This window comes from Quercus robur, chromosome 2 (assembly GCF_932294415.1).
Source record: "Quercus robur chromosome 2, dhQueRobu3.1, whole genome shotgun sequence".
Classification (NCBI taxonomy): Eukaryota; Viridiplantae; Streptophyta; class Magnoliopsida; order Fagales; family Fagaceae; genus Quercus; species Quercus robur.
Window position 1 is genome coordinate 61517548 of NC_065535.1, and position 72089 is coordinate 61589636.

The 72089-nt window shown below is 35.2% G+C and overlaps 3 protein-coding genes across 8 annotated transcripts in view; all 3 read right to left on the minus strand.

The window, feature by feature from the left end:
• Positions 1-511: 511 nt before the first annotated feature.
• On the minus strand, positions 512-32490 carry LOC126714373 (auxin transport protein BIG). The gene is made up of 14 exons (XM_050414499.1): positions 32105-32490; positions 31686-31792; positions 23941-24103; positions 17756-23841; positions 15366-15983; positions 15058-15238; positions 11505-11736; positions 6866-11416; positions 6534-6756; positions 5824-6225; positions 5318-5461; positions 3125-4150; positions 1939-2442; positions 512-1542 (listed from the first exon to the last, which is right to left on the minus strand). The coding sequence occupies exons 1-14, from the start codon at positions 32373-32375 to the stop codon at positions 721-723; spliced, it is 15330 nt and encodes a 5109-aa protein (XP_050270456.1). The 5' UTR covers positions 32376-32490; the 3' UTR covers positions 512-720.
• Positions 32491-46909: 14419 nt separating this feature from the next.
• On the minus strand, positions 46910-49453 carry LOC126714374 (protein PELPK1-like). Of its 6 annotated transcripts, none has more exons than XM_050414502.1 (3): positions 49195-49453; positions 48554-49078; positions 46910-48310 (listed from the first exon to the last, which is right to left on the minus strand). In XM_050414502.1, exons 1-3 carry the CDS (start codon positions 49352-49354, stop codon positions 47124-47126), a joined length of 1872 nt encoding a protein of 623 aa, XP_050270459.1. In that variant the 5' UTR covers positions 49355-49453; the 3' UTR covers positions 46910-47123. The 6 variants fall into 6 exon arrangements, with proteins under 6 accessions (XP_050270459.1, XP_050270463.1, XP_050270462.1 ...); XM_050414506.1 differs by having other exon boundaries at positions 46910-47788; positions 48311-49078; XM_050414505.1 differs by having other exon boundaries at positions 46910-47600; positions 48123-49078; positions 49195-49452.
• A 17290-nt stretch (positions 49454-66743) lies between these two features.
• The window catches only part of LOC126714375 (putative disease resistance protein RGA3), a 5776-nt gene continuing 430 nt past the window's right edge, over positions 66744-72089 (minus strand). Inside the window, exons 1-2 of the mRNA XM_050414507.1 lie at positions 69088-72089; positions 66744-67375 (exon numbers count right to left, since the gene is read on the minus strand). The exon at positions 69088-72089 is cut by the window's right edge and continues 430 nt beyond it. Of these exons, the coding sequence (XP_050270464.1) occupies positions 70644-72089 (1446 nt within the window). The 3' untranslated portion in view covers positions 66744-67375; positions 69088-70643. The remainder of the gene's footprint in view (positions 67376-69087) is intronic.

Consider the following 72089-nt stretch of genomic DNA (forward strand, 5'->3'; position numbering starts at 1 on the left):
TTATGAAAGACAATATACCCATCATATCGACTTAGTTATTCGGCTATTCCCTTGTGCTACTGTGTATGCCACTCCAGTTTCCATTATTATTATCTTTTTCATTGTTTTATTATTTTGTTCAACAATCAGTTTCCATTTTCCTTTTCTTTTTCTTTTTCTTTTTTACTGTTTTGTTCAACATTCAATAAATACATAAAACACAGTAAAAATAAATAAATAAATAAATAAATACATTAAAAAAATCGACCACCGGAAAAATGTCTCAAATACAATAATAATTCAAATGTAACTATGATTTTGAAGGTATTGCTTGACCGAATTCTCAATTATTTAATTAGCTTGAACAATTACATTGTGTTGTTAAATTCACTTTTTAGAATCTTTTAATAGGCAAGTATATATTCAGACGTTTCTCTCATATAATGTCTCGCTCGTAAAGATACTTGATGAACTTAAGTGCGATGTGCTGTATATGCAGACTGATGAATTTGATTCAAGACACCACGAGACATTTCTTTGGGGAAAGCAAATTTCATTACCTAAAGGAGCGTATGTGTTACAGACTCAAACAAGACATAATATTAAGTTCTCACCCCTTCACTCATGGGGACAGAACAGGCATACATCATTATCACATTCATTCACATATCAAAATAAGGAAGTTTGTAACTAGAATTTTGAACTAAAAATACACATAATGCCCCTGATTCAGAATGATCATCAGCTTTTCCCCGCATTTATCGCAGCATGCACAAAATCCTCACACTGCGTAACTCCACCAGATAACACATCAGCTAAAACACCGATGACATCAAAGGCCTCCTGCAAATCAGTAGCAGAATTTATGTCATCGAGCCACGAGAGCCATTCCTTAGAAAACCCTACCATCTCCTTCACATTCAATAGTCTCTCTTTCATCACAATCTCCCAAGCTTCTACACTTCCACTTTCATCGTCCCCTTCTAATGATGCAGTAGTTCCTTCTGCTTTTACAGATGCCACATTTGCTGATTTTTTAACTTTGAAGAAATGCTGCAGCTGCTCAATTAAACCAGTGTAGACAAGCATTGGTCGGATGATAGACAATAGATCATCAGCACCCTCTGATTCAGGGGTAGGGCTTGTACTAGAGCTTCCAGGTTCTACTTTTGCTGAATTGGATGATCCACGAGCCGCTGACCGGCCGTGAGTGTGCTGCATGTATGCATGATAAATTCCACGCTGCAAGAAGGCACATCGGTGCTGCAACCATGATTCATAGGACTCCGAGAGAAGTGAATTCACCATCATAAATTGTACAGTTTCTTCAGTCCCCACAGAAGGTTGTGTTCCAGATGGTGTGGAGGGGCGGGAATCTGTAGTGGAAGAGGTTAAATATGCTGAGACAGCTTTGGCCATGCTATGGCGCTGAGAAGGATTTCCCTGATCAAGAAGGTAACGAGCCATTTGGATCATGAAAGGAAGAAATCTGGAGTTGCTTTCCCTTCCTCCACCTCTGCTTTCTGCACTGAATGATGCCCCTGTTGCAAATCGAGCAAGCATCTACATGACAGAAAATTCATGAACATCAGGTACAGGAAGGTAAAAGGCCAAATATTAAAGTGACAGAACCACAAAAGTTAGAAAGGAATTACTGGTGAAAGAATAATACATGACTCATTCAAATCAATATGTGACCCACCACAAATGGCATTATTACATATATAAAAAGGTTCTCAACAAAACCTTATTAGGCATTATTTACCATCCAATAATTTGTTTCAGCCATAAATAATATCAAGAGGAAATCTTTGACAGGATCAATCTTCAACTTAGGGGTATTTGTATGTACTTCAAAGATTACTCAAAAGCAGAACCTTAACTCAGTCATCCAAATACAATATATAAATAAATAAATAAATAAAAAGAGTAGAAGGAAAGTAAAAGAAAGTTATCTACCAGAACAATGTCGTATGTCAACAGTCGAAGCCTGCTTCCATCAGCACGTCCAAGAGCATTGAGGTTTTCCCAATACTGGTCAACATGGCGATTATACTGTTGTGGTGGAACCGAAGGACCTCTCACAGGGAATAATGAATTACAAAGAGATTCATTATTTCTGAGGGTTGCACCTTCCCACTCTTTCTTAGGATTCTTCAGAGCTGCATCTGCTCTTTTGGCCTCCTGATGGCATTGGAAATGAATGATATTAAAGTAACTCACAGTTGTGTAGACATATTCCCCACGTGCACCTCCTGAAGGGCCAACACCTAGGTTCACCCGCTTACTGTAGGAGTACACACCCAGCAAATCAGTAGGCCTCAAACTGTAGCCCTCTCGGCACACCATGCATGCCAGCCCATCTTCCTCCTCCTCCACATCTTCCAGACCTTCAAGAATTGGTCGAGCAACAACAATACGCTCACCGCCATCTGAAGCTAGTTCCTGTCGCATTCCAAGTCCCTGTTCCAATTACCAAATAGACGTTCCCACCATTATTTCTTCATTTTCTAGGAAGAAACATCAATATGGAGAATGTATTATGTATCATATTTTGTTTCCTTGGCCTCAAAGGCCTCAATACTAGGGAAACAGTGGAGGGCAATGTCAAAGAAAAAAAAATGGAGAATTTCACCAACCAAAACTAAATAATGTATAAATTTTGCACTCCTGAGAGTTTCACTTACTAACCTAAATAAACATTATCCCTCCATATATAGATAATCATTGTCTATTTTATCTTTTAAATGTACAAACATGCATCAGCAAATAACTTTATCTTCTACTTTCTTCCCTTTAACCTATTTTTTCAGTTCTACTTCTCTGTGATTGATCCAAATATTAGATCAAATCAGATTTGCAAACATCCCTATAAGCTTATCAAACCCTAAATCCTATTCTTCAAACTTCCCATTACCAACCCTATCTGAACCTGCTATTTTCAACATCAAACCTTAATCCTAATTCCCCAAAATAGAAGTAGGAGTTGAAGAATTCAGATGTTGTCCTACATCACACCCATATACTTTTTCTTGGTATTGAAAAGCAAATAAAAAAGCTGCTACAATAATAAACAGCCCCAATTTTATTAGCATAGATAGATAGGTAAGTCTGCTATGCAGCACAGGGTTCAGTGGAAATGTACCTGAAGCATCTCCTCTCTCTTCCTCAAAGCTCGACGCCTCATTTCATCCCGAGTTGCATGCCGCAACCTACACACCTTCTCCTCCAAGAACCCATCTCCCTTTCCCTCTTTATTAGATAGTGTGTCTAGCAAGTTTTCAGCCCTTGCCCCAATTTCATTTTCTCCAGAGACTCCTTCCAAAGCATGAAGCAGGGGTAAGATTCCACCCTCATCAATACACCTTTGGGTGGCCAAATGCCCCATTGACAAGCCTGTCAGCATAGACAATATAAGCGGTACAGAAGGTAGTTTTAAACCTATTGCCCATTCTGCACTGGATTTAAAGCCAGCCTGCCCTGAAACCGCAAAACTATTGCTCAGATGTCTAATTGCAACACTGGTTATACCCTTCTCTAGGATAATGTCCTTTAGTCTCTCTCCACAGGAACTTGTCTTAAGTGACTCTGAAACTCTAACAAAATTTTCCAGGGAAAATCTCTGCTTGGCAGCTTGCTGAGCAAGGCTCTCGTCTTTAGGATTGTCTTGGTGTTGTTTCTCCAACTGGTCAAATTCACCCCAGTCTTGCAAGTAAGGGCTAAAATGCTGGATCAGTGCTTCCATTGCAGCAGGTTCACCATATGTCAAGTAAGGCAAAATTCGTGCGACCATCTCAGTGTTCCTTTGCTGTTTGTTTGATTTCTTAAGGCCCAAAGGATGTGATAGTCGTTCCAAGAACATGAGAACTATTTTCTTGGCCTGCTCATCTGTGCCAGTTTCTTCGCTGGTGACAGTAAGAGCACTTTGTGAAATGCTAATGTTTTCGCTTTCATTTGCTTCCATAGTCAGACTTTCCACAATCAGAAGAATGCCTTCGGCTGGCTCCATGGCATCCACAAAGAAGGCCCGCCTTGATGCTTCAAGAAGTATGCCTAAAGCTCCTAGTCTCAACAAGGCACGCCTGTTCTCTCTGATTTTGCAACAGTGCATGAGGAGATTAAGAACTGCAACCAACTGCTCTTGATTGGACTTGAAATCATCTCGCAAACGCTGAACATTCAAAACAAAAGTCAGATGGATTAATAAATAATAATAATCAGAAATAGCCTTCCCTTGCATAACAAAGCAAAGCCTTTATAAGCAACTGAAATGGGAAAAAAAAAATTCCGAAGTATATATGCCATTTCTTTAAGTGACAATTCGATCAGGTCAAATGGCTATTAAAATCATATAAGAGAACGACTAGAAGCACAAAATAAACATTCAGGGTACAGAAATAACTGAGGAAATTTATATAACCAGTAAAAGATATGCTATAATCATTTAGATAAATATATGCATTTATAACACGGCATGAGTGCATAACCTCAAAATGGAAAATTCCTTATATCTTGGAAACCTGGCTTCTTTGGTTTAATTTCTATTTTAAAAGAGAAACAGAGATATGGAAGGCATTTTTTGTTTTGATTTTTTGAAATCGTAACTCAAAATGGCTTTTTGTTACAACAAAATGGTGTTTCCTGATACAGTTTTCTGCTTTTTAGGAAAAACAAAGCCAGGCTTGTTTGTGTTTAATTTTTATTTTATATAAGAAAATGAGATATGGAAGGTGATTTTTGTTTTTAGTTTTTTTTAAAACCATAACTCGAAATGGCTTTGATAACACCAAAATTGTGTTTCCTGAAACTGTTTTCTGTTTTTCAGTTCAGGAAAAACAAAACCATTGAAAAACAATTAAGTTTTCTTCCTCTTCTTGGAAACTAGTTTTTAAAACTATTCTCTGAGACACAATGAAACAGGCCATTGTTTCTATTATAAATAGAAAATAGACATATGGATTCAGATAAATATAATTCATAAACCCAAAGTCACCCAATTACAATTGCAAACTTTCAGAAAATACTCCAAAAATGCATCACCAATCCAAAGGGCACTAGAAACCATTAGTAAACTCAAAGAATAAAACAAATGTTGCTATGCCACTAGAACAAATGTTACATATTATTCCAAAATTGACATGAAATGGAATGTTCATAAAAACGTAATGTGATCAATTTTCTTGAAATCTTTTGCAGTTTCTATTTCTTCTGCCAAAAATTCCATGGTGTGCCCAAAGAAAAATGAACCTGGTAATATAATTTTGAATGATTGCTAAAAGAAAATTCTTCATCAGCAAGAGGGAAATAGATCAATCATTTAAAGAAGTAGCCTACACACCTGGATCATGCCCAAAATAATTTCAAGTCCACCATATTCACGTACTGCACCTGCTATGGCAAATTCAACCTCAGGATCTTGCGACTCCTCCCTATCTTCCTCCAATTCTTTAATCATAGGCTCAGTTGCTTCGCCATCTAATCCCTGCCAATAATACCACCACGAAATGTTGCATTCCCCTCACAAGAAACAACAACAACAACAAAAGAAACAACCACCTAATTTTTATGCACACCTTCAACAATAATGGACACAAACACTTCAACTTTACCATCTCATACACAATACTTCACTAATAAACTGAGCTCAAATGGACGGCGTGAATAGAAAATTCACCATATGGATCTCAAGACAGATCCATGAATAGACACCATATGCAACCAAACAGTACATAGAAAAAAGGTATAAAGCAATTTCTTCTGTTCTTTTGGAACCACAATTGTTATTAAACAAAACTAATTACTGAGAAAAAAATTATAAATTTAAAAGAAATAGTATCAACAAACCTGAAGACGGTAAGTCACAGTCATAGGTGGACAATCTCTGGCTGAAGTAGCAGCAGTTGTAGATAACAAGGTAGAATTAGCCAAAGTGCTTGAAGATTGATTTGATTTCCTCCATACTTGCTCATAAACTTGAGCAATGCTCAAATCAAGAGAGATGATATTCCCAGCAACTAGCAACTCCATGCCATAATCATCTTCAAGAAGACCCAAGAGATCCAACTGATGGCAAATTTTATTCTTAACATCACGCATCAATGGACCAATCTCTGCACTGGAATAAGGATTTTTAGTCATTGATCCCCTGATGAATTCTTCCTGCGTGTGTGCCTTGTTAAGAACCAAAAGATATACAGGCTCTGGTTTCGATGGGCAGATCAGATTGCAGAGCTGCTCTAAGATAAACTGCACAAACAGGTGAATACGATTTATTAAAGGAAATTGCATCTCAACATACTTAGATTAAAAAAAATTAAAATAAATCAGAAGTACAAAAACTAAAGTTGTAAATCTATACAATTACACATCACTCATCCACTAAGTAATTTATCTGTATCAAGACAGAATACAAGCAGAAAATTAAGTTCAAAAATAGATCCAAAACAGGCATAACTTTAATGATTTTGACATCTTTGGTAACTGATCAAAGACGATAAAGAAAATTATAAGCAGAAAAAGAGGATAATAAACAGAGTAGATTATGTCATCCATACCAGAGAATTTCTTCCTTTTCGCTCCTCTCCATGAATTTGCAAACCACAGATACAGGCCCGGATAAACTGCCGTCTATTTTCACTGCTTTCAAGCAGAAGACTATCTAAAAGATCTTTTAAGAGCCGGTTGCAATCACTAATCAACTTTGTCTTTTGCACTATCAAGCCACGGATGACAATAAGTGCTTCAAGGATTTCAAAGAGCAGATTATCTTGCATGAATCTGGCACAAGATCAAATTGTATTAGATGTGAAAAACTAAACAAGTTTATCAAAAAAAAAAAAGGAAAAAAAAAAGTATGGAAGACATATTAGCAAAATCCATATAATACCTGGATCTGATATTGGGAACCTCTAAAAATTTTCCAAGGAGCTCTATCAGCTTGTGAAGGATAAATCCCTGTGAAATGTCAATATGCAGGCTCCTTTCCAGAGACTCTATATTGGCCACTTCTTGGGTAATTAATTTACATATTGTACGTAGACATCCCCGCACAGTCAAAAACAGTCGAGCATCTTCCGACTCTATCATCTTGAAAAGCAACTCAAAATACTCTGCAGCACTTTCACCAGCAGATAGTGTTGCCGGTAATAGAGACACTAGCAAGTTCAACAACCGAAATCGCCTTGATGCGCTTTGGGCACAGAGCAAACTTATCAGCATGCACATTTCAGACCTTATTGATTGAGAGCAAGCACTCAAAACAAGTTCTGTAACCCAAGACCCGAGTTCAAATGCTGATAAGTCACTCTTTGCTGTCTTACAAGCATGCCGCTTCCACCTTAATGCATATTTAAGAGCTAGGAAATCATGTCTTTGGGGACGAGACCTTTGGCTGGCACCCTTGACTGCTTGAGACACCTTGTACTGCCTTCTAACAAAATCGAGATAAGATGCTCCCTTCTCCCACTCAGAATAGCTCAGTAATTGAATATCTTGAGTCTTCTGGGAAGCATCCCAGTTCCTTTCCAATGACTCTGGCTGAGACTTGCTCCCACTGAAAACACCACTCAAAGATCCTGAAACATTAGAGTTACTTTCATCCTTAGTCTGTGAAACAGGAGCAGATTTTGCAACACCTTGATCTTTGTCTGCTGTGTCAGGTTTTGGAGGAGTACATGCCTGAGATATAATCCTCAGACAAGGAAGAATAACATGCTCAGAGATGGCAGGATGCTTGGCACCCAATTTAATGGAAGAAAATAACAGTTGAAAAACAACACGTAACCTTGATTCCCAGAATTCATCAGCCAGAGAACACACTTCCGAAAGCAATAACAGCTCTTCACGGGTAGCCAGAGCAATATCCATGGAACGATGATGTTCAAGGCAGTACATGACTTTCTTCTGCATCAGACTGTTCAACTCAGTCACTGCACTAACATCACCCTCAGAGAAAGCACAAAGTACTGCCCTAGCTTGGACGCGGGCAGTCTTAGGACCTTGATGAATGTTATTTTCAAATAACTCAGATAAGATGCCAGATGAAACAAGTTGTTTCTTAGAATTTGGATGCTTTGATAGCACCTGCAATAATTCAAGGCACTGGGTCACAAAAGTAGTTGCACAGCCATAGCAATTATTTGGAGACCTGGATACCACAAATCTTGAAGCAGCAACTCCATTATCAGAATGTTTCTGGTGCAAATAACTCATCAATACCCGGCGTAACCCTTGCAGCGTCTGAACACTTTTACTAACAGAATCAAAAGCTGCTTTGCACTTCTCACCATACAGGACACCAAGAAGAGCAATTTTACGGTTTATCTTACATGAAGGCCCAGGCAAAGAGACCATCATTTGCTGCACAGAGTCCTTCTGTTGTGAGTCCATCTCATTCTCACCAATACTTGATACAATCTTGAGTAGGGGCTTCTTAAAACCCAAGAGTTGCTGATATCTCCTATGAGCATTTTCTGATTCAGATTCTATAGCTGCTAAATTTCTCTTCATATCTTCATCATTCTCCATATTATCAAATGTAAAACTGGGCTTTGCCATGAAATTGAACTCAAACCTTCCATATTTGCTGTAACCACACTCATTGCAAAGAAAAGAATCCAGATTCTCATAATTGATGTTTCGGCATTGCCTGCATTGATATGCATTCTCGTGGCAATTGCTACATATCCCATGCTTATCAGTGACTGGTCGACTGCAACGTGGGCATTGCAATGGTTCAAGGGATAAGGCCTGTAGATTTTCATAGAAAGAATCCAGCTCAATCATGAAGTTACAAGCAGTGATTGGAATGGGGAACTCTACTTTTAGCTCAGTCTGATTGAAAGCAAGATGACAACTCTTTGCACGCTTCCATAGTGCCCAATTATTTTTCAATTCTGACAAGTCAGCCACAGGCCTATTATTGTAGTAGAGGTTTAAAACTTTTACTGATTTAGATTTGCGTGCATCATGAACATTCATAGTCACAGTCTGGATTGTGTAACTCCCTGTGCATTTCACAATGATTCGGTTGTCAGTAAACTTTGTTTCAGATTTCAGACTTTCTAGCTTCATCCTGCTATATGGTACCTCAGGTGAACTGCAGGCAACACAAGGTTCGCTCTCAAGATAGTATCCATCAAATTCCACTAAACCACTTAAAGTGTTGTATATGCGGGAATTTGGATGATTAGCTAATAGCTCATTTTGAGAATGAAGTGTTTCAAAGATGCATCTAATAACATCAGGGGTCAAGCACCGATCCACAAGTTCAGTACTTTGTTGCTTTGAGCTAATATCAGGGACTTTTCCCAGCAACCATGTGACAAGTTCCGTGTACTCAACGATATTCTGACCAAACATTGGGAGGAATTTGAATTTCTGTAGGAGAGTTGTTAACAAGGTTTCCTTGAATGACTGCTTTCCATGATGCCAAACACCAAAAAGAACACACTTGGCCTCTGCACGCACAGAGCTTGAATTCCATTCCAGTAGAAAACTATCAATAAATTGTCTCAAGGCATCACTACCCTTGTCAGTGAAGATATCAATCGCTGCCTCCATATCTAAATAGGACTTCTCTGAACCAGATTCAATTCCATCTTCACCTTTCTTTTTCTTCTTTGAATCCAAAGATTGAGTGCCTGATTTGTTTGAACCTATTCCCGAGTCTGCTTCAGTTTTCTGTAAAGAGTGGCCAATATCCTTTCCTGTATAGAAGGCCAAATTTAGAAGTTTAAGAGTCTGAACAACAGACTCCTCCCCGAAATAAAATATGCCATTCATCAGGAAGGGTAAAACTTCTCCATGCCTCAAACAGTATTTCTGCCAGTTCCGAGGCCGTGCACCAGCTACTTCAGCCATAGTAGATAGGCACTTCACAATCTTAACACTTCTCTCATAAGAGACAGGCTTTTGAAAACCACCAGATTTATTTATGTGTTTGAAAACTTTCTTAACTTCACTGGAGAATTGCCAAGAGTCTCTAACACTGTAATAGGTAGTTTTGCTTCCACATAGATGCAGGAAAAGCCTCCTTGCGTATCTTCTTACAAACGTTGTATGGGGATTGTTAATGTAACTGCAGAGAACATCCTGATATCCATCCAGCTTCAAATCCTTACTGTATGAAGTCTTGTAAACCTTCTCTCTCTCACCACTCTTGTCTTGTTTTTCAGGGCGAACCAAAGTGTATACAAGTCGGAAAGCATTCTCTAACAATAGTCTGTGGTAGTCCATAAAGATATCTGTCCGATGGGCTTTAGCATATGAATCTGAAAAGAACGGAGAAAAATTACCTGCAGGTAGATCTCTTCGTACTGTTAGTAAAGACCCACAGCCAGAACCAGGGCCCAAACCATGTGCACCATCATGATTAACAGGAGGAGACTTAAATACATGCACAAGCTGCTGCAGTATATCCATTAAATAACTGATAAAACCTTGTTGTCTAAGAGAATCGCAGGCTCGAAGCAGCTGGGAAATGAAATCATCTTTGTCCTGATCATCCAAAGACTGAGTAGCAGCTGAAGTGGAGGGCGGAATCTGGATAACACTCTTGTCATTTGTTTCTACAGTTCCAGCTGATTTTTGAGTGGAATTATCACTTCCGGGCTGGTGCCAGTTCCGAAGCATCAACGTGAAGAACATGAAGATGAGGATTTCCACTTCCCCAAAAGAAGAGCGGGTTTTGGCATTAAAAGGTTTGTTGAGATTAATCTCATCCAAAAACCATTTAATTAATTTCTCTAGATCCAAGCTTTTTGGCTTTGAACTGTCTATAAAAGGTCCACCCACAGCAGATGATAGTCTGTAGAAGAGTTGCATTACAGGGATTGCCCGAACCCCAGAGGTTGTCTCCATCCATCCTTTCAACTGTTCAAGAAGCTCAGAAAGAAGCAAAGAATTTACAGCCCGTTTCGAAGCAGAAATTGAAACTGGGTCAGTCACTGAAGTAGAAAACTCTCCCGATTCACTGGGCTCCAACACATGGATTGATGGAGCAGAATTCTGCATGCTGGCATCTGCAGTGGCTGGCAGCAAGCTTGTATCACTTGCATCATCTGGTGTGAAGTGAAATTCATTGCCATCTCCTCCAATTGATTCAATTTCAATTGGAATTGCTGTCATAGGATGATCTCTAGAATGTGGTGGGGGAAGCCGGTCTGCATCTAATACTTCATAACATGCCTCACATAAATCAAAATCAGGACAAATAGTACAATGCCATCTTCGCCTAAGTATAGGAACAGTGGAGCAGCCATCACAACAGTATTGAACAGATGAAGTGATGGAATCTTCCTCAATCATGACTTGGGTATTTACACCAGTTGTGTCAGAAGGCACAGGAGCAGACACAGTATTTTCCACTGCATCATCTGTAGCTAACATAGTTTGCTTTGGAAATGGAACCTGGAGCAACCTTGAAGATATAGCTAGGCTGAAAAAACAAAGCAAGTATAAATAAGGATCTGACAAACAAAACTCCATTCAGATTCCAAATAAAGCAGAAAAAAAAATATAAGTACCTGCTGGAAGTCTGAACTGCATCATTGGGGGAAAACAGAAGTTGCTTGAGTAAAACAACAGCAGGTGCCACAGAGCATCCTGTATCCTTCCCATGTAAAGTGAGGCATTCAGCATAACAATAAATGAGTTCCACGGAAGATATAACAATATTGTTCATAGTTTGTGTGTCAGGCTGCTCTAATTCCAAAATTCCCCATAGGACTTGCATAAGCCCATCCACCACTTCAGAACCTATATCAGAGGAATGGCAGCTTATATTAATACAGAACAAATCAATAAACAAACATCTCTCTACACTTTCATGGCAAAATGCTGCTGATTGATCAATTAGACATAATGGAAGTGATAGCCACGGCAAAACTCTGGAATGTAAACAACAAATCAAACTGAATAAACATGTCTTATTAATTTCATAGGAGAAGAGTAGAATAGGGCCTTATAGGTGAAAGCCCTAATAAGCTCAACCCCAAAGGAGTACTTTTAGGGCTCGTTTGGATTGAGAGAGAGAGAAGGGGGGGGGGGGGGGGGAAGTGGAGGGCAGTAGAGTAGAGTTTGATGAAAATAGGCTAATTTTGAGCCAATTCCACTCTACTCTACTCCCCCTCAATCCAAACGGACCATTAAATCTTAACTCCCTAGATGGTTGGATGATAGTTTATAAGTCCCAAAACTTTCCAAAGAGTCAAGAGTATTCCTTCTGGGATGGGCTTGGAGCTTACACTTTTAGGGTTGTCATCTACTAAGCTTAAAAGACTTTCATCTACTCTTCTCCTTCAAAATTAATTAACAAAAGAATAAACATAATTGTCTAAACCAATGCTCCAAAATCCTTCAGTTAAATGTGTAACACCAAGAAACAACATTAACATTCCTAGGGTTGCCGCATTTAACTTTTTCACAATATAACATTCAAGGAGGAGGTAGAAACAAACAAGAAGATGAAATGAGCAGTGAAGATCCAAAAACCCAATGTTAAATAGAGTCATTGCATCATGAAATGATATAAATACCTTTAGCATGGCACACTTGATATATATTGTTGGCCTACTTCCTAACATAAACATTTAGGACTTATATGGTTCACAATATCCACGTCATAGAATTTGAAAAACTGGCATCATTATCATTGCTCTTTGCACCATAGAGCTCAACAAAGCAATAAACAAACTAATTGAATTTTTATTAACACAGAAAATAAATGGTGCTTTCAATTTTAGTGCCTAGGGATTCCAATTTTTGCTCACCCCCTACCCACCCCATGGCAATGAATGTGATTGGTGACACATCAACAACATAATAAATGAATTTCTTCCTTCCCTTTTTTTGTTTGCTGTTGTGTTTAGAAGTTGAAGTTGACACATCACTTTGTAAGGCTTATGTAGTAAAATTTGCAATATCCCTCGCATCACTCCTCATTAGGCAGTATAGGAACAGGTCATAGAATTAAAACACAAGACAAATTCAGGGCAGGGATGGTTTTAGTCTCCCCATCCCACCCTGGGTATATTTAAAATTTTGTATACATATAAATATAGTATGGTAAAACTAATCTATTTTAAGTAATAAAACCCAAGGGTTTCATCTTTGTTCATTAACCCCCACCCCCCCACCCCCTCCCCTCTCCCTCTAACTTTTCACCTTATGAGAATGTGCCTGCCCTTCCACAGTCACCATAAATCTCCCGTCTTTCCTTCCTTGGCTCCTCTATGTCTCTCTAGTTTGCGCCCCAATCATCCCCATCGCTCATTGCATTGACCACCATCATTGCTGAGATCGTCCTCATTCTTTTTGTTGTCTTGATTCTTTATTGTTTTAGGTTCAGTGGACTCATTTGTTGTTTGGTTTAGTATTTTTCAATGAGCATTATGTCAATTGGTGTGATGTAGCAGTGTACAATAGTTTTCTTGCCTTGGGGGTGGCAACAGAGTGGCATGTTGATGCAAATTTGAACATGGGTGTTGTCAATAGTAGTTTTGAAGTGTTTGGTGACTTGGGTATAATGGAGCATGGTAGATTTGGGTGGTGGGGTGTAGTGGGTGGTGGTGTTAGTAATGAGCGGTGGATTATGGTGGTGGTGATTGGTGTTTGTATGTTCAAGCAGGGTAAACTGTGGCAGGGGAAAATTTTGAAAGGACCCCCCAAGGCACCACATTGTCACACAAACCGTAGATGGAATGGGGATTTTTTTTTTTTTTGATAGACAACAAAAAATTTGATTAATAAAAAAATAGCCAACTCAAGTACATAGGGGATGTACTATGGGTAAAAATCAAGAACCAAAATTACAATGATCAAGCAAAACAAGAAGGGAAAAAAACAAGAAAAATGCGACAAAGCTATACTCCAATCAAGGAGAGTATGTAAGAAAAAAGACTTAATCTCTAGCAATGACCGTTCGCATCCCTCAAAGGATCTAGCATTCCTTTCGCTAAGTAGAATGGAGATGGGGAATAGAGCCCATATATATATATATATATATATCCACCTAAAAAATTACAAAACAAAACTGAAAGAGAGAACAAAATAAAAACTGATTCACATGTTATATTAAAAACCAATCAATCCAACCATCTAATAACTTAATGACGCAAGCAATGAGAAAACAATTTCAATTTTAATTTATTTAAGGCGTCAAGGACAAATTTGTAATTTTTTGGTTTCTAGGAATGGGCTGTACTAATAGTCCATTGGGTCTTATTTTTGTTTTATTATTAAGTCGTCTATTTATATGGACTAATGCTTTCTATTCAAGAAAAAAATAATTTCTCCAAATCAGAAATAATGAAGTTTTGCTTGAGATTTGTGTGACACGACCTTCTCTGAAGTATGAGCCAAGGAATCATAGGTGTGATGACTAAAAGTTTATTACTTTTCTTTTTGTCCTCAAATTTCCAGCAACTTGAAACCTAGTAAAAACTCATTGTTCTGTCACCTTTTAAACCTAAATCCCAAACTTTAAAACCCTAAACCACTGATCCATCAAATAGACCCAAATACCCCATGAAGAGTCAAAACACAGTTCACTGGTTACTATTCATAGCCTAGAACAGCAACCCAGACTTTGGAGTTTCCCCTTATTTTCATCCCCAAAACCTGCTTTTCCTTTTTATCATCTGAACCCTATATTCCTTACTATTTTCCAGCATTTTCCCCACCAAACCCTAACCCTAATTCCTTAAAAAACAACCTGTCCAAGCACTGTCAGACCTGATCCAGGAATTCTATTTCTGATTTTGTTCCCCTTGTCCTATGTCACTATGACAATTATAAGATGAACTACATGTAAACCACAATCTTCACCAGTTCACCTTTATAAGGTCTGCAATCCATTAACTTCAATGCACAGCATGCCCCGCCTCAATTTCCATATTAAATTTAGGTAATATTTATCATAACCATAATCAGGAACATAAAGGAATACTTTTTATTTTTGGGATAGGTAAGAAAAAATATATTGAAGACACTACAATATGCTGGAGAAGCACAGAAAAATACATAAGGAACGCTTAGACAAAATTTAATATTATTGCCAATTAGGGGATGTGAAAATACCATTCATCTCCAGAAAAGTAGCCAAATTAGACCGACGCTGCAACGCAATCTTAGAGACTGCACGCATCTGGGCTGTAAACTCTTCAATAATCCACCTTCCTGCAGTACTGCCAGTGCCAAGCCTCGAAGAAAGTGCAGTGGTTGATTTGACCACCCCAAGGAGACGCATGGTATCCTTAACCTAAGTAAGAAGCTTCAGTTAGTGAGTGCACAATGCTCACTTGCATATAAATAAGAGAAAATTAACAAGCACACCCAAAAAACGGGGGATAATAGTTAACAAATACACAACAAAATTAGGCATATACTTGGTAGTATATCTCTTTTTTGGGGAATACAGCCTGCAAGATACGGCAAGCAGCAGCCTGCAACAAGGGTTCCCGGTCACTTTCAAATATGGTTTCTAGTAACTTCTTGCACTTGAGGTTGCTCAGCTCCTGTTTTACTTCCTCAACTCTTGAGCATTCTTGTGACTTACACAATGAATAAAATCTAGATAGAAGCTTAAGACCATCTGCTATGACCTGCTCCTGAACAGGAGCAGACTGCATTGAACGGCGCTTTTTCCCTGATACTGCAAGCGAGGCATTAGAACCAAGCACACGAGCTTCCATATCCAAAACTGCATCCATTTTCTCTTTCCAACCAAATTCATCTTTAGCTCGACCATAAACGTCAAGTGAGTCTATTCTAGGCAGTGCAGACCCACCGAAGGTTGGTCCAACAGAAATTGTAAATTCCTCATCAGCAAGGAGTGATTCAGCAACTGTAAATGGTATATCATACCAAGAACGCATGCCCTCATCTAATTTAACAACCCTCTGGAAGATAGTAATATCAGATGGTATATGGTTTGCTGAAGCATAACCCACATGCACACGAAAACCAACCATGACTATATCAGGGTTTGAATTGAAGACGGTTATCTGTGAAAACAAGAATATACAATCAGAGAAGTTTACAAGATATGACCGAGTGACCACTATAATAAACTGCACGCAAAAGACAAACCATCCTGTCTACCCTCAATATGCTCAGTATCATAACGATTATGATTAACTCATTATCCAGACATATGAAGCATTAAAATGGCCACATTACAATATGGACAGGGATATGTCAAATGTTGAAAATCAAAGATAGGATGTGACAAGGATACATTAATCAATCAACATATAACAAATATTTTCAAATGCATTTTTTTTTTTTTTAGTTTAACAGATGTTAACAAACATCAAAAGGGGAAAATTTTGTATGAGACAATAAAACTAGATTAACTTATTAATTTTTTTTTAAAAATACTTGACCATGATCTTCTGGATGGTAATGTATCCAATAAAACAAATCAAGAGGCAATTTGAATGAAAAGAACACCCTGGGAAGTTAATTGGGCAACCTGCTTGACAGTCTCAGATTCAAGGTTGACAAATATTTTCAATTTGTTGCCAGGTATGTAAATCTATTTTGTGAACAACTATACTGTCTTCCCCCAAAAAGGACACTCACTGGACATAAAAGAAGATGCAAATCTTGCTCTGAAAATTATGTCAGCTTCAGGGAAGATCAAGATTAATCAGGCTAAGACCACCCCGTACCATGCACATGATCCCACCCCTAAAATTGTACAACTACTTATTTTTTATAAATAATAATCCTCCACAAAGATTCTGATGATATCACAGGTTTCCCCCAGGTTCTTCAATTATTGTTGACCTCTTACCTGAAGTTGAAGCAGCACCTGATACAGCCATGGAAGAAAGGTAAGTTGCTACCTTTAGAGTGATATTCAGTTTTGGCAGCTCAAGAGCTTTTCCTGTCATTGGCCATCATGTGATGTCCGGTTGAAGCATACATATGCTTTTGAAGCCTATAATATTAGTTTCTAAAGCTTAAACAGTTTTTAAATTTGTCACTAGGTTTCTAAGTTATTGCGTTCATAAATTTATGTTTACAGAGGATATTCTCTTAACTATGTTCTGTCTAGATTATTCTAGAGTTTCTTAGTACCATTCTAGAATTTCTTAGTACTGGGAATCTTTTAATGCATTTCTTAGGCCTATAATTTAGTAGTCAAATTTTGATCCTTGGTCCTATTAGGTTAAGCAAAAGTCAACAATATACAAATAGCCTTCACCATATTCGAAGATTTATAAGTTGATTAATGGAATATTGTATGATTTGATTTATGTAACAAAAGTTTCCAGAGTGTTCCCCTTCTGTCCCCTTCAGCACACATAATTGTTCATGTCGTTGTTTACATGATCATTGAACATCAGCAAAATCTTTTATAACCCCAGAGTAGATCACTTCTCTTATACCCTTTAAAACCTTTCTCTATAAGATATTTTATTCAAAGAAAGGAGAGCTCGAAATGGAAAGCTTCCTTAAAAAATTACAAAAAGAGAGAGAGACTAATGGAAGAACCATAGACCGTAAAGACACAATACCTTAAAGCCTGCAGCACTAGCTTGAACATTAACAAAATCTTTTATCACCCGAAAGTAGATCACTTTTCTTATACCCTTTAAACCCTTTTTCTATAAATAAGATATTTTATTCAAAGAAAGGAGAGCTTGAAATGGAAATCTTTCTTAAACAATTACAAACAGAGAGAGAGAGAAACTAATGACAGAACCATAAATGGAAAGAGGGGAGAGACACAACACAATAGTTAGACCGTAAAGAAACAATACAATACCTTAAAGCCTGTAGGATTAGGGCTTTCTAGAAAACCATCCTCAGATAACAAGCTCTGCTTAGCAGACTCAGAGTCACCATTTCTGATGGCCTCACCGCCCAGTTTCACATCTGGTGTAATCAACACTGTTTTCTCAAAAAAATCAAGTGGGAATTCAGGATTTACACCAGCATAAGCCTTATTGCTTAGGATACCAGAACCCAATTTTTTAACTTTCTCCGATGTCGCATTTGCACTGGCATCAACTCCAACAGGGACATGTGAGTATATTTGCAGGCTGCCATCATCATGTAGAACAAGACAGTGGATTTTGTCTTTGGATAAAGGTTTGTAGGCAGTTATCCCAACTATGGGTGAGGTTGAACCCACTGCATGCCGCAGGTTTTGAGCAATTAATTCATGAGCCCCAATGGACACAGCAAGTGCAGAATTTGATTTTAAACTAGAGAAGCAAACAAATAACCCACTTCCAGCCAGCAACTCCTTCCAACGATGGAGTCCAGCAGGCCGCTGCTTACCATCTTGCTCCTCATATACCAAAGATATCTCAATAAGAGATGTTGCATCGGAACTCAGCCGACCTATCAAGGTTGTGCCATCTTGATAAGATATGAAAAGTAATTTACATGATGAAGAAAAGTACAAAGAGGAGCCCTTGGCAAGAATTTCTTTGTCCTGAACATGTATAATTTCCTTCAATGGCGTGGCCCCAACATTACCTTCCACTGACAACTCTAGCCTGAATAAGCTGCCACATTCTGAAAGAACAATAAGAAACATCCTTCCCTGGGAAGCCAAATAAAGGGTTGCATCTACAATAATGTCATCTTGCAATGTGAAGTAGTGCATGGGACTGATGTTGTCCTGAGACAGATCGTATATTTTGACAAACCTGTTTGTAACCACCATTAACTGAACCTGAGAACCTGGAACCCAATCTACTCGCCTAATATATGCACCTTGCAGGGCTAGTTCAATGGCAAGACGATCAGTCACTTCACCACGAGGGTTCACAGTGAGGACCTGGCAATCTTCATAACCAGCTACAGCGAGATAGTTCTCTATGACTGAATTAAAAGCAAGATGGACAATCTCAAAGCGAACAACATTCTTTGAGAGGGGCTTAACATTTGTCTTGTCTGCTGTAACAGGTGCAATGGTGGCTTGTCCAATTAACTGCCCAACATCAAAGATAGCAACTTTGTCACCCTCTCCAACAGCAAGTCGGCCTCGAACACTGACACTAAGCAAGGTTTTGACAAGAGAACCACTCGCTAAATGTGACTTAAGTTCCTTGGCATTTGAATAATCTGCCTTTATTTTTAGGTCTAGTGACCCACTTTTATATGCCTTCTTCAATTGCAAGATATCAACACCATAAGAAAGCACCTTATCCTCGCCCAAAACAATTTTCTTATCTTTTGAAAGGCTGGAGTCTCTTTTACTAGTTATAGAAGGCAACAAAGAAGAGCAAAGGCCAAGCACCCGGCCCTCAATATCAAGCTCCTCCAGTAGCAGTGGAATCCTATCTTGAAGTTCTCTTGGAATTGATAACCTGAGGGAGTTATCAATATCTGTATTAACATCCTCATCAAAATCTGAATCACTATCTGGCAGCTGATCTCCATCCTGGGTAAAGGGTAAGAAGGACTGAAAATTACTAGAACCACGAACAGGTGCAGCACTACTCCCAGTGAATTTGCGAGGCTTCAAACACTGACAGTTGCTACCCCTAACACCCCCAGCTCCACAATCACAAAAGAAGCGACTCGAGCGAGAATAAACAACACGGTGACCACGATGGCAAACTTTAGCACAAACAGAGCAGCAGCCTTTTGATACAGTCAGATCACATGTATAACAAAAATACCAATGCTGTTCCATGAAATTGCTGCCACTGGATGTAAATGTGCATACTTTAGAAGCAAGGGCCCTTTCACTGTTACTATCCTCATCCTCATCCTTGTCTATGCTAGCCACCTCACCATCAGAAGTTCCATCATCCTCATCTTCATCCACAGAAGTTGCATCACATTCAATAGATGTGGATCCCCCTTCTTGATTAGCTGAAAGAACCAATGTTTCGGAATTCTTACTTGATCCCACCAGCCTAGAAGTCACAGATCCCACCCCATGAGCATTGGTAGACAATGACTTTCCAGCAGATCTTTCTGGAGTATTCTTACCAGACCCACAATCACTCAAGATGGTTCCAAGAAAACTGAACAAAAACTTCAACCCTGGAAGCAAACGTTCATCACCAGCCACCTTCTCCATCAGCTTTATGGCCCGTTCCAAAAGCAATTTCATTGATGTCTCTCCTCTTGAAAGTTGAACAACAAGATGAAAATAGGACTTGGCTACATGAATATCAAATAGCAAAAATGCAGTATCAAGTGAAACCAGCACAGCTTCAAAAAAATGACTTTGCAGTTCACTAGATTGCAACTCAGAAGGTGAGGATACAAGGCACAAAATAAAATTCATGGTTGACTCTCTGAGAGAAACAGAACTTCCTTTTGCACTATTGACCGCACCTGAAGCTTCCACTACGCAACCTAAAAGCCTTTTCTCCAACCATTTGGTCAGGCGAACTGAATCCATGCCAAGGAACTTATTTTGTATCTTTTCTTTAAGACCAGGACACAACTCTCCTGATAATAGATCAACAAAGAAGGAAAGAACCTTCACATTTACTAATTCTGAGCAGCAATCATCCAGTGAATCAATCAAAACCAACAAATCACCACGCTGCAACCCATACTGATCCTTCACCTGCTCTGACACATCCTCCGCACCAACATAAAATTGGAAAATGGCAGACTTTGAAGGGTCTTTCTTAAGGCTATCAATTGTATCAATAGCCTTGGTAATTATCAATTCATGGATACTGCTATCACCTACTCCTCTGGCATTGATGTCCCTTAGAAAACCTTCCATGTGCTTTATTAGAAGTAAGTTGGAATAATCCAATACTTCCAAACCAACATTTAAGATGTGATAAATATCTTCACACATCCCATGAATGCTTCCAAAGATCCTATCAAACCTGACCGTCATTACTGTACCAAGAATTTGACCAAGTAGTTCAGTCTCCAGATGGATATTTTCTCTCGCATTTTTTATTCTGAGCAGCCCATCTAGAATGGAAATGATCCCTCTTATGCTAAGAATGCAAGAAATAAGAATTCCACTAGCAGTTTGAGGACTAAAGGGTAAACCGTGCAACATAAATTCCCAATAGGCCCTGGATAAATTTCCGACAGCTCTCTTATCAATGGCAGCATCCAACTTCAATAAGATATCAAGAACAGGGTCCAGCTGGGAAGAAGTGGTGCAACTCTTTTCAAGGAGCTCATCTTGAAAACATTTGTCAAATCCAGAATGCTTGAGAAGCAATAGAGGTGAAAACATATTAGCATTGTTCTGATCATTATCAACAGTAGCTAGGAAAGCTTTCTGTTGAGCCTGCAAATATCTTTCCAACATAGAAGACAGCAGCCCGACCAGCATTTCAATTTGACCAGCTTCAACAATGGAGCAAATCAGGTCTTCAGAAAGAGTGATATACTCATTGTCCCTAGATGTGTTTTCTGTCCATGGACTTGCTCCAGGAATTTTATTCTTAATGCAATATCTCCAGATGCCAACATTAAGTATGGAAAGTATCAAAGACAACCATGATCCATTCCTAAAGAAATCCCAGCCTAGTTCTTCAATTCCCTCTGGTACGTGCATGGCATGCAAGTGCTGAATTAGGCCAACTACTACTCCAGGGAAACTAGTGCCACGGTCAAAGGCATCACTGCACCCCAAAAATGAGTGGGTGAAGCAGAAGAAATGTGCCATATCAGATAAGTCCAGAGCCTGGGAGCCAGTCCAAAATGGAAGCAGATTGTCGGATGCAGTACACACTGAAGGAAAATCCCAACAAAGTGCAAAAACATATCTTTCAATAATAAGCTCTTCAGGTGCTGCAGCTTTTTTACCTTTCCAAGACCCGAGAATCCACGAGAAAGTTACAAAAATATCATTCCAACTCAAGCATAAGCCACCTTTGGCCTGATCATCTCGATATAGTGAAGTAGGAAGGGCTGAAATATCAATCAGTTGATTGATCAAGCTACTAATGACAGGCTCTTCAATCCATGTGCCAACCAAACTATTTACTGCAATTGATGCCCAAGAGGATAAATAATCATTCATGTTATTAGGCAGATGTGAAACAGAATGGGGGGCTTCCCTCAACTTGGATCGCAAATCCAGGACCAATGATGGAGGACAAGTATGTGGATAAAATATCATATGACGAAGCACTAAAATCAACCTTGAAATTAGTAAAGCCCAGCATGAAAACTGTGTGCTGTTAAAACCCGAAGTTGGAACCTCAATTGCTCTGAGGGAAGAAAATATTAAGTTTGCCAGTGTTGCCTTTTCTCCTTCAGAAGATAAGTGGAATGCCATAAGAAGAATCTCAATATGAAAGACAGAGGGAAGGGTACCAATAAGCTCCTTGAGGCTAGGACATTTATAAGAAATAGCTTTTGCCTTCTCAAGAACAAAACACACAAATCCCCTGTATATTTGGGTTCTGAACTGGCTACCTGCCAAACCCACCCTACAGAAAAGAGTGCGAGCTAGCAAGGTTAGAGTCTGATCATTGTAAACAAAAATATCGTTTTCAACATTCAGAATTTTCTCAACAAGGTACTCTTCAAGGGAATCAGACAAAGCATGGTGAGTGAGAAGGTTGTGCAACAGCTCAAAGCAAAGTTCATGGATATTCCCATTTCTCCTCTCTTCACGTAAACTGCCACAGCTATCAGATGTCCTATCTTCAGAACAACAGCCCTGACAAATAAGTAAGGAAAGCAAAATATCAATATGGCTCCTACTGATTTGTTTGCGGCCATCCTTGTATATGGATGTATAACATTCCGGAGAGAAGATGCTCGATTCAAGAAAACTCAACATTTCTGTAGCAGCTTGAATTGGTGTGTTGCTATGGCTGGAGCTAGAATTGATAGCAACAGGTGGTTGATCATATCCATCTGTAGATCCTACAGAACGACCACTCTCAGAAAAAAGGTCACCAAAAAGGGCTTCATCCTCTTGGCAAACTGCATTTTCCAATTCAGAGTTGGAAATAGTTTTTGCACAACTGGAAGATGATCGCTCCACTTTTGGCCTTAATTTTACTGCTTCAGAATGAAGAAAAAAAATAAGATGCATTAGATTGTCCACCCACTGCTTTGATGAGGGGAATATCATTTTCAATAGTTCTTCCACTGTGTACCTCTTAAGTAAAGGAACCTTCTCAAAATGAACATAACAATAAGGGGAATCAATCAGATCAGCAGAACTGCCACTAAGCACTCTTTCAAACTCCTCCCAATTGAGAGGCTGATGTGTTTGCCTCTTGAGATCATAAATAAGTTTCAATATGTAAAGAACACTGCGAGGGAAGAAAGCTAGTGGAGGCTTCAGGTTAGCAGTGGACTTGTTGTATCTCCACACAGTAGAATCCAAATTGTCCAATATAGAAGCTACTATACATGCTTGAATATTCTGAAAAATGCTACTATTGCAGAAAACAACTTGGACAAGCTGAAGAAACTCTTCCAAAAGCAACAGAATCAGGCTCTCAAAACTACCATCAATAGCAGCATGGCTATTTACAAACTCAAATCCAGGTCTAAACAAAATTGGCAATACATCAGCAAAAGAAGCAACTGCCTGAACCAATTGGACATCATATTCAACGTAAGGAATGTCCTTTGAAAGACTTCCAAGTAACTTCAAAATCCTCAAACTGAATGAGAGTCTCTTGCTGAAATTTGTACCAGCTGTCTTCTCGTCAAACACAGCTGGTATTGCAATCAATTCTTTGCAGAGCAATACCAGACGCCGAATGCATCCCACATGAGCAACAGCCCAATGCTGGGACACAAAAATAAACTTGTTCAAATTTTGGTGGAAAGCATGTGCAATGAATCCAGATGTCTGCCTATCCGATTGTATGCACTCAGAAGCTAATGTCATATGAAGCCGATCCACTGGTTTCTCTTCCACAGAGCAACTGGTCCCTTTTCAGACAAACATATGAGAAGCATGTCAATATTACAATGTAAACAATGAGATAAAACAACTGCAAGAGATCATGGAGTACACAATATCAGAGATACCTTGAAGACTGCATTTAACATGATTATCCAAATCAATGCCACAACAATCAGCAACCGTTGGCAATAGGTCTACCAAGCTATTTATAGAGCAGGGCTGCAATGTCTCAGATACTTTATCCACTCCATCAACTAATGCTATCTCCAAAAGCTGTACCAATTTATTCTGAAAAAAATCAAACAAAATTGAAGCCATCAGTAACAATAACTATCACCATTTAACTAATTCAAAAAAGATACACACACAAGTAACTGACTGAACAATCTAGCACTGAATAAATCTATAAAAAAAACAAGAGAAGATATTTAAAACTCCAAGAACTATTACCTCTCTCTCTCTCTCTCTCTCTCTCTCTCACACACACACACACACACACAGAGTCAAAAGACCTCTAACCACACCGCAAGTTAGCCAGTGGTTCCTAAAACCATACAGATTCAGGAGAAAAGGAGGTAGTCAGGCTTCCATGGCTCAAATTATGTACCGATTAAGTGATGAATAAAACTGTACAATATTAGTGGTCTCCATTTTACAAGCAAAATGAGTTCAAAAATCCATTATGCATGCCCCTTCTCAAAATATTCCTAAAAGTTTTTCCACTAGACAAAAAAGTGATTGATATTACACCATTAAATTATCAAGACAGCCCAATCGTTATTATTGAGAACCATCATGCAGTAGGTTTCAAACCACAACAGGAACTAGCATGGAAGACTTTCAATAATGACTTTTCACCAACAGAAGCCATAATATCTTCCATCACTTTTAGTACGTTCTAGAGAGAAAATCCGGATCTCACTTTTTCTTTTTCTTTTTTTGATAGGTAATAAAAGTTTTATTGATAACAAAAATGCAATGTGATTACGATTGTAAACACACGGCAAAGAAAGAAAACAAACAAATCAAATAGTAGATCTAACAAAAATAAGGAAATCAGACAAGGAAATACAATGCGTGAGGCCCCAAATACGAGACCACTCAAACAAAGTCCTAGCTAGCGATGTCTTCAACAGTTCAATAGGTCTCTCAATGTCCTCAAAAGTTCGGTCATTGCGTTCTTTCCATACTAACCACATAAGACACGCCAGTACCATATTCCAAACATTTGAAGAATAATTCTCCAACCAATTCCTCCAAGCAAAAAGAAGAGAAGCAACTGTATACGGCATCACCCACTGAACCCCAAACATAAGGAAAACCTCACTCCACAAAGCACGAGCAAACTTACAATGGAGTAAAAGGTGATCCACAATTTCCTTATCACACCGACGAAGACAACACCAATTAACAAGAGGCAAATTCTTCTTAACAAGGTTATCTGCGGTAAGAATCCCATCCCTAGCAGCAGTCCATAAAAAGAAAGACACCCTTTTAGGTACCTTTATACACCAAATGCTCTGCCAAGGGAAAGAAGCAAAAGGGGCTTTTAATAAAGAATTATAAAAGCAGTGGACATCAAAAATACCACTACGATTCAATTGCCAAATCACAACATCAACACCCTCCCCCCTTGGAATTCCGGCAAAAACATGCTCAAAAAAAGAGTAAAATCTCCCCGTTTCCCAATCATTAAATTCACAATGGAAAAGTAAGTTCCAACTCGTACCTCCCCCATCTGGTGCATATAAAATCATATTAGAAATCAAAACTTCTTAAACCACAGCACAGACAAACAGTTTCGGATATAACTCTTTCAAAGAAGTAGGACCACTCCAAGGGTCGTGCCAGAACCGAATGCGACTACCCTCTCCCGCTGCATACACCACATGACTAAAGAAACTATCTGCATCTTTCTAATACTCTTCCACAACCCACAGCCATGTGTCCCTCTAACAACTCTAGAGCACCAACCTCCACTACCCTCCCCATATTTGGTGGCAATAACCTGACGCCATAAATGGGTAACTTCCTTCCCAAAGCACCATAGCCACTTCCCAAGCAAAGCTTGGTTAAAAAACCCAATCTTCCGAATCCCCAAATCACCTGCCTCCACTAGCCAAACAACATTATCCCAAGCAACAAGCGGATATTTAAAAACTTCATCAGATCTCCCCCAAAGGAAGTTCCTCTGAATCCTCTCTAATCGGTCTGCTACATGTTGTGGGATGGTAAACAAAGAAAGATAATAAGTTGGAAGGCTTGACAAAGTGCTCTTCAATAAAGTAAGCCTACCCCCTTTTGTGTGAGTAAGTGAGTACCTGTGTGTTAGGCTGCTGAAAATCTTGCTGTCATCCTTCCATTCATTCTGATTTAACATTGCCTTGTAATTTATAGAACAACACAATGGCTAGAGCCACACTCAATATTAATTTTGCTATAAAAGCAGCCTGATTTGGAGGTTTTAGCCATTTTTTGTATCAAACATATGGATTCTTTTTATAAGTAATAATATTTACTTAAATGAGAATATTACTTCATGATCATGATGTTGAACACAAAGAATCTTAAAAATTACAAAGAATCATACAGATAATTGAAGTGAGGCTTGAAAATCAAAAATAGAATTACAATGTGTAAAGCCCCATGGGGGAGACCAATCAATCAAAGTTCGAATCAACAAGGATTTCAGCTGATCAAGAGATCTCACAATATACTCAAAAGTGAAGTTATTATGCTCCTCTGAACTATACACATCAAACATAATGGAGTAATATTCCAAACATCCGAAGAGTTCCTTCCAAACCAATTCCTCCACCCAAACAATAGATCTGCTATAGTTGGTGACAGCACTCAGTGAGCCCTAAGATTCCAAACATCCGAAGAGTTCCTTCCAAACCAATTCCTCCACCCAAACAATAAATCTGCTATAGTTGGTGACAAAACTCAGTGAGCCCTAAACATCTTTAAAACTATGCTCCACAAGCCATATGCAACCTCACAATGGCACAATGAATGGTCCACTATTTCCCCACTACACCTACACATACAGCACCAACTGACTAAAGAGAAACTCCTTTTGAGGAGGAGGAAATTCTGAATGTGGTTAAAGACGCTAATGGGGATATATCTCTGGTCTAGATGGGTTCCCTTTAGCTTTTTTCAAAAGTTGCAGCGACTGTGTGAAGAAAAATCGATTTGGAACAGTGTTTTGGAAAAAATGGTGAGGCGTTTAGCAGGATGGAAAACGTATATAGGGAGGTAAAGTTACTCTTCTTAAGTGTAATCTTTCTAATTTGCCCACGTATTTCATGTCTTTATTTCCTATTCCAGCAGATGTAGCCCTTTGTCTTGAGAAATTACAACAAGATATTCTGTGGAGGGAGTTGGGGGAAGAGTCCAAGCTTCACTTGTTTAGCTGGGATAAAATATGTTTGCCTTACCAAAATGGTGGGTTAGCTGTAAGAAAGCTCAGAATCTTTAATGAGGTTCTTTTGGGTAAATGGTTGTGGACGTTGGAGAGAGACTCGTTGTGGAGGCAAGTGGTGGATCTGAAGTATGGCTCTATGGGAGCTGGTTGGTGTGCAAAACCAGCCATTGGGACTTATGGGGTGAGCCTTTGGAAATTCATCCAGCAGGGGTGAATTAAATTTTCTCAATGCACTAAATTCGAGGTGGGTGATGATACTATAGTAAAGTTTTGGTTGGATGTGTGGCATGATGATTCCCCTCTAAAGAGTCTTTTCCGAAATTATATAGTATTATTCAGAATAAGGAAGCTCTTGTAGCGAATTATATGAAGTTAAGGAATGGTTCAATTTTTTAGGAATTAAATTTCATTCAGGCAATTCAGGATTGGGAACTGGAATCTCTTGCAGTTTTCTTGGATCTTTTCTATTCTAACAAAGTGACAGGTGGTGGAGTGGATAAGCTCTGCTGGAAGCCATCTCATCAGAAGGATTTTGAGGTTCATTAGTACACTGCTTGTGTGCTTTGGTTCCCTGTATTGATTTCTTTATTCAATGAAGTTATAATACTTATAAAAAAAATAAAAAATACAAAAATGATTTTGAGGTTCGTTCTTATTATAATATGTTAGCTCCGTTTGGTGGTGTTCGATTCTCTTGGAAAATATTTGGAATCCAAAAGTCCCCTCTAAAGTGTCCCTCCTCTGGGTGGCTTCTCTGGGGAACATTCTAACAACGAAGAATCTGAGAAAGAGTATTATTATCCTGGCTAGTTGGTGTTGCACGTATAAGAGGGATGAAGAAACAGTGGATCATCTGTTGTGGCATTGCTCCTTGGTTAGAGAATTGTGGGATTTGATTTTGCCCTGTTTGGCATTTATTGGGTGATGCCTAGGAGGTTTATTGATTTACTAGCTTTGTTGCAAGGCGGTTTTGGGCATCATTGATGTGTTGAAATTTGGAAGACTATTCCTCATTGTTTGATGAGGTGTATTTGGAGGGAAAGAAATACAAGGAGCTTTGACGGGTGCGAGAGGACTATGATAGAGCTGAAAGCTTTCTTTATGAAGACACTTCTTGAGTGGATGTCAGCCTCAAGGATGTTTTCTTTCTCTGATTTAATTTAACTTCTTGATTTTTGTAATTTTGGAGCTTTACTGTGATGTTGTGTTAGTATACTCCCAGTGTACTTGCAGTTATTTTTATTAATTATAAAAATAAATTTTTTTAAAAAAAGAGTTATTTGCCTTCAATTTTTTTTTTTTTTTAAATAGTTCATCCATTCCTCTCTCAAAATACTCCATGTCAAACACAAATTTTCTTTTTGATAAGTATACTCCATGTCAAACACAAATGAATAGCCCTCCAGATTTTTGAGTTGGTTTTTTTTAACCAAAAACCCTTGATAATTTCATAACATACCTCATGGCACATGGTAAGAGAGATAAAAATAAATAAATAAAAAACCTTGTGTGAGTATGCTCAAATTACTCAAGAGCATAAAGGAAGCAGGCAGAGGGGCAAGAGACCTAAAAATATCTAACTTGTCCAGTGAATTATGATGAGACAGGGAGATTTGTTGAAAGCCACATCAAAGATATGCATAGGTTCAATTATGCAATCATAATGCAGTTTAAGATGGTTTTCTAGAATGCGTGGTCTAAATGATGGGGAAAAAACATGAAAGGGGAGAAATTTGTTGAGGGGATGGAAAGCTCATATTGCTTGCCTACAAGAGACAAAATCGACAAAGTTTGGTCAAGTTCAACAAAAATCTATACCAAGACCCCTGTACTTGGTGTTGAAAGGTGGAAGGACTTCCTTTTGATATGCTAGAGGAAAATGAGGATAGCTACTTGGAAAGAAATTTCACAGATAAGTTCTTATAGTTTTCAACTCTGAATGGAGACAAAGCACCAGGCCTAGAAAATTTCATTATTTCCTTCTTTCAAAAGTGTTTGGAGTGTGGTTAGAGGAGATATCATGAGCTTTTTTTCATTACTTCCATGTCCTTACATGGTAGAGGTACACTCTAAAAATGCTCAATGCTACTTTTATTGCTCTTCTTCCTGTGAAAATTGGTTCTGTTGAGTTGAATATTTTCAGGCCTATTACTCTCATTAGTAGCGTTTACAAAATTCTTGCCAAGATATTGGCAAACAGGTTGAAACATGCGTTAGGGAAGATTGTTTCAGACGCTAAAAATGCCTTTATAAAAGACATACAGATTATGAATTTGGTCTCATAGCTAATGAATGCTTGGATGGTTGTTTAAAATCCAGAATTTTTTGAAAGTAGATCTAGAGAAGGCATATGACCATATCAACTGGGATTTTCAGGTTTGCTAATTATAAGGATGATGGATTCATTTTTGCATCTCTATTATCCGCTTCCCAGTTATTGTCAAAGAAAATCCACATGGTTTCTTTGACAGTGGTCGTATGTCTACATCAAGGTGATCCTATTTCCCCATTGCTGTTCATTTTGGTTATGCAGGCTCTTAATAGACTGATGTCTAAAGTAATGGCTATAGGTTTTGAAAAAGGTTTTCTGTATCTTCTAGATATTGAAACTGGTGTATTATTGCATTTGCTTTTTGTCGATGATACCCTGATTTTGCAAGGAAGATGTCAATCAGATCTGCCATTTAGATGTATTTTGTTATGTTTTGAGCTTATTTCTGGCAGACTGGTGTATTATTGCACTTGCTTTTTGTCGATGATACCCTGATTTTTGCAAGGCAGATGTCAATCAGATCTGCCATTTAGATGTATTTTGTTATGTTTTGAGCTTATTTCTGGCATTAGGGTAAATCTGACTAAATCTGAGCTCATGCCCATGGGAATCGTCACAAAGAAGGAGGCTTTGGCTAACACTTTGGAATGTAAAGTCTCTTCTCTCCCAGTGAAATATTTGGGACTCCCTCTTGGGGTGGGATGGGATACTACTACTAGATAAGATGGAGAAATGATTGGCGGGGTGAAAGAAACTTTATCTTTCAAAGGGGGGTCGACTCAATCTAAACAAGAGTACACTATTTAGTCTCCCTACTTACTTCTTGCCTGTATTTCACATATTAGCATAGCCAATAAATTGGAAAAAAATGCAATGGGATTTCTCATGGGATGGTATTGGTGGTGAGAATAAATTCCATTTCGTGAAGTAGTCTACAATGTGTACCCAAATTCAAAAGGGGATTCAGGTATTAGATAACTTTTGATTTTTAATCAAGCATGGTTGTGGCGTAATGTGGTAGAAAGGGGCTCACCGTAGAGGAAGGTGATTCAGTGATTGATAACAAATATGGTATTGGTAGGGGTGATTGGTGTTCTAATGTTGTCAAAGTCCCTTATGGGGTTGGTTTGTGAAAATAAAGTACAAATGGTTGGACTAGATTTGTCTCATATACACATATTGGGTATGGGATGGCTCTAAAGTTTTGTTTTGTAAAAATCATTGGACTGGAAAATTTCATCGAGATTAGAGATGGAGATGCCCTTGTATCAAACTATATAGAATGGGTTAATGGTCGCTTACATTGGAAGCCACTTTTCCTTAAAGAAGCTCAAGATTCGGAGATGGAATTGTTGGAACACATTTCAGATGAACTAGATGCAATGAAGGTCGGTCGCCCCTAGGGAGAGATTGATAGATTGGTGTGGCTCCCATCACCAAAGAAAGGAATTCAAGTAAAAAACTTTGATAGAGTGCTTCAATCAGGGAATGCAAGATCCACCCCATTTCCTTGGAAGTGCATTTGGAAAGCTAGAACAGCGCCTATGCCTTCTTCACTTGGATTGCAGCACTAGGAAAATTTTTGACAATGGATAATTTATGAGAGGGCAATTATAAATGCAAACTGGTGTTATATGTGTAAGTTCAATCGACATTGTCCTATTGCTAGAGATTTCTGGGATGTATTACTCCGCTCATTTGGGGCAACTTGGGAAAATGTCCAATTCCCTACTTGCTATGTTGGAGTCATGGAAATGTACCTTGGGCAATCTTGGAGATGGGGACGTGGGGACCAGCTCCTTCATGTCTCATGTGGTGCGTTTGGATTAATAGAATTGTCATACTTGAAGCAATATTTTAAACCAAACCCAAAGCACATGCAGTTTATCATATAATCCAATTCCATTTTCATTCAATGCAAAGCTTAAATCAATTTGAGTATTGCATAAAACCAAGTTCATATATTTTGTTTACCTACAACTACATAACCCAAAATTTCGATAAACAGGATCAAAGTTAAAGGCGTCCATGTATTAGAAAGGAGTCCACTCCAGCTTGACATAAACCAAACCACAAATAAACAAATAAAACACTGCTGCACAAAAATCTCTAAAAGAGGCTACAACTCTGCAATTAAAATAATAAATTGCCAAAGAAGCCACACAAACCTGAATACTTAAATCATCGCCATTGAATTCCGATTTCTCCAAATAAGAAACAGCGAATTCCAGCGACTGTTGCACGACTGCAACAATTAATGTTTCTGCTTGCTCCACTATGCATTCATTCACACCACAAAAATACACAAAATTTAATAAAATATAAGAGAAAAAAAATTCTATAATCTACGAATCAATAACTTGAAACCAAAGAGAAGTACTTTTGGCTTTATCAAAGCAAAAGCAAAAGCAACAAAAAAAAAAAAAACTGTTAATAATCTAGTTTGTTTCTGATTAGCATCCAAAAGTACTTCTCTCACTTCCTGAATCATAAACTGCTATACAGACTAATACAGTAATAAAAGTACTTTCCTATTATCAAAACCAAATTGTTAAAAAAAGAAATGGAAGATAAAGCGAAATTTCACCAGAGAGAGATCGAGAAGCGGAGGCGAGCGCAGAAGCAATCGAAGCAACGGCTTGAATCTGCGAGTCGTTCCAGGATTGAAGCCCTAAGCGAGCACCATCTTCCGGCGAAGCCTCGACGCCGCGTTTGAGGATCAAATAGAAGTTTTGGAGCGCCGGTCTGATGGAGTCCTCGGAGCGAAGCTTGCGGAGAAGATCGGCGGGGGAGAGAGGCTTCGCCCCGGCGAAGAGAGCTTCGGCGAGGCCGGCGAAGAGGTTATCGCCCTCCGCCATAGGAGAAAAAACGAGACGATCGGTGCGAGAAATGAGAGACAGAGAGTGTGAGAATTCTGAGAAACGCAGAGAGAGAGAGAGAGAGAGAGTGTATGTGTGTGTGTGTAAAGAAGTTTGCAGAAGAGGGGTTTATAGTTTTACTACTTTTTACATGGAAAATGAGCCGAGGCGGTACTACAAGGGAATCTGAGGCGGCACTACAAGGGAATTTTTTGGCTTTTGAAGTTTTGTTTTTGCTTTTCTTCCAAGTGAAAGTGATTCTTTTAATTTTGGTACTTTTTTCTCTTTTTTGAGAAAAAAAAATTCTAAATGCTCGGATAACGGGAAATATGGGATTCGACAATAAGTGGGGATGGTAATTGGGTTGGATGGAATCGATTTATTTTTATAGTTTTAAAATTTTGATTTCTTAAAAAACTAAAAAATATATTTAGAGTTCATTTGGTAATGTTGTTCTAATAATGTTATTTGTATTTTTTAGAAATACATGTGAGTAAAAAAATGTGTGAAAATACGTGTAATGTTATTTAAACACTGAAAAACATTGTTCTAGCTATACTACCAAACAGTCCCCTAATTTCTAGTGTTTACCAATTGAACAAATAGCTTTACAACTAAACCATAAGTTTTAAAGGGTGGCAGCAAAAGTTTTATTTTATAATAGAGTTTCGACTTGTCACTTTTTATTATCAGATTAAGATACCAATCGATTTTTAGTGTAAGTAGAGATTGATACTCTCTAAATACTTTACTGATGATATATATATTTATATATATATAGCTTGATCGAGATATAACAAGTTTGAGCAAGATGAGAAAATAATTTCACAATCTAATGGTAGAGGAGGAATATCATGTATCAAAAGTGTGGAGTCTACCTTCATGTAAAAGGGAAGAATCGTGCATCCGAAACATGGTGAATTTTTCCTTAATGGTATCGCCGCTAATAAGAATAAGAAAAACGAGGAAAGGGGTGATAGTAAACTAAAATTCTCCACCAAGAAAAAAATAGAGCAATACAAATCAACTCATTAGATTGATAAACTTCTGCTACTGTCTTATAATCAATTATTTATTAAAAAGAAAAAATATTTGAACATTGTTCTGAGTCATTGAGGATATAGAGTTAGATGGTATTAGTAGGATCATTAACTCATTTCCTACGATGAATTACTTATTGATTGTTCCACAACTTTAAGTGTACAGGAGAAACTAGATTACCTTTAAATCAGACTATGTCTTAAAAAAAAAAAACCTAAGTCTACTAAGAAAAAGACTAGGGAAGTTCGAGTCATGACTCATGATAGGAGCATGTTTCTTTTGCTACCCCTTTCAAACACAGATTTCAAGATACGACAAAAAATACTTCGCCGGTAAGTCATTGACTTACAATAATGTAGTCCGTCCTCTCTCTCTCTACTTACAATAAGGTAGTGCTCTCTCTCCTTTTCTCTTTTTTTTTTTTTTTCTTTTTTTTTTCCTCGGTTTGTAAAGTGATTAAAAGAAAAGAAAAGAAAAAAGTTGAAGTAATTATTTAACATGATTAGACTTGACAACATAAAGCTACCAAAAAAAATTCCCTTAATTACTACTTTTTTTTTTCTATATAATCTATTAATATTTCAAGGAATTCAATATAAAGTTTAAATACTAAAGAACCTTAGAGTAACCTTATATTAGTTTTTAAGGGATTTGTAATTTAATTGATTGATATCTTCTAATAAAGACATCCAAGGTTCAATTCTCGTCTTAAAAAAAAAAAAAAAAATCAATACCCATTGTAATTATTGATTTATAAATAAATAAATAAAAACTTAGTACTAGGCTTTTTTTTCTTTTTTCTTTTTTTTTTTTGGGGAAGTCAAGCTAACCTTATACTAACCCTAGGTTTAGCATGCTTACACTACAATTACATGGGCCTCTAATAGATTTAGGTCTCTTTGGTCCTAATATCTCTAATGCCCCCATCCTCTCAAACTTAAGATGATGGAACCTTGAATTTGTAAAGTCATGAATGTATAATATGATCAATTTGGAAACCTACAAGACAAATGTTGATGGTATCGAACAATAATAGTTGATGATGATGGCTAACACAGATTGCTAAAAAATTGTGTAAAAAGATGGAAGCATCATGTGTGGACAACTTTCTAGTGGCTGCATAGCAGGTGGTTTGCATGTCCAACCTCAAAAGGCTAAAGAGTGGTCATCTTCACAGGGTGACGTGAGATGCTTGTGCATGTGAGGGCCTTGGCCTCCTGATCAGGGGCGTAGCCAGGAATACATGCTTGGGGGGGTCGGGTTGTAACAAAGATATACCAAATATAATTTTTAAGTCTATTGGATACAAAATTATCAACTTTTATATATTATTATATACTTGAACATGTTGGGAATTCAACCGAAATTTCAAACCTGTGAGAAACAAAAAAATAGAGAAAACAAAACGCCAAAAGTAAAACAATCACACACACAAGACAGTATTTACGTGGTTCGGCAATTTGCCTGCTCATAATTCTTTTAGCTTTAAGAATATGACTCAATTAACCTAAAAAGAATTTTAAAAAATAAAATTTTAATTAGAAATTTTTGCTTAGTTATATGAATATTATTCATACTCAAGGAAAAAACAAAATTTTCACTATAATTTAAACAGTCAACCCATTTTTAATACAACTTTAATTAATAATAACCCCTCAAATAATTTAATTAATTTATCTTTTATAATGTATTGGTTAATTTAATTATATAACTTTAATTATTGTTGTTTAGCATAACAATAAACTATATTGTTTTAATTTATTTATCATTAATTATAATGCTTTAATCCTAGTTGGTAATTATGCAATATAGTTTTAATTTATTTGTCATTAATTTTAGCATAACATATCCTTTGTTACAATTCCTAAAATATAGCAATAAATAATTAAACAATTCTTAAAAAATTGCAATAAATAATAACTAATAATTTAATTATTAACTTTTGAATAAATATCAATTATTATTTAATAATGTTGGTTTACACTAAAAACCAACACATTGACCATTGACCAACAATGAGGAATAACCGGATAAGATAAAGACAAACAGGAAAAAAAAAAAAAAATCAACCAATGAATGATTGAGATGTGTTCAGCCAAAAAAATAAAAAGAATGAGTGAGAATGTGAGATGATATTAAAGATAAAAGAATCAAAGGGCTCAGGCAGAACAGGATTCATAAACAGTCTAAACCATTCGGTGAGAGAGAGAGAGAGAGAGAGAGAGAAACCTTGAGGGAGGGCCGGACTGCCGGAGCTGGAGCGGAGGAAGCAACTAGTCAACGGCAGATCTCCGACGGCGATGAGTGATGACCGATCTACCGTCTGGCGTCGACGATCTACAAAGATTTCGTTCCATTTTTCATTTTAGTGACAGTGAGATAAAGAGAGAGAAAAAGAGAGAAATACCTTGAGGGAGGGCCGGAGGGAGCACCGGAGCAGAGGCCGATCTTCGATCTGCGATGAGGGGTGAGCGACGACGGCGACGACGAGCGAGCTGCGGCGTCGCGGCGACGTGACCGTGGGTTTGCTGGGTTGGTTTTTATTTGTGTATTTGGGAATTTTTTTTTTTTTAGATAAAAACCTCTGTCTCTCTGTGTTCGTTGTGTTTCTCTCTGTGTTTGGTTTGCTATTGAGTGTTGAGTTTGGTTTGCTGTTGAGCTTGATTTGCTCTGTATAGGCAGTATCGGGCATTGTGGTATCTGCCACCGATTTGATTTCTCTGCCAGCGACGTGATGGTTGGATTTTCTGATTCTCTTTAATTTTTTTTTTTTTTTTTTTTTTTTTTTTTCGGTTGAGAATGCGTGGGCTTGCCGTGAGCGAGCTACTGGGCTCACCGTGGGCTTAGCTTGCCGTGGGCTTCTCTGTTAATTTTTTTTTTTTTTTTTTTTTTTTCAAATTTTAGTTCAATTTTTTTTGGGTTTTTTTTTTTTTTTTTCTTGAAAGTAGAACAGATATATATATATATATATATATATATTTTTTTTTTTTAATCTGAGGATGTTACTAATTTTTGATCGAGGCCTGGGAGAATGGGTGAGAAATTGGGAGGGGGGGCCGGCTGCCTAAGGTTGGGGGGGCCTAATTATTTTTTCTTCATAGTCTAATGGGAAATTTTTTTTTTTTTGCAGGGGCCTCGGCCCCCCCAAGCCACTATGTGGCTCCGCCCCTGCTCCTGATGGTGCATGGGCCTTTATTATGTTGGGTCTTGTGGGCTTGCATGATCTAGAGGCATGGGGTGTTACCAAGGCCAGCCCAAGTGTTTCGGAGGCCTAAGACAAAATCTTCAAATGGGGCATTTATGTTATCAATTAAAGCTGTATTTGGTTCGATGTAAATCGAATTCCAAGTATAAAATGAATGTAGGGGAAAATGAATTCCCGTAAGGAAATTAAAATTCAGGCGTTTGGGTGTGCAATGAAAAATAGTCCGAAAAACGATTTCCAGTATTTTGTAATATTCTGAAAATTATATTTTCCTACAAATTTTTCACATTTTCTCAGCTTCCAAACAAATTTTATATCAGAAAATCTACCACCACCCACACACCAGCACCCACAGAAAATCCACCACTATCCACACAAAAACCCACCACCACACAACACAAAACACCACCACCCACACCACCACCACAACAACAAAAAAATCAAAGATCAAAGAGAGAAAGATTGAGAGATTGAGGGAAAGAGAGATCAATCTTCAACGACGGCGACGATCTTCAGCTGCCATGACGAGATCGGTCTTGGGTGGGTCGAGAACGAGACTAGTCTAGGGTGGTGACGACGAGAACGAGATGCAAGGCTCTGATCTAGATGGCGGCGATGTTGGAGCACAACCTGCGGTTGGTTGTCAAGTTCGGAGCTCAACCTGTACTCATCGGTGCATGGTTGGCGATCGGAGAGGTGGGTCTTGGGTGTTTGTGGATCGGTGATGAAAGAGGGGTGGGCTAAGATGAGGGATCAGTGATGGGTGTTTGTGCCGGAGCTTGGCTGGGTGATGATGAGGGATCGGTGATCGGTGCCGGAGCTTGGCTAGGCAAACCACCTGTGCTCTCCCTTCTTACTCTCTCCCTCTCTCTCTCTTCGTCTTTGAGTCCTGGAATTCATTTAAAGGTAAAATAGAAACTGAAATCCATTTCCGGCTTGGGAGGGTTATTTTACGGTCAACGCGAAAATTGATTTCCGTTTGACCCAGTTTTTTGTGCTTACCAAACACATAGGTTGGTGTAAAATGATTTCTTGAAATCATTTTCAACAAAGATCGGAGCTTAACCTGTACTCATCGGTGCATGGCTAGCGATCAGAGAGGTGGGTCTTGGGTGTTTGTGGATCGATGATGAAGGAGGGGTGGGCTGAGATGAGGGATCAGTGATGGGTGTTTGTGCCGGAGCTTGGCTAGGCAAACCACCTGTGCTCTCTCTTCTTACTCTCTCCCTCTCTCTCTCTTTGTCTTTGAGTCCTAGAATTCATTTAAAGGTAAAATACATACTGAAATCCATTTCCGGCTTGAGAGGGTTATTTTACGGTCAACGCGAAAATTGATTTCCGTTTGACCCAGTTTTTTGTGCTTACCAAACACATAGGCTGGTGTAAAATGATTTCTTGAAATCATTTTCATCCAAAACAAACACAACCTAAATAATATTTAACTAGCATTATATATATATATATATGTATATATATATATTTTTTTTTAAATCCATTCTTTTTAATTTTTAATATGATTTTTTTTTAAATGCTAAAGTTATAACAAATTTTACTACAAACTGGTGTTGTAATGAATGTGATCAATAACATAAGGCTTACAAAAATACTAGAAATATTATAAAATTTACAACATGAGAATTACAAAGATATATCACCAATCACAAATATTCATTCAAAAATGCATTTAATAGTTTGTTGAAATTTACCTATTATATTTGTAGGGACTATATTTGGAGCCTAAGACTTTATGGAATCTTGGTCCAAAGAGCTCAATACAATAAATTTTTGTAGAGTATGGGTCAAAGAACTAGGTTAAAATGAGTTGAGTAACGGCTTGTATGGGATTTAGGAGTAAATAAATACGAAATAAAATATGTCACGGTCAAAGGACTTTCTGTCCGAGGAGGTTAGAATTTTCACTTATGATTACAGATCACCATGTTAGGGCTCTTTTGCATGTTCCCGTCCTCCTTCTCCCTCTTTCTCTCTTTTTTCTCTACCCCCTCTTTATGGGAGTTTTTCTACATTATATAGGCTATCTCTGATCATTTGGACCTTACACTTATTGGTCACCTGGACTCCTACTTGAGCACCTATCCCATCAGATACCCCTTTCAGTCCTTTGTGAGTTGCAGTAGCCAAGACAATACTGTTCAGGGGTCTTCTTTACATTAATGCAGTCAGAAAAGCAGCTGTAGTGCATTTAATGTGGTGGTGGCAGTCTTTTTTTAGATATTTTGATTTTTCTTCCTTTTCACGTGTTCAGGAAGTGTGCTTCAACAGTTTGAATATACATTTGCTCCAGACTTTCAGCGTTCGAGGAGAAGTTCCTCCTCAGACTTACTTTCTTTGTCTCTAATAATAAGGCTTGTAACGTAGATCATCTAAGTCACATTTGTCTCCTCGAATTTGCTAGTGTCCTCGGACAAGCCCAAGACCCAACTCGTTACTTTGGGCTATAGCCCCCCCCACAATATTCATTGTCACATCAAATCTACCACACACCCTTGGTGCAGTGATCACTCCACAAGTATAAGTTCTTGTGAGATGTGGAGGGTAATGGTCGAGATTTAAGTCTCTAGAAGAGAGTTTCGCACACATATATACTTAGATTAGGTTAGAGTATAATTTTTATCTTGTATAAAAATAATTAAATAAATAAAAGTTATTTAGTAAAATTTATAGTATTTTTAACATTTTTCTATTTGAATTACTTGTGATTAGCAACATGTCTATTTATAAGACCTATTTATTTAAATTTGTCTTATCTCTATCTCTAGCATTACTTATTCTTTGAGCCTTCTTAACAGTGAAAAAAAAAATGTATACTAAAATGTTTTAATATCACCCAAAAATATTTATATATATAAAAAAAAAAAAATTGCCCCCAAATTTGGGGCCTTCTCTAGTAAGGGGGCCCTAGGCAATGGCCTAAGCCTAGGGCCGGCCCTGGGTGTTACAATAGTATGCAAAAAAGCTGGGTTTATGATAAAATTAAATATTAGTGAACATAGTATGTGTAACACGCCTTTTGAACTAAACACGATCCTTATGATAATTGGTGCATCATAACTTTGGGGAAGATCTATATGTTAAATTTTTTGGGTGATTGAAAGAGAGAAGAAAAAAGAGGAAGTGAAACTAAGAATTTAATGTGTTTCAACTTGATGACCTACGTCCAGAGGCGGAGCCAGCATTGGGCAAGGGGGGGCAATACCCCCCCACTCCTGGCTTTGTAAAAAATTCCCCAAACTACTAGTTTTGGTGATATATTAAGGTGCTTGACACTTTGACCTACCCTTTTGATATGAAAAAGAGAAAAAGTTGGTCCACTCCACCCTTAAAGAAACAGATTGGAAAGTAAGGAAAAAAGTTTTCCTGAAAAGCTAAAGTAAAAGAAAATGATAAAAATATAGAAAAGTACTATATTTACAATATTTTTATAATAAATAATATGTGTAAGATGTAATTGGTTTTAATTTGAACTTACCATTGAAATTAGTTTTTTTTTTTTTTTTTCACCAATAACAACCTGTAACAACTTGTCATCTAAGATTTGTTAAGAAAATGTTATGAACATAGCATATCCCTTATTTTTTACCTATTACATTTTTCATGGCATTTGTCTTGCTTGTTCATATTTCATAAATGACTTATCCCATAAATGAACAGTGAAATGCCATTTAAATTATATTGTCTTTTAGATAAATAAGATGAGGTGTTTTGTTTTTTTGCTTTTAACAATATGCAACATTTACTTTTTGTTAAATTTGTTTATAATTGTTTATTTATTTTGTTACTATAATCGATTAATGTATTAATTTTTTTTAATACTATCTTTTAATCTTGCCCCCCCTAAACTAAAATCCTGACTCTGACTCTGCCACTGCCTTTGCCCATAGTAAAAAAACCTTTGACAACTACATCATTTATATATGTTTTGTTGTGTTACAATGAACCCAATGTAATAAGGTTTATAAACTAAAAATCTCTAGGCTAACTATAGGAAATTTGGAAATGCCTTGGTCTCTAAATGTCCCCCCAAAGTGCAAAATTTAGGAGAGCTCTATCAAATATACTTCCCACAACCTTGTTAACCTATGCTAGAAGAAAAAAGAAAAAAGAAAAAAAAAAAAGCATGAATCCAATATATATGTTTTGCCAGCATCCATAAACGGTATCACGATTCCTATTGGAGCAAGAAAAATATGGGCTCTTGTCAAAGGTAAATAGCAGAAATGTGTATTAGGTTTACCGTTTACAGGGGGCTTTCATGCTCTGGCACTAGAAATGGATGAGAAGTTTTTATTTTTTATTTATTTTTATATAAATAATTACAATATGCTGCTAATTCCACAGCTTGAACCATTTTACCCTAAATCCCCAAGTTTTGTGCATGGTTGAGAAGTTGTATTGCAGGAGTTGGAGCAATGAACTGTCACTATTTGAACCATTTGGGCATGACACTCTATTTTAAAAGTTAAAATTAAATAAATTCCTATTTGGTCTCTTGGGGAGCATCAGTATTGAAGAATACTACTCTATCCTATTTTACCATTCCAAAAAACTACTTTATCAATTATATCATACCATTTTACAATACACCCTATATCCAAAAACTCTATTATTTTACTTTTTCATTAAAATATTATTTTTTTAATCTTTCTTTATTATTTATTTCACATTATTACTTTATTTTCAGCTAAGGGGTGGAATAAAATATATATATATATTTTAGCATAGTGCTATAGTACAATTCTAAGTTTAGAATTGTATTATAACACTATTGCAAAATTTTTTGTAACAGTGAGGTATACCATTTTTTGATGCAAATGTTTTTTAGTTATGAAATGCCAAAAAGACCTTGGATATGGCATTAGCATTCTTAAGAATGCTAATGCTTTTAGTCAGGACACATTTGACTTGAAGCAATAGGCTTGTTATTGTTGAGTTGTTGTGGTTTGATAACAAGTACGTATCTATGGATGTGCATGTTTACCCTTTTAAGTTTTAACCGAAGGGGTGGATCATCCTTGTAAAAAAATTTGTTTTGTTTTAATAAAATGCTTTTTATTAAAAAATAAATACAGTAATCTTTAATAAAATCCCTTAATTCATTTTTTTTAAGAAATAAAATCCGTTTTTTTAGAACCAGAACCATCCTATGATTGATTTCATCGATGAATGCTACTACGAATCCAGATGGGTTTTGCGAGTACTACTATCTGCAATCCGCTTATCAAACAATGGTTCACAGTTGGCTCTATAGATTACAAATGTCAATTATAGTTACAAAGCCCAGGCAGGCAGGAATGCATTACAAATGTCAATTATAGATTTTTAAGCATTCATTCTCCCCTGAGACTGGTTGATACTTATTTCGTCATCGTTGTGATTGAATCGCTGCAGTGGGGATGCTGTATTGGGTTTGGGTGGATATAGAAATAGAAAATGAAATGATCAGAGGCTTTGTGGTGTTCAGAACAATGCCATTATATCAATCCACCCATAGACATTTTTCCTTGTAATGCAGGTACATGGTGCATGAAACACAACGTTTACTTTATGGTTATGGACATGGTTTTCAGAACATTCTAGGCTTGTTAGGATAATGAAAGAGAGACCTTTATAGACTTGTCTTTTCTAGATTTCAACCTAAATGATGGCGACATTGTCTTCTTAGAATTGAACAATTACCTTGTCTTATGGAACATGTGGACGAGCCATCAAACTACAAAAATGGACATTGTCTTCTGTATTTCTGCTTTTGCCTATTTTTGTTTACACAACTTTTAGTTTATCTTGTATCTTGGATAACTCTTTCTTTGCATTCACAGTTTTATTTCATTGATTGAAACAGATGGATATATAAAATTGATTGAAAGAGATGAATCTTGTCTAGGTCTTGGTATTTAGAATTGATTGAGCCCAAAACCTAATGTGACGATTGTCCCATGGACCAAGTGTAACTATCTGCATTTCTGAGTTTTACTGATCAAAGGGGATGTTTTGAATTTTTGGCACCCTATGCTTTCACTTATGAAGTTACACTTTCCTTTGCCTTTTACCCTGTGGTAATTAAGCATTTGTTAGTTGTAGCTTGTGAATGGCCCTCTATGCTGAAGTTTACTACCAATACTCATTTAGTGCTTATGATGCACTTATTTGTTTGATTTTTCTCTCCATGAGTGCCTACTGGTATGACCGATTATATAACTTTTGCAATTAAATCAGAAAAAGAAATAATTTAATGATAGCAAATTAACAATCTACTTGTCTGATTCTTCTTGTATTGGGTTCCTGTATCACCATTCCTCTCCAACACTCTGACTGTTGATGACATAAACACAACCTAAAATCCTCCAAGAGGTCAAATTGACATTTTCTAACAAACAAAAAAAAAAGCCTCATTGACATTGTAGTTTTTGTAGTAATTCTGTTGGTTTACTCCCTTATCCTCCAGCCTGGGAAGGGCATTGTCATCATCCGTGTAATCCATTGCAGTGAATTTTCTTGCCACAGATTACTTGTATTTAACCTTGACAATGTGTTGGTTATGTCTGTCAAATATTTCTTCCTATGTTTTGTTTGTACCATTTTGTATAAAATACTTTCTAGTTCTTTTTTTCCTCAAATTTTTCTATCAAATTCCTGTGGTTTGCTCTTTGATAAAAGATGTGGAAGTCTCCAAAGTAAGAGTAGCCAAAAGTTGTTTCGACTAGTTTTTAACGATTTTAGACATCAAATCAAATCTTTCGATTTCTGACAACTTGTGTGATTTTAAAATTGTGATGAAATAAGAGACAATAATAGGAAAGACCTCTAAATAAACAACTATGATGAATGAGCACATTATCTTTAAGGATGCCACCTTTTACTGTATGCTAAATTGGCAATAAGGAATATGGACTTTAGCATCAACGTTTCATGAATAACCTACTGCACTCCAATGTTTGTTAAGTGTTGTGAAATTTGTTAACTAAATGCTAGCCATTGTTGTTTGTTTAGTCTTTTAATCTTTCCTTCTTCTTCTGCAGTGCTTACATAATACATTTGGATTGGAAATTATATCTTTATTCTGATCCCCTTTGTAAGAGCATTATATGAAAGTCAGCAGGATTTCCAGTCTAAGGGATTTAAAGCTCTTGGCTCCACATTTATAAAGCATTTAGTGATTCTTGGCAGGCTATTTAATTGTTTGGCTTGTCTGCATCCCATTTTCTATCTCCATGCAGACTATTTTATGTTTTGAGATTACAAGGAAGCAATTATCATGAAGTTTAAGGCCAGCAGATCTATAAGATTGAAGTTTAGGAACTCAAAGTCATTTTTAAGATTCTGGGAAGTATTGTATTGCTTTTCAGTATACAAGAACATTTTTACATAGCCATGGAAGGCCAAAAATTCAAATGCTTCTCTTTTTCCTTTTATCTTATAGTTGATGCTTTAATATGGTGAAATTATTTTTTGGCTTATTTAGTTAACCATATCAATTCTGTAGTAATTGTGTATAGCTTGTAATTCACTAAATGGGATTTCAAATGTGTCGTGATAAGATCATTGTTTCAATTGTTTACTGGACAAGAGTTTTTTATGGAACAAATGCCAAGTTTTTTCTAAATTTGTGAAGCAGGATTTTTGTGTTAATTTTGCTTTCTAATTAAGTTTTGGATGTATTTTTCATTGATTGCTAATGCACAATTTTAACTTGTTATAGCAATGGAAAGCCTCCAACTTTCAGATCATATGATGCACTACAGATATTTTTTTTATTATTTTTGCTTCAAAAAAAATTTCAACTGTTTTGAAGTAGTTTTGCTGGTTTTCAAAGCAGAATTTGCTAAGGAAGGAAAGACTACTGAGTATGGTAGAAAACATTGTTCCGTGCGTTTGAGTTGTTTGTTGATTTCTGGCTACTGGTTTGAGTTAGAGATTCTGTATTGTGACTTCACCTCTGTTTGATTTTAGAAAATTGAGATTTAGGAAATATCTAAAATACGGTTGTTATCATATGTCTGGAGTTTATTTTGGTTAAAATTAAATAAATAAAAAAATCTTTACCTGCTTGACTTGATTTATTCTATAGTCAAATTATGATTCTTATTATCTAATCTGTTTGATATGCATTCTTTTGTTCTCATCCCTTTGATTTGAGTACATTCCTAAACCTTTTTGTCAGAACCTGTCCACAATTGTTATAAGGATTAAGCAGGATGTCTATATTAACTTATGGTCTTAAGTCCATGGTGCTTAGTTTGTCTATCATGTTATATGCTAACTATGCCTTAATATTATAGAGTTTATATGAGCTTATTACTAAGATTTTAGATTTGGCTTCTTTTCTGGTGATGTACTCTGCTTAGCAAAACCTTATATGTTGTGTTTTGTTGCTCTCATTTTCTGTTTTTAGTTGGCTAAAATGTATGAATAAAGAGGCTTTTAATGCCCTTTCTTTTAGACACGAGAAGAATGCATAATCGTCAAATAAGTCATCGTGAAAATGATGAAAAAGAGTGCATAATTGTTGAAATTTTTGAATAGTATCAATTTATGCCTTTAGACATGAGAAGTTGGGAAGGACAGAAGGAAGCAATCTAGGCCATTCTGCACCAGGTATGCTTGGCATGGTGCTTTTGTTTAAGCATGGTCTTCAAGAAAGGATGATATTTTTAATGATTCCCTGCATTTTGAATGTCAATTTGGATCATATTTTTATAAATTTTTTTATTAGAATATCTGTTACTTTTTACTTATCAAAAAAAGGAATGAAAAGAATATATGTTGCTTTTTTTTGAATTTCTATAGTGTTATACCATCCTTCACTAGAATTGTCTAGATGTGTGTGTGTGTGGCGATTTAAGTATAATTGGGACAGAGAAACTGTACGGGCTCATTCAAGTTGTACTCTCAATAAAATATTAAAATGAAAATTATACAATATTTGTCCTCAACTCACTGGCATTAAGCTAACAGCTTTATAACTCAGTAGCAATTGTTAATTTTCATGACGAGGAGAATTAGGACTTGAAAGTTTTTTTTTTTTTTTTTTTTGAATAAATTAGGACTTGAGAGTTGAAACTCCCTACCCCATTTATTATAACAATAGAATAATGAAAAAAAGAAAAAACTTACTTGCACCATATGATCATACTATAGGTTCATTTGTTTTGTTCTGTTGCTCATTCATTTTGCATGTCTTTTATTTTAATTTTATGGTTATGCCTTCACTTTTTTTTTTTTTTTTTTTTTTGAGAAATAATTACAACATGCTACTAACCCCGCAGGTCGAATCATTTCCTCCTAGACCTTCAAACACTTTGTACATGAGGAAGTGCCAATTCAGCTACAAGGCCTTTGGCGGTTATGCCTTCACTTAAGAAATTAGTATATAGCAAATATTTAAAGCCAAAATTGGGAGAAAATCCAACTAGATTCTAAGTTGGATTTTAATTGTTGTCTAATTTTGCGCCACGTGTTCTATCTATGACTTAAACCATAAAAAATTCAATAAAAAAAAAAGAGTAAACTCATGTATATATCAAAAAAAAAAAAAAATAAAAGAGAAAATAAAATTCATGTATATATCTATGACTTAAAAAATGTGTAACCCTTATATTAGATATAATTTGAACACACATATATATATATATATACACAATTGTGATTATTTTTAATTATATCGTACGTATACCCAGTGTATACAGTTAATATAGAGGTAACCAGTTCGTAAATGAACATAAGCCAACACCACCTATGTCTCTCAACTCTCAAGTGGTACTGGTGAAACGGAAGCTCAAATTCTAAATTCAATATAATGTGAATATACTCTTTCCGATTCAATGCATTTTACATTTTAATCCAAACATTAAATGAAACTAAATTCCATTGATTTCAATTGATGTCTATTCCAAACAAATGAGTCGATAGTAAAGTGAATTCAATTCAATTCATTTAAAAATTAAATTATGAATTCCAAACAGAAATCGTTTCACCATAGTAAATTTGATTAGAATGAATTTTGTCCAATGACAATGCCTAATGGTTAAAATTACAGTAACAATAAGGATTTACAGAGTGAAACCTATGAATCTAAGGGATTGGTTTAATGGATCCATGAAATTCTAGCACCGAAACTCCTAGCCAATATCTTGTGGTCACGCCAAAAAGATTCTTTCCTGTAATTATCTGTGTGTATTGGATGGAGGATTACACATGCCAGGAAATAACAAGTACTCAAATCTAAACACCCAATTCTGGAGAAAAAAAAAATACAGAGTGAAACCTGTGATTGACAGAAACCTTAGCTTTATTACAATAATACAACAATTTAGTATTTATTTCTCCTTACTCACTGACAGTAGACACACTACATGCTCCACAAACATCCAACTTCATTGTTCTGGCAAATCCACAAATATATATTATAATTTACATGAAACAAAGTGAAGAACATGTGAAAGCTATTATTGAAGAATTGTACATGCTGGATAGATTCTGATTAATCAAGGAGAACTAATTTGCTTTGAAGAAGGAGCAGGAGGGATGCCAGGGATGCGAGGGATAGGTGGGAGAGGAACTATTGGAGGGAAAGGGAATGGCAGAGCTGGTGGTGGTGGTGATGGAGTGAGACCTGGTATTGGTGGAAAAGGAAACAATGGTGCTGGACCTGCTGGTGGGGAAGGTAACAATGGTGCTGGTGGAGGTTGAAATGGGTTAGGGATAAGAGGAGGTGGCTGGAAAGGGTTAGGAATAAGAGGAGATGGCTGGAATGGATTTGGTGGTAAAAGTGGTGGAAAAAGTGGCGGAAGAAGTGGTGGAAAGAGATTATCTGGGTGGGCTTCCTTTTCATCTTGTAACTGAGTTTTCTTTAAGGATTTAGTAGTAGTAGGTTTTGAGTTTGTGGTCTTTCCTAGATTAGGTGGTGGAAATGGAAGTCCTGGAATGTTTGGGAGAGGAGGGAGTAGTGGCAATGGTGGAAGGTTTGGGAGAGGAGGGAGTAGTGGCAATGGTGGAAGCTCAGGCAATTTAGGAAGAGGGGGAAGATATGGGCTTGTTGGGTCTTGAATTGGGGGTAAAATTGGTGTTAAAAGTGGTGGAAAGAGATCATCTGGGTGGGCTTCCTTTTCATCTTGTAACTGAGTTTTCTTTAAGGATTCAGTAGTAGTAGGTTTTGAGTTTGTGGTCTTTCCTAGATTAGGTGGTGGAAATGGAAGTCCTGGAATGTTTGGGAGAGGAGGGAGTAGTGGCAATGGTGGAAGGTTTGGGAGAGGAGGGAGTAGTGGCAATGGTGGAAGCTCAGGCAATTTAGGAAGAGGGGGAAGATATGGGCTTGTTGGGTCTTGAATTGGGGGTAAAACTGGTGTTAAAAGTGGTGGAAAGAGATCATCTGGGTGGGTTTCCTTTTCATCTTGTAACTGAGTTTTCTTTAAGGATTCAGTAGTAGTAGGTTTTGAGTTTGTAGTCTTTCCTAGATTAGGTGGTGGAAATGGAAGTCCTGGAAGGTTTGGGAGAGGAGGGAGTAGTGGCAATGGTGGAAGCTCAGGCAATTTAGGAAGAGGGGGAAGATATGGGCTTGTAGGGTCTTGAATTGGGGGTAAAACTGGTGTTAAAAGTGGTGGAAAGAGATCATCTGGGTGGGCTTCCTTTTTATCTTGTAACTGAGTTTTCTTTAAGGATTCAGTAGTAGTAGGTTTTGAGTTTGTAGTCTTTCCTAGATTAGGTGGTGGAAATGGAAGTCCTGGAAGGTTTGGGAGAGGAGGGAGTTGTGGCAATGGTGGAAGCTCAGGCAATTTAGGAAGAGGGGGAAGATATGGGCTTGTAGGGTCTTGAATTGGGGGTAAAACTGGTGTTAAAAGTGGTGGAAAGAGATCATCTGGGTGGGCTTCCTTTTCATCTTGTAACTGAGTTTTCTTTAAGGATTCAGTAGTAGTAGGTTTTGAGTTTGTAGTCTTTCCTAGATTAGGTGGTGGAAATGGAAGTCCTGGAAGGTTTGGGAGAGGAGGGAGTAGTGGCAATGGTGGAAGCTCAGGCAGTTTAGGAAGAGGGGGGAGATATGGGCTTGTTGGGTCTTGAATTGGAGGTGGAAAATCTAGACCATCAGTAGGAGGAAGTGAGAGTTTATTGGAACCCAATTCCTTGGAATTTTGAATGCTTGGTTTTTGGTTACATAGGTTTGGCTGCTTTAATGGTTTGAAGGTGAAAAACCCAGCAGAGAATATGTGAGTCCCTTGCTTTCTTGACTTGAGATGGAGTGAAGATGAAGTTGCTGTTGAGGCCACAGCACAATAAGGCTCACTGCTGCTGATCAATTTCACAGAACATCCCTCAATTTTCTTCACATGTTTGCTTACTGAGAAAGGCAAATGCACTTTAAATTCTCCATGCTGATCTGTTTTCACTTCTTTATGAAAACTTGGTTTTGAAGTCCCATACTTGCATTCTACAGCCACAGATGCACCTGCATACAATTTTGGTAACAAACATTAATGTTGACACAGAACTGAAACAGAACCCAAAGTTTGTAACATGAAAAACACTAATAATAATAATAATTATGAAGTTGTTGAAATGAACCTGATATGAAGTGGCTGGACTTTGAGAAATCCTCCTGGAAACATGTGTCACAGTAGACACTGCCAACAACAATGGCAGATGGAAGTTTCTTCTCATGGCCAGCCTCTGAAAGGCTATTAAATGCAAGGCTGAGAAAGAATATTATTACAATCCAAGACATCCTATCTCCTTATGGAACCGTATGGACTGAGAATGAGCTATGGTTGGCTTTAATAAGAATATCTCAGGTCTATATAAGGGAGCTAGGAATTTTTGTTTGGGACTAATATATTTATTAAGATAACCTTCCACACATACATACACACACACACATATATATATATATATATATGCATACACACACATTTTTATTTGATTAGTTATATATATACACACCTAACAAAAAAAAAAGAGTTTAGTATTTTCAATCAAAATTATGTTTGATAGCGATCTTTTATAAAATAAAACTCACTTTTACCATTTTCACAGTGAAATTCTTAAAAAAGTTTCATTTTCAATACAAATTATCAAATTTTATACTAAAGTAAGTAAAAATCTTTCAATTGAACTAATGAAATTTTAAAAAACATGAATGATCCAAAAGTTGAAGGAATAAGTTATGCTCTAAACATATTTGAAACTATCTCGATCTAACCCATTATGTGGCAACTAAAGAGACATTTTATATGTAGTTTTAATGACAAGATTTTTTTAATAAGTCAATAACTTATTAATTGCCACATAACGGGTTGAAAAAGATAAATCCAAACATGTTTGACGCCAAATTTTATCAAATACTTAACAGATATAAGAGCATATTTTATAATAAAAAATAAAATTACAAAAAACAAAATTATGTCTCTATAACTATTAGACAAATTTTTTTTTTTTAAGTTTATCATTAGACTAATTCAAATATTTGGTGGGGGGCAACTTTTATTTTTCTAGATTAAATTTTGAAAACATTAAAATAATTATAATTATATTTATATTTATATATTTAGGAAATACCCAGTACATGGCTCCGCTCCTGATCCTATAATGATGATATAGTTTCTGTGAATTAGACTTATTTGTTTTTTTCTTCTAGCTGTCTTAGGTTTTAAATTTTAGATTTTCTAGTTTTATAAAACCAGCCTCATTATGTCATTCATGCAAAAACTAGTGAACCACAAACTATAGGCAGTAATGTTGGTTCAATTCTTACTACCAAACAGCTCAAAAATATGGAAACTAGGAGATAAGAATGGTTGATAAAGTAAGGTCCAAGATTGGCTTTCTGATTCTTTTTTTTTTTTAACTCACATTTATTGAGTTTGTTCCTTTCTTGAGGTAAAAAAGAGAGTAATTTTAATACCATACAAAATGTCACAATTTTTATCACAATTATCTTATGTGTTAGATTATGACAGATTGTTTGTCACTTTTACATAAATCTATAATTTTTTCTTTACCACTTATAGTTTGCCACGTGAACAGTTATAGTACAAATTGTGACATTTTATATTGTCTTAGAATTTTTGGTAAAAAAAAAAATGCTAATAGGTATAGTTGGGTCCCTGTTGGTTCACGAGACATGCAGAGTAGCCACAAATGTCATGAGTCCTTTAATTGAAAGAATGACTAATGATAACAAATTTGGGGTGATGCGTGTTTGTTAGGATAGCGTCCTTCAGTTCACATTGGAACTACGTGGCAAGAGAGAAATGTCTCTCCTCCGCTTAAAGCAAAACACAGAATGCCTGTCGCTTCTACAGCTAGCTTCTTATGATTGGTACTATGTGCCTCGTGATCTCAATTAAGCTTCAGCCCTTCACCAGCCAAAAGGGATTTTGGTGTGTTTCATATTGTGATTGAGACCAAAACCCTTCTCAATTCTCATATACTATAGCATCTAAGCTTTGTGATGCACTTTGGTAAGACTTTGAGGAATACATATGCTAAATATTAAAACACAATCAAATAAAGATTATAAGCTATTAAGCTGGGTACACAACTCTTGATGAAGCAAGCTACCCTTGTCTTTTTTTTTTTTTTTTTTTTTACTGAACCACCCTAGTCTCTAAACAAAAGAGACCTAGAGTTATTTTCTAACATCTTGAAGCGAAGACGGAAGAGAGAGGACCTAACCTTAATAGTTTTTTTTTTTGGAGATAATTAAGCCCTAATCTTAATAGTTTTTTTTTTAGTAAACAGTAATACTTATTAAAATACACATGAAAATAGTAATATTAGTATTTTAAATCGGGTTTATAATACATTATTTAACCAGAGTACAACTACAAATGGACCTAACCTTTGTAGTTGTAGACTGAGGTTATAAACAACGTCTACTAGACACACCCACTTTTGTATTTCTCTTTCATCAAATATAATTCTATCATTTTGGTAAAAAAAAATAGTTAATATATAAGAAATCATGCACTTATCATAAACAGGGCGGCTCAATGGTATAAGCTATTGATGTGGCCGCCTAAGGCCTCCAAGTAAAAAAAGGGCCCCTAAATTTTAACCAATAGTATTAATTAAGTCAAAATATTAACCAATAAATAAAATAATATTTTCTTATCAAATGAAAAACAAATAAAAAAGAGAAAAAAATATTATGTCCACAATATTTTTCACAACATTTTTACAAAAAATCTTAATAGCAGATTGTTAAAGGTTGCTATTGACAGTAAAAAAATAATTTTAGTGGTAGGTTCAACTAGAAAACAAGAAGCAATTTAACACCTAAGATTTGTCATGAAAAATATTCTGAATGTAGCACTTCTAAAAAAAAAAGAAAAAGCAATTCACAAAAAAATTCACAACATTTTTCACAATAGTCAGGTTAGCAAACTTTTACTAGTTTTCAACTAGATTCACCATTGACATCACTCTTTTACTCACTACTATTAATCTGTCACATCAACAAATGTAAAAAGTTTTGTCAAATCTTTTTGTGTTTATAAACTTAAAAAAAAAAAAAAAAAAAATTCTACATGGTTCATGTTGACTAATAGTAATTTTCTATATGAAACAAGATAACTAATTTTCGCCTTAGGCCCCCAAATGCATCAAACCGCCCCTGATCATAAATCATAGTAGGGTCCAAGCCCAAATAAACATTGTGCACCAAACCTCCATAAATACGATAACAATGGAAATTTATTTATTTATATTATGGAAAGCTTTTAATAACTACTTATTACTCTATGAATTATTTTGTATTACAATGAACCAATGTAAGGTATATAGTAGTTAACCCTAGTCTAATCCTAGACTTGTAGCACTTGCACTAAAAGTAAGATTAAGATTTAAGACTATTTTGCTTGCCCTACATGTACATGAGCTTAAAATAGTTTTGATTTATTGAGTCTTAATATCTTTAACATTTAAGCATTTTAAAAATGTAAAAGAAATTTCATTCTTTATTCAAAATTATTTTAATAATTATCATAAATTTTTATAACAAAAAATCAATCTTATTCAATGTTCTTCAGCCACGTAAATTTAGGGTATTTCCTGTTCTAGATGTACTATCTATCTTATTGTTTAATTTTGAAGATACTTATAAAACTTTTCCTTAATTTACATAAGAATTTTAATCATCGATTCGTGCAATATTATACAGACAAAATGCAAGACTGATATTACAAAAGTTCTTATATGATGTGCTATTACTGTAACTTAAAATATTTTATTATCGTTTATTTTATTGCTTTTTTAAATGAAATCAATGATTTAAAAAAAAATTTTATTTACATGAAATTATATATAATCTTATGCTGCTAAGAGTATCTCTAGTAGTTTAGCCAAATTTTCACACCAGTTGGAGAATAAACAATTTTACTTACTTACTTTTTCAAATATATTTTCTAACAAATTCTCTAACCATTCTCTATTATATTTAAATATTATTTTTTCATCATTTCTTTAATATTATTATTATTATTATTCTTTATTCTTAATGTGCACAGAAAAAGAGAGAGAGAGATTGAATATTTTAGTCATAAAATTTCATTTGAAGAGCAATAATAACTCTTCATGTGTGGAGAGTATTGTAGCTTATCTACTCTATTTTTTACAATTTGAAGAGATTGTTGGAGCTAATTTTTGTGGGTTTGCTCTCCAAATATATTTTTAGAGAAGTTATTGGAGATGCCCAAATGCACTGTCCTTGAAGTTAAAGTCAAAGTCGATCTTAGCCAGTGTATGATTCCTGGCAGCGGTGTCTCCATAAGCTTCCAAAGACCCGAATAACCAAACAAGAAAGACAGAATTTTTCGCATCAAGAAAAAAATAAATAAAAAAAGGAAGACAGAATTTTGTGAGCCTCTGTCGTTGTTTGACCATACCTTCAGGATTCAGACATTTCATGTGTTCAAAGTTCCAACCCTTTTATATATGTAAGCATTAATTTGTTTTCCTTTTTTTTTTTTACAAAGTTTAGGTACAAAAATTGATTGTAGTTTAAGGTTACAATCTTACTCAATAAAATAAGTATTACTACATATTTTGAAAATCTAACCGTTGAATTGCACGTTCTTTACGCTCTTAATATACATGTCATATTTTGTCTCAATTAAATATACTATATGATCTATAAGCTCATATTTTATACATAATTTTAAACTACAAAAATTTGAAATTTAAACAATTTATTGATAACATAGCTATTGATTTATAAGCTCATATTTTATGCATAATTTTCTTTAATTTACGCTCTTAATACACATGTTATATTTTGTCTCAATTAGATATTATTTACTATATGATCTATAAGCTCATATTTTATACATAATTTTAAACTACAAAAACTTGAAATTTAAACAATTTATTGATGACATAGCTATTGATCTTTAATTTTCTTAAAATTTTGCAAGTATGTAGAATATAAGAAAAAGATGTGATCCAATGATGGATTTGTCAAAATTTACCTTCAATAAAAAGATATTGAATAAGGTTGTAGCCTTAGACTACAACCAATTTTGTAGTTAAATTTTGTCATTTTTTTTCTTTTTTCTTTTTTTGAATAAGAATTTTTTTTTCACTTCATTACCCATTTGTGTAAAAAAATCATTTGGACGTTTATATTAATATTGCACAAATTACGTTTTTTTTTCACCAAAAACTTTCATCTCATTTATAACCTCCAAACTAATTTACTCCATTAACACCCTAATGTGAGAGAATTATATCAATGCGCCTCCAACCATCCAAATTAAATCAGGAGTCAAATGGGAAGGAAATGATGATTTTCCATCGTAATCAGTTAGGGTAATTTCATCATTATGCCCAATTTTTGCATTTACTCAAATTGATTAATTAACGTTCATACGTAAAGTAAAAACAGTTTCACAAATATCATCAAATTTTAACAATAAAATAATTAATAAAAGTGAAAGATAACTTACTTTAAATTATAATCATAGAATTCCATCATCTTCAAAGATCATTTTTTATTTATCAATACTAAAAACTATAGCGGATGATTCAAAATAACTTAAAAATAAGTAATAAAGTTCTTTTAAATTATTTTTTAATAATACAACTTACATGGAAAAATAATTAATAAAAATAAAACAAAAGATTACCTTAAGTTATATCACGAAGGCCTATAACTGTGTAAGAAAAAAATTGTATTAAAAAATTATAATTGATTATTAAAATAATTAAAAACAAATGATTAATTTTAAAAATTAATTTGAAATTTTTTGTAGTAGAGTTTGAATTGAAATATAAATTTAATATTCATGGAAGGTTGGTAATAAAGTTTCATTTAGAATAAAATTAGATTGATAATTTCAATATAGTTATATTGCACCGAGGACTCTTTTGTTAATCGGGATTAAAGAAAAAAAAAAAAAAAAAAAGGTCTACCAAGTGTGCCAAATAAATCAGAAAATCACCGTTCATGTGGCTCAAGAAGAAAAGAAAAAAAAAAGAAAAAGAAAAAGAAAATTTGAAAGAGCATTCATCCACAATGTTTGATACACAACTTTTATCTCAGCAAAAAAAAAAAAAAAAAAAAAAAAAAAAAAAAAAAAAAACACAACTTTTATTATAAAAAAAAAAAAAAAAAGTAGCAATATGCTCATGCAATACTGCTGTTAAGGTACATTTTTTTACACCTAATATTGTTTATATACCACCTATTTATTTTCAAACATTACCAAAAAATTATTGGGTTTCTTCAAATATTTTTTACCATATTATTATTATAGCCCACAGCCATTCTTTTCATCACAAAATTGGTCTACAAATATAAAATGTTATAAGACCCGATATTTTTGTAAAACCTATAATTTAGACTCGTCCCCAAATTATTTATTTTATTGAGCAAGATAAAATCTCATTCTTTTTAAAGCCTAAGAATGTTTATGCTTAGTAGTTAGCAATATTTGAAAAGCCCATAATTCAAATACATAGCAAAACAATTTTATTGATGGAATTCAAATCCATGATCAAAGCTCATGATTTAAACCCATGCCAATTTTATGGAATTCAAATCCATAATTAAAGCCCATGATTCAACTCATGGCAAGACATTTTTATTTAATGGAATTCAAATCTATAATCAAAGCTCATGATTCAAACCCATGCTATACGACACCTCTAAAGGTCGTTGCTACACAACATCCTAAGGCCCGTTGCTACATGGCACCATCAAAGCCCAATTTTTATTGGTAATATAAAAAACCAACTTACGTTGACAATATCAAAAAGCACAGTTCTCATTGGCAATATCAAAAAGCCTAACTTACATTGACACTATTTTAAAGCTCAAGGCTATTAATACTTGGCAAAATATTATATCATAAGTATTTCATTTAAAATCCAATAACGAACAATACTTTAAGTTCTTAAACATATCTATATCTATATATATCTAAAAATTAAAACGTAGCATTTATTATTGCTACTCTCTAGTTGAGCCACATCAGTGTCCACGTAATTATCTTTTTTTCTTTTCAATTTTCCTCTAATTGTTTTTAACATTTATTTTTTTTAATATTTACAATTCTCCTACCTTTTTCCCTCCCTTACCTTTTCATCTCGCTACTACCCTCTACATTAATATCATTCTTCTTCTTTTCCTTTATCTTCCTTTATTTTTGTCTATTCTTATTCAAACCCTCTTAATATAAATTTGCCACTATTTCTTCCATTCTATGCATAGTTTTCCCTCACAAAAAAAAGGTTCTCTCTCTCAAATTTTCGGTTGATTTTTTTATTTTTCTTTTATTTTTGCTTTAGATTGATAATTTTTTATATTCTTTAAAACTCTATTTTAGGTTATTGCGATTTACCTTTTTTTTAAAATTTTTTTTTTTTTTTGGCATTGTCTTTGATTGTTAAATTTTATCCTATTGCATTATAAAGAATTAAATATATCATATAAAAATATAATATTATTCTATTACATAGCATGATTTGGATAGTTTGGTATTTATTATTATTATTTTTTATTAAATTGTTTTTTTTTTTTTTTGGTTCTCTTTGATTGTTAAATTTTATTGCATTATAAAAAATTAAATATAGCATATAAAAATATAATATTATTCAATTACATAGCATGATTTGAATAATTTGGTATTTATTCTATTACACAACATGATTTTTTATAGTGCTCAACTTAGATGTTAAACTATGAGACTTTACTAATTTTTTATTTTATTTTATAATCCGTTGTGGTGGACAAAGTCCTCTTAATAGTTATATTAAAAGTACTCTATAATGACATTTATTTAGAGAAAAGCAAAGATTAGCCAAATGAAAATAATCAGATGGGTGACAAATTTTAGCTTTTGCAATTTTACTTTAATTGTTATTATTATTTTATAACAATGCATATATAGAAATTTAATTCTTAAATTTTGCTAATAATTGATTATTTGATAATATGTTTTGGGTGGATGAAATTACAATTTTCGCAAAGAAAATAACTTTAATAGATTATCAACAACAAATTGTTTTTCCTAATTGATCCAATTAATCATTGTTAAATTTATTAATTTTCTTAGTTACGTTTTTCGGTGTTTTGGATTTTAAGCAGAAAAAATGAGGTTTGTGAAAGTTTGTTTCAAACTAAAAGAATAGTTTCAAAATTTTATATTATTTTTAATGATTCACAAAATGTTATTGTGGATGCTTGAGGACCGAGGATGAAGTTGAAGGGTTGCAGTATTGGTGTGGGAATACCCCGGGCCATGGGCTCGAGGAAGAAAGCCACTCGAGGAAAGGAAGAGATAAATCAAGGTATTCTATAGTATTCTAAGTGGGAGTTGGAATATGAAGAGAGAGAAAGTCAGTGGATATTAGGGAAGTTTTTGGTCTGGTGTAGCTTGGTGTAGCTTGTTGCATCTTTATTAAATGGCAGACAACAACTTTATCAGCCACATTGATGAGGAAGTGACCTGAATAGTGTAAGTCACAGCTAAGCAGATTCTTTTCACCATCTTCTTCAGATGTTAAAAGCAATAAGTGTCAAGAAAGGAGGGAGGTTGAGAATGGATGGTTAAGATATGATAGAAGTAGGAGTATATAAAGAAAAGAAGGAACATTGAGAAGAGGCTCGAAACACATGTATCAAAAAGAGATAAGCATAAAGGAGAAGAAGAAAGGAGAGAAAGAGGGGTGAACAATGTAACTATTTGTACAAACTTAGCCTCCTCGGACGAGTTTGTAGAGGGAGATTTACCCCTTTATTTTATAAGATTAACCTTGTCTTCTCTATCTTGATCCACGGGCAGAGTCCCCTCTTATTGTTCGTTTCCCTCTCTTACAAATTCTATTGATTTGGGCCAAAGTTTAACTATGTAACTCACTGTTCTAAGCAGGCTTGGGCCGTTAGATTTTTTGGTCCTTACAGTTATGAATAACTTTTATTAAAAAATGAATATTTTCATTAACTTACATTTTGAATTTTTGAGAAAAATTGTATTGTTTTCATTTTGGTACAACAAAATTTATATTTATGATCTATAATTGTTCTTATATTACATTTATGATTGTTTCTATAATAATTAAAAATATGATTATGAAATACATTATTCTTTATTAAATTAGTTTAAATTGTAAAAAACAATTAATAAAACCACCATAAAAATGATTATCACGCGCAATGCGCAGGTTCGTGGCTAGTTACTTTAATATTAGAAGCTCTTGAAATTTATGGCAATTATCTATTTTCAAAACCCATGGCAATCATCTTATAGAAGCCCATGGAAAATCATGATTATTTATCTTAGACCCATGACATCTATTTATACTACAAGCTCATAGAATTTATATAAAAACATATGTTCACTATCTATCTTACATCACAATATTCATAATATTTATTTCAAAAACTCATGATAATTATTCACCTTACAAGCATATTATGATAAAAAAAATCATGAGATTATCACATTATTTCACTATAGTGGTTGTTACCATATTTTATTTAAAAACCATGGATATTTCATCTATTTAAAACCCATGGTAAATATTATTCTCAAGAAACATTAATGGTCATTATTTAAAAGCCAATATATATATATCATTTACAAAATAATTTGTGGCAAAAATTATGAGAAACTATACAAGTTGTTTTTTAAAACCCATGGAAATTAATACCCAAAACCTATCATAAATATTTATTAAAGATCATGAATACATTTCTTATTAACTAAAGCCTATGTGGAATAAAAATCCATTGCAATATTTGGTAGCTTTGTCTATTTTGTAGGGCTCACAATGAGAAGGCAAAAGGATAGGCCCAAGTGGAGAGAAACACCAAGTTAGAGGCCCACCAAAGTACTTAGCCCTTATGGCCAAGCCCAACTTAAAGTCTCAGCCAAAACAGCTCATGCGTGCAAACTAACCCAGTTGGAGAACTCCATTCAGTTTTGCCGTCTGCTAAAAAGCACCTCAAGAAGCAACCAAGCTCTTAAACCAAATCTAGAGCTAGCCACCCATCCCAGTAGCCTCTCTGCCACTGTCAATCATGATTTAAACAACATTAGAGGCTAAGCTGACACCTAAAAGCTAATGGACAATAAATACCCTTCTTCTCCAAGTTTTGATTACAACTCAAGCGAACCATGACCAAGACCTCCAAGCTCATGAAATCCTTAACTAAATAGTTTATTTTATTACTAAAAATGTATGTAATTGGTTCATGAACCAAGCCCATGAATCCTAAAGGGGAAAATTTGGGAACGCGGTTTGGAGGGCATAAAGGGATCTCCAGCAGAATCGTCTGAAGTGGGATTAAACTTTGTCATATGGCATAGGGTGTTGAATCCTACTTACTAGGGTCCAAATCTCAGTTGCAATACTAAGATTCCTCCTTAATACCTACCTTAATTCCATTGGCTGAACACAATCTCATAAATCTTAGCATTGAATGCAAGATTATCCAAATATTCCCCCATGTGTGATATTACCTAAAGTAGCAAAGCACCCTCAAAAGCAATTCTCCCATTTATGGTCAAATCCTAGGATAATTAAGCTTGCTATTTTGCCCCCTGATCAGTCTTACGTTTTTGGACTTTTGTTAATTAATGTTTTCCTAAACTCCACTATAAAAGCATAAGCACATCAGCCCAAAAAACACACACCAAATCCTCTAAAAAACCTCTGTTATTCTGTCAAATTTCAGCTTGTAGTTAGCCCCACTAACCTACAAATAAACCACTCCTGTCCATACCTACTTAGTTTTAGACATTTCTTTCCTTTTTCTGCATATTCCAAGCTCATAAATGCTCTCCAATTAGCCATAAACAACTCTTCTTTCCCTACACACCCACTCACTCAAAACAGTCCCTACTATCCCATTTGTACCCCACACATATATATTCCCCAAGAATCTTAGTTCAATATTTGTTGCACTGAGCTGGAATCTCTCTCTCCCTTCACACCATGCCAAATAACCCTTTCCTTTTCACCATAGAACCATTAGTTTTTACTTTTTGTTTTACTATTGAAGTATATAAAGTATTTGTAACAATAGAATTCTTCCCTCATATTAATGTAATGATGGCTAAAAAGTACTGTAGACCCTTTTGACCAGATCACACAAGGACTTCTAGAAGTGAACACTTTTCTAAATTTGTTCAATAATTGACTGTTGGACCTTAAGTATAATTTTACCCTGCCGCTGGAGAATTTATTCTTCTTGTAATACCGTAAAAGGACCACTAACCCAAATAATTAAGTGTTTGCTAGGCTTTATTGTTGTTTTTTGTTAGGGTGCAACCTTTATTTTTTTGCTTGGATAGACTTATCACTACACCGAAAGACTTTGGGCATCATCTCAAGAGCCCATGGTTGAGTTTCAATTTGGTGTCCCCATATTTTATTCGAAGGCATTAATTTCCCCCTCAACAACTCCAAATTAGGTTAACTGCATTCTAGTCAAGAGTCTTTTAATTCCTTTATATTTTAAAGATAAGAAGGTTTTATTGATGAAATAAAATCACTGGTCCTTCCACCTTAATTGGATTATGTATTCCAAAGTGTCATTCGATATCTAACTTTCATGCCAAGTATTTTAATATATAACTGCACAAATCTAATTTTAAAAAAAAAATCAAAAGAAAATTAAATTTATTATACTTGTATTTGTCACTTTGAATGTATAATAACCTTTTAAACTATTTTAATTCCATCTAAAACTACTTTTAACCCATTCTATTTAAATCAGGTTTGGAACAGCTTCCAATCCATTTAACACTAATCTGTAACAGCTTACAAAAGCTTGTTATTTAGTTTAAATATAAAGTAATTTTTTTTTATCATGTTCTAAAAATTAGTTGTGTATAACTTAATTATTTGAAAAATATAAACATGAAATAAATTTATTGTATTACTAAAAAAATGATAAAGTTTGGCTACAAATTTGGTTATAACCAATAATAGGAAGAGATATGTGTTCACTTACTAAACCACACTTAAGTGTATACAATCACTTGCTAAACCATGTATACAATCATTTATATGCCATCTTCCTATTGTTTGATATAGTCTTAGGTTACAACAAATTTTATAACCAAACTCTTTAAAAATAAAAATTAAGTTAAGAAATAAAAATATTACATTCTTCTTCTTTTTTTCCAAAAAGAAAAAACAATAAAGAATGAACAATTTGTATACTCTACCAAATAATATTCTTACAATGTTTTTTCATCAGTTGACATAACATAAAAATGACTATAATTCTTATGCAAGTTATGTATATTTTTTTAAAAGAAAACTGAAGTATGAATTTAAATATGCATCTACCTATGTTTATTTTGAAATGCATTCATGTAATTTTAATATAAAGTATACTAATTAATAACAAATGCAATGCATGGGAATTTTTGATAAATCATATTCATATATTTCAAATATTTAAGCAATAAGTACTAATAAATATGAAGTCAAATGGAAAAATTTGTTAAAATAAATTCCCTAATTTAATTAAAATTTATTTTTAAAAAAGTAAATAGTATTTAATCAGAAATTGTTTCGTGTCAGGTTGCTTTATTTTTCTAATTTTGTTAAGCATGTTTAGTTTAGAAATATTTGCAAATATAACAAATCAAATTATAACATTTATATCAATTATAATGATTTTTTTTTTCTATAAAAAAACATGTATGCTTTTAAAACTTATGTGACAATATTAGAAAAAATCAATAAACAGTAAAAAATTTCAATCTGTACTATTGTATTGATACAACCATAACTTGCCAAGAATTTTCTAATTCAATGACATATCTCATTGTTTTCAATGAATATAACAATAGTTCAAATCCCTTAAAAGGTGTATATATATATATATATATATATATATATATATATATATATGAAGCACCCAAGCAACCACAATTTTCAAGCAACCACACTTTTGAAGTTCTAATAGTTATTTTATATAGGTAAAGTACAAGAAATATGAAATATGGAATGATGACAAATATGAAATGTGGAATGACCTGTCCTTCTTTACTAAAGATAATATTTAATAAGAATCATGATTTTTTTATTATTTTAAAAAGTAATTTTAAATTCAATAGTTACAATAATGAGGTGGGGATAAAAACTTTGATAATTTTCCTATTAAAAAAAGACAGATTATATCATTGATCTACAATACTCTTGCATCTTCTTTGAAGTTTGAACTATAGCTCATGCCACAATTACCCTCCCCTTTTAAAGTGTTTTTAATTGAAAGAGAAAAATACAAAAAAACCATTTCAAATTTATCTATAAAACACAAATCTTTTGAGATCTTGACTATAACACTTAACACATATCTTTAGCCACTTGCCTCTTTTGGGCCCCCTTAATAATATGCTCTCTATCTTATTCAGCCAAAAAAAAGAAGACTATAACACTTAACTCTATGTGATATCACTTTATGTGTAAATTGTTAATTGTGTAACACTTAAACCCCTAAAAGTTTTAAGGATTTTACTAATGTGTGCCCTTAGGGTATACATTAATTTCCATTTTTGAAAAAAAAATTATCGAGAATTGAAAATGTAATGACGGTTTTTTCAATTTTTTAGAAAATGTTTTCAAAAATAGAAAATTTAATGTGTACTCTAAAAGCACACGTTAATCGGACCCAAGTTTTAAATGTAATACAAAATCCTAAGAAGTACTATTTTATGTGAAAATAATATGTGCATATTTCATCAAATGAACAAATCACTATTTATTTTCATACATTTTTTCACCTTTTTATTATTACTTATTTCCACGTATGTTTAACATTTTACAAATAAAATAATATCACAAAGAATTAAGTGTTACATTTAAAACTTAAAGGATTACATATTTTAGAGGAAACCACAAAAGGTTTGTATTTTTTTTTTTTTTTTTTAGTTTAAAGAGGGTAATTTGTGGTGGTTTTATCACTAATTAACACTTAAACATATTATGAAATTGAGTGGTGCTTTGAATATGTCTATAGTCGGTCTATTCATGGAACATTCCTCTCCAAAACATGTGAGTGGCTTGTTGCAGGATCACATGACTTTTACCATATTTTTTCAAAAGCATCTTATGCAGTAAATTACGAATCCTCTACTGACAGTTGGCCTAAGCCACATCGTAGAGTTACAAAAATGAGTGTGAATTACAGAATTTTTGGATGCGAGTCTCACGTGGGTATACAGCTGGTAAAGATGAGAGGAACTATTCTTCCCGACATTCTTGATCGAGATATGAGAGGACATGACAGAGAGAAGCTGATAAGGAACCTTAAAATGAGGCCTTTGTGTATCGGAAAGAACCTGTCTTTTTCTTCACGGGATTCGAAAGACATGTGCTCGTTTCGTAGCCTACGTCTTGTCTTCACGGACGAGTTTAGACGTATGCTCAACTATGAGGGCTTTCTTGTCATCTCCTTGAGCGTATCCAAATACTAAAATTGTCTCCTTGTTGAATGTCCCAATCGAATCTTCTACATTTTTCTTTTCACAATTCTTCTAATTTTTTATGGGTACCGAATTGGTGTAACATTTAAAAATTTGAGAATTATATGGCAAGGAAGAAGACTTCGTACCGTGCCGGTAGCGAAACACTTTGATTTCGTACCGGTTTATATTCCGATCATACCGGAGTTGTTTCGGCCGTACCGGGATAAATACCGGATTTCGGCCGGTACTAGCCAGTGACCAAAAACACCTCCTCATGACAGTCGAACTTCCTCTGAATCATCACGATCATCCTACGTTCTGACTTCTGATATGCAGTGAACTACGGCACCAGAGCTTTGTTGAGACTGAGAAGTGGCTGAAAGCGTGCAGAAGAGAGAGTTTTGTGAGATCTAAAGCCCATAGGAAGGACGGAGAGGCGTGAAACCCAAATAACTTAACGCGTGAGAGTGGAAAAGCTAGAAAAGCACGTTGGAACTTGGAACACATGAAAAAAAGTGAAAGACAGGATGGTTTATTTTTGGATTTATCACCTGATACTTTTCAAAAGTTAAATTGTTAATGCTTTAAAATTCTCTAATGGAGTTTTTACCAAACCGTTTAATGCTTTCACCAAAACGGCAAAACCCCCCGTCCCCATCTAAAATTAATGTTCTCATTAAATTTTTTCCTTATTTTTTTTATCCTTTTTTTTTTTTTTTTTGATGAGATAATTTTTTTTATCCTTATTAAAAGTAAAAAATTCATAACAAATTAAATGGACTTTTTCCAAATAATTAAATAATATATATTACATGAAAATAATATAAATATATATTTGAATTCATTAATATATAAGTACAAATTTTAAATTGCGGTAATCTCGAAACAGTACACCAGTATAAACGGGTATCGAAATATTTTGTTCTATTAGCCAAACCGAAATGACCATCGGTAAGAAATTGACTCCCTTGTTATACAGGCCAATCTCGAAATAGTACACCAGTATAAACAGGTACCGAAATATTTTGTTCCACTAGCCAAACCGAAATGACCATCGGTAAGAAATTGACACCCTTGTTATACAGGCCAATGGTTTATAGTTTATACCTGTGTAGCATATAGTTATCTGGAATATAAAGAGTACAATTGGCCTGTAAGTTACGTTTGGAAAAAAAAAAAAAATTCTTATCTAATTTCTACGAATTGTATAGTCCAATTGTGGATACTAAATTTGTAGCCAAAATTAACATTGATCACAAGACTTGGTGAATGTTAGTGGAGTGAAATTTTTTTGACAATCTCTTAAACAGAGATTACTTGATCTTTAGCAATTGGAATAGAGCGTTTTTTTGGTAGAAACAGCACAAAGTTTAAAGCCCTTGAACAGAGATTACTTGATCTTCAGCGATTGGAACCCTCAATGTAGAACCTTATTGCGATAGACTTTGCGCAACAAAAATATGGATGAATGGAAGATAAGACAGGAAGTGATTCGGAAGCCGAAATTGCAAGAGCTTAATTTGGTTGGAGGAGGGGGATAGAAACACAATTCTTTCATCTCTCCATGATTATTAGGAGAAGGAATTATGTGGGCAGTTATAATATCATGGTGGATGATAACCTTTAAATTAAGGATCCTAATGAGATAAAGTAGTACTTCATTTCCAACTTTAGAGCATTATATGAGTCCAAATCTCAATTGTCAGAGGATTTGGATTTTGGAGGGCATCACCCAAACCTTGTTTCAAAGGTATTGACAATGAAGATATGTAGGATACTTACATCGGAAGAAATAAAAAGCATTGTGTGGGAAATAAACCCATTAAAAGCTTCGGGCCTTGATTGATGGTGCGCAATCTTTTTCCAATTTAGGCCTATTAACTTATGTAGCTTCTTCTACAAGATCATTGCTTCAAGGTTGTGCACCATGTAGGAAAAGTGAGCTCTCCCTATCGAGCTGCTTTTCTTCCTTGCAAATTCAAAATGAGAAAGAAAGGGAATGGCATGTTGGGAGTGAAATAGAACCTGCAGAGGGTATATGACAATATTGAATGAGACTTCTTGTTGGATGTGCTAACAAAGTTTGGCTTTAATAAGGTCACCAAACTAGACTAAATTGCAATTTACACTCTTAAAGTTTGAGTTCATTTTCATTTTTCTCAAAAAATTTAAAATTTTGGATTTAGACCCTCGATGTTATATATGGTTTGATTCAAGTTCCTTTTATTTGTGATGATAGATGGTCTGGACCAAAATCAATCCACAATGTCTCCAAAATTGTTGCATTGCATAATTAGAATGAGAAAGTGAACGTATTATATAGTTTGAAAATTGTACAACACAGCTACAACCCATGTAAATGTCCAAGGTCTCTCTTAAAAACCTTCTCCTAGTTTAAGGAAAATATAATCATTTACCAATAAGTAATTTCTCTTGACTGTTTACTAGTCACTTACAGATCAAGTCTAAGGCCTTGTCTGTGACTTGTAGTTTGAGTTCATTTACAGATTCTGCTGTTAAATGGCATGCAGTTTGGAAAAGATACTAACAACTGCATGTTATTTTATATTGTAAATTGTAGTCATAACATATTAGTCATTCTGGCTCTAGTTCTGTGTAACAATTCATTGGTTAATTTAGTTATTGCCCTTGAGAGGTGTGGTTAAGTTGTTAGAAGTCTGTTAGCATAGTTGAGTTATTGTTTAGATAATCCATTATAAATAGTCTTTTGTACAGAAATTCAGAGGTTAGAGTGGAATAATACAAGTTTTACTTTCTCTCATACTTTTTGCTCTACGATTCTGCATTTCCCTCTTCTTTCTTCTAATTTTTCTTCTATCAAATACTTAGCTATCAAACACTTGGCTATAATTTTCACACCAACCAATTCTCAATGAGATGTGTTTAAGTTACATCTGGTGTAACTCTAAAGAATTACACATTTTCTAAATCAGTGAATTTAAGTAGATTCAACGGTTAGAAAAGACATTCATTAATGACAATATTCTGATTAGAATCTCATTAATTAATCCTTATTTATTACCTTCCATACGTATCTCTAAATAAAAAAAAAGGTCTACGTTTCTCTCTCTCTCTCTCTCCTCCATAATTCACGTTTTTCTCTGCTCTCTCTTTCTCCTCCATCACTCAAATTCATCAAAGATGCAGTTGAAATTTTGGAAAGCTGAGTTGAAGAAGGAAAAGTGACACATGCGAATTAAAATCTGTAAAATCTTTCCAAGTCTCAAATGGGAAAAAGGTTACATCAGATCTTATTGGGGATCACATTTTAAACACCAGCGTCCAAGACCAGAAATCAATCTTACTTCATTGTGGTGAAAAATTGAAAAGAAGGTTAAAAAAAAAAAAAAGGATTTGACACTGTACACGGAATCAGTAAAATTAGAATACAGTTTCTTTTTAGTTTACAAGGGTTTTGTACATAGACACTCTTTTCTCTGCCTCAGATCATTAGCAATTTCCGCCAATGCCAATGTAAATCCAATTGAGAGAGCAAAGGTATGCGAAACTGCACAATATTCTCAGCCATTTCGTGCTCATTTAATAGTTCCTGCCTACACAAGTTTGTCATATGTGCAGGCTTATTCCAGAGAAGCAAGCCGTTAAATAATCCATCATCACATCTTATTCTATGTTGATTCGCTGTAGGGTATCTCTTGTCACATTGGTGTTATTACATAATAAAAAATTCTCAGTCGTCTTCGACCACAATGTAGCCCATTCCATAGACTGTGAATTTGGGTTGAAGAAGTCCACCCATCTCTTGCTCTCAACCCAGCCCATGAGGAGGAGCTAAGTGCCTAGCAGAGAGCCGAAAGAGAAGGGAGCAATTGCCCCACGGTCAGCCCAGATTTACAATAAGAGTATGTCCGGCTTAAAAGAAAAAGAAGAAAAAAAAAAAAAGAGTAGTACGAACTCAACCAAATATATATATATATATATATATATATTGCAAATATATTTGTAAAGTCATTGGCAAAAATAAAAGGAATATATGTAAAATGTTTTAAATAATAAATAAGGAGAGAAACAAAATTGTTATTAATTAAGTGAATAAGGTGTAAGTCAATTAGTATTTAATGCTATTTTTTTAATTATTAGATCAATTACAAATTTATGGTCTACAAATAGTGTAACTCTTGTCAAGTTACACTAAGTGAAACTTGAATTAAAAAAAAAAGAAAAAAAGTGAAACTTGAATCCATCTCATTCTCAATTAGTAATCTTCAAAGGTGTCAAAAATTAAGAATTAATATGTTGTAACTTGGTAGTGCTGAAAATTATGAGCTCTACTTGCACTAAAAAAAAGAAAGTTTAGATTTCTTAAATTCTAATACTTAAGAGGGGTGATTCAAGGAAACAAAAGTTATCTTGTAGATGAAGTTACAATTCACAATTCAAATGTCTAATTCACACACAATCTATAATATTAAATTCCCGAATTCTTCATAACAACTTTAAATGACCACAAATAATTTCAAAAAGTTTGTCCCAAATCTTGTAAATTTTTCATTGGGAGTAAGGGAAATAAAAGGAAAATCTGAAAAGGCCCAAAGCAAGCAAAGGATGGAGCTAAGCTTGGCCATTAAAAAAAAAAAAAAAGTATATATATAAGTATTAATTTTAGCAATTTTGTTATATAAAATTACACATTGTCCTCTTAACAATATCATTGATTCTTTTAAAAGCAATACTATAGCCACAAACATTTTTATAACATTTTTATAAATTGTTGACATAGTAAATTCTTATTAGTTTGCATCTGGGCCCATTACTTACAAAATTTTCTACTTACCAATAACCACTTAACACATTAGCAATTTATAAAAAAAGTTTATAACTCTAACATTTTACTTATTTTAAAGTCAATAAAAAAAAAATTTATAGCTCTAAAATCTAAAAAATATATATATATACAAAGCCAAAAAAACTAGTCCAACAACAAAAATTATCAATAGCAAAACTGAAAAAAATTAAGTCCATCCAACAAATTTTATCCAAAACAAACAATTATGCACATAATCATCCATTTATTCATGCTTTGAACAAACTTTTGCAAGCGGCTATTTTCTTTAACATAAAAAGTTACAAATGCGAAACACACCAAAAAAAAAAAGAAAAAAAGGGAAATGACAAACGTTACTCTATTAAATTTTTTTTTTTTTTGAGAGAGTTTTAACCTATGGCGTCCGCTCCTGATAATAACTCTTTATTATCAGACCAAGACATCAATCAGTTTTTTGGTGTAGGCGGGGATTGAACCCCAGATCTCTTATACAACCATCAGAGACTTTACCAGTTGAGCTAACTGGAACCCACTTTACTCTATTAAATTAAATGTGCTTCCTCTCAATCAAATTAAATTTGGGCATCAACATGTCTCTTAGCCAATTGCAAAGCATCATTTGATTCCATAAGTAAGCCTTGAAAAATCTCCTTTGCATCTCCTTCTATTATAAACTGTGCAAAAATAGAGAGAGCGAGAGAGACGTCCAGAGGGGCAATCAGTTACCTTTTATGTGGACCAAAATTTCAGTTTCTGAAGCGCCTTGCAACCATTCCTTGATTGCTGGTGGACGATTGACGATATGAATGTTGGGGATTCGAGCAATCTTATGCCAATCCTCGCCGCTGTCTTTCTTGCACTGCCTCTGCAGATGTGGACAACTTGAAATTCTCAATGTTTTGAGTGCCGTAAGATTCTGCAACTCGTCCGGTAAAGACATTAGATTATCGCAGTTCGAAATTCGCAAAGATGAAAGTGACGTGAGGCATCCTATCTGCTTCGGCAGAGAAGATAAGCCTTTGCAATGTGAGATTTTTAGAGAGCGGAGAGTAGTTAGTTGTTGAATACCCTCTGGCAATGAAACTAACTCCGGACATCCGTGAATAAGTAAGTCCTCAAGGCTAGTTAAATATTGAATTCCTTCAGATAAAGAGAAGAATTTGTCGCAGTTCTGAATCCATAACCTCTGTAGTGAAGACAAGCCCCGCAATCCATTTACCGGAAAGGACAAAATATTTGTACACCTCGATATATCGAGTTCCCGTAAAGAATGTAGGTACTGGAGTCCTTCTGGCAGACTTTCGAGTCCCTTACAATATTCAAGTGTAAAGAGTTTCATTGCAGTAAGATTTTGAAACAGTCCATCCGGAAGAAGTGTCGATTCATGCATATGTTGAATATAAAGGGAAGAAAGTGAAGTGAGATTCATCACTGACTTAATTAACATTGCATTGCTATTATAGATACGCAAACTTGTAATGGAAGGAAAAATAGGCAATTCAACTAACTTTGGGCAATCATCGATATTTAATGTGCTTAGGCGGGGAAAATTTTCTCTTCCATCCATTGTTCGCCATTCCTCCAAATTAGCCATCCGATTTAAACTCAGTCTCTCCAATGATGGGAACGAAATTGCACTATCTCCATGTAACTCATTGCCAAGATACTTCACGGAATCCATGCCACTTATGTGAAGAACCTTGAGGAATGGTAGTTTGCCAAGAGGTGGCAGATGTTCACATCTTTCGCATGCACTTAGCGAAATCTCATGAAGGAGTAAATCTTGCATCCATCTTTCGCATGCGCAACTCTTTCAGATTTGAATGATGTTGGAGACCATCAAGAACATCTTCAACCTGTTCTGGTACAGGGCACTGATTTTTGTTCTGCCAAACCAGACTTAGCGAATGAAGATTTTGTTTCCCAATCAAATTTGCATCTTTCGCCTCCTCAAAATTTCTTACATTATCAAGTTCCTCTATTGACAAATCATTTCGAAGGTGTAGTCCTTTCAGCTCACTTAATTGGTAACCATTTTCCTTGCGAACAATGAAGACGCTTAATGATTGGAGGCACGTTAGTTGTCCCATCCCTTCAGGCATACAAGAAAGAGAATAACAAGATCTAAGCCCAAGATAGATAAGGTTTTTCATGTGCCTCGTACCATTGGGCAACTTATGAAGAGAACAACATTCATCTAGTTTCAGCGTTTGCAGGTTCAAGAGGCAAGTTATTGATTCAGGTAAAACTTTGAAATTGGAATAAGACATGTCGAGATACCTCTAGTGTTTTAAACTAGTGATTGATCTTAGTGCCTTTTCTGGTGGTTGATGACGAGATTCGCACACCCGAAGATACTTTTGTTTCAAAATGAAGGATGGAGGAGATTTATGCTCACTGTAATAATTTGGTGACTCAATGCATGAGCGTAGAGATCGGACTTTGCGTACTTCAATATCCCAAGAAGTGCGTTGAGTATAATTCAAGTGACGAATCATTTTTGGAACTTTGACCTCTTTGTCAGATTCCACCACAACACATTCAAGCCTCATAATAGACCGAGCAAGGTCATGCATAAGATCATGCATTTTACATGTTATGTCACTAGGAGAATACTCCACAACATCTTGAAAGAAAGATCTCCACACTAATTCATTGAAGATAATAATGCCAACATCATGCGGCTCCAATGATTCTTTAAAGGGAATAAAACCATTAGCCATCCACAATTGTATCAACTTATCCATTTTGAGCACATGATCTTTGGGGAATATACAGCAGAAAGCAAAACATTGCCTTAGATGTGGGGGTAAATTGTGGTAACTCAACCTCAACGCACGCAAGATGGAATTTTCACCTTCTCGTAATTCCCAAATTTGGCTCTCTTTCACAGATAACCACTCACTTTCCCTACTTTTTAAGCTCATGAGGCTTCCAAGAGTCTTTATTGCTAGAGGTACCCCTCCACACTTCTTCACTATTTCCTTGCCAATTGATTCCAATTCTGATCTCTCCTTTAGCCTTCCCATCCCAAATGCACATCTTGTAAACAGGGACCAAGAATCATTCTCTGACAAACATCCTATGTGGTGTATAGGTAGTGTGGCCATCATAAGCGCTACATTCTCATTCCGGGTTGTCACTATAACCTTACTTCCATTTGACCCACACCTCAACGCATCTTTTAAGCCATTCCATTTGTCATGGTATTCGTTCCAAACATCGTCCAAAACAAGCAAAAATTTCCTCCCACGCAATTTTTCCTGCAAGCATTGCTGTAAAGGGTCCAACTCTGAAAGATTACATGCACTACCATCAATGGACTCAATGATTGCTCTCACCAATTTTCTTATATGGAAATCATCTGATACACACACCCAAATTCTCATATCATAATGCCTCTGTACCCTTGCATCATTGTAGATCAATTGTGCAAGTGTTGTTTTTCCCAAGCCCCCCATGCCCCATACAGCATAAATGGCAAGATTATCTTGATCAGACACATGAGTGAGCAATACTTGAATGATTTTTTCTTTCTCTTCACCTCTTCCATAAATCTCACTTTCATTCACAAGTGAGCCAGTTTGTCTTCTTTCTATATCAAAGACTTCCATGTTTATATCTAACTCTCTCAAGTGAAACTTAGATCTCTCCATAGAAATGGCTTCCAGTCTATCCCTCACATTCTTCAGTTTATGTGCCATCTTCATGCGAAATATAAGTCGATT

Excerpts from the sequence above, each read along its gene's own strand:
- LOC126714373 (XM_050414499.1), bottom strand. The coding sequence starts at position 32,375 with ATGGCGGAGGGCGATAACCTCTTCGCCGGCCTCGCCGAAGCTCTCTTC. Across the intron at positions 6,226-6,533 it reads GAAAAGGAAGAAATTCTCTG|TTTATCTTAGAGCAGCTCTG; the intron begins GTATGGATGACA and ends CTGTTTGTGCAG. Across the intron at positions 1,543-1,938 it reads TGACATACGACATTGTTCTG|ATGCTTGCTCGATTTGCAAC; the intron begins GTAGATAACTTT and ends TCTGTCATGTAG.
- LOC126714374 (XM_050414500.1), bottom strand. The coding sequence starts at position 49,354 with ATGTCTTGGATTGTAATAATATTCTTTCTCAGCCTTGCATTTAATAGC. Across the intron at positions 49,079-49,194 it reads GTCCAGCCACTTCATATCAG|GTGCATCTGTGGCTGTAGAA; the intron begins GTTCATTTCAAC and ends AATTGTATGCAG.